General features: G+C 38.6%; 1 long non-coding RNA gene across 1 annotated transcript; it reads right to left on the bottom strand.

The window, feature by feature from the left end:
- Window positions 1-24,845: 24,845 nt before the first annotated feature.
- Window positions 24,846-28,483, bottom strand: LOC136288789 (uncharacterized). The gene is made up of 3 exons (XR_010720583.1): window positions 28,421-28,483; window positions 25,659-25,738; window positions 24,846-24,883 (listed from the first exon to the last, which is right to left on the bottom strand). It is a non-coding gene; the product is annotated as an uncharacterized lncRNA (long non-coding RNA).
- Window positions 28,484-72,089: the final 43,606 nt, after the last annotated feature.

The following is a 72,089-nucleotide window of genomic DNA, read 5'->3' as shown; positions in this document are numbered from 1 at the left end:
AGAAAAAATTAAAATCAGGAGGAACTTTATACATACAGCTCCACATATTGAAATCCCTGGAGTTTTCTGGCTTGATGTGTCTTCTCTTTAAAAAGGGTAAAACTTCAGTTTTTCCTACTTATGAAGATTTTTCTTGGATGAAATTTAATTTTACAACAATTTAAGGTACCTACCCTCACTCTCAACAGAGCAGGGCCAGGAGTTACACAGCCATGAAGCCATGCCTGCAACCTCCAGTGGTGAAAGATACACCCAACAATAGTGTAGTACATCTGCAGGCACAGAGAAAACAAAAACTGCACTTTTAACTGACCGCTGCTTTCAAATATGAGTAAAACACTCATGTTGTGACAACATCTGACTTTGGAGTTCAGTGGTAAAGAAAAAAGAAATAAATCAATGAGTTTGGGTTTGTAAGCCAGGAAGTTTCGTTCAAATTGGAAAATGTTGTTTCATTTTCAAGTTATTTAAGACTTTTTCTTCTTTTCTTACCCTTTAAAAAGATCAATTTCAAAATGAAAATGACATTTTGAAATGAAACATTCCAGTTCATTCCGAAAATGCTGATATAAAGCATTCTGACATTTCCTAAAACCATTTTCTTTCATGTGTGCATGTGTATACGAAGACTACTTGAAGGATGAGACTTGACCTTATAAATTCATACGTGTTGATAAAACAATACAGGTAGAGATGTGCATAAAAATGTATTTTTCTCTTGCTAAAAATACTTCACCCAGCTGTAAAAAGCCCAGGGGAATAGCGGTAGGATTTAACCAGTTATTATGAGCCATGTGAAGCAGTACAGTCCTTTTCTGCAGGCCCCAAATTGTTACAATCTGAAATAACCACAGCCCAGCCCCTTCAAAATCCATTTTCTGTACCATGATGCAACATAAAACTAACAACAAAACAGAAATAAAGATTTATTGTAGGGATTCTTTGTTAAAGTGAATTCCATTTGAAACACCATCTATACCAGTAGGAACAATAGCTCATAAATATCTATTTGAATACAAATGATGAAAAAGTGGGGATATTCTTAGTCATTTAGCTTTACAAGGCCACATCCCCATATCTGGCCATCCCTAGTTTCCTTGGTTTCAACTGAGATAGAGTTAATTTTCCTTCTGGTGTCTGTAATGGTTCTGTGCTTCTGATTTTTTATGAGAATAATATTAATAAGACACTGATGTGGTTGATCAGCAGTGCCTATTCTAAATGAAGGACTTTTCAGGGTCCTATGTTCTGCCTGTGAGTGGAGGCATAAGAAGTCATGAGGGGGTGTGGGAACATGACCAGGACAGATGACCCAAACTGGCCAAAATGATATTCCACACCATAAGAAATCAAGCCCTGTATATAAAGTGGAGGGACCTGTCCAAATGGGACAGATCACCACTGGCAGGTGGGCTGGACATCAGTCAGCCGGTGCAGAAATTTTGTTCTGCATCACTTCTTTCTCTTGGGTTCTAATCCTTTCTCAAATTTTCGTGAGAACTAGTAGTATTAAATAATTTATTATGATTTTGTTTTTGTCATGTATATTTTACAGTTATGAAATAGTTCTTATCTCAGTCCAGGAGGTTTACTTTTTTTCCAATTCTCCTCCTTTCCAGGGGGCTCAAGGGTAGCAAAGAATGCAGAACTTTGTTGCCACCTGGGGTTAAACCATTATACCAATACAAACAATTTAGTGTCATACTATATTCATATGTAAAAACAAGCAAACAAAATCCAAACCATATCCCTTTTTGTTCCCTGTAGAATCAGCAAGTCATCTTTGTAGATCAGTTCAGGATGGGACAGCACTGAAAGGAGAAGCAAAGGGCTACATGCAAACCTCTCTGTATTGTCTCCTTTTTTTAAAAAAAAAAAACAAAAAAACAAACAAACAAAAAAAAAAAACCAAAAACACATGCCTTTAATCCTGCTGAAAGTTGGGAAGATTTATAAAAAAAGCAATGCTTAGCAAAACTTCTTTTGAGCTGTAATCTCCCGGAACTTAAAATTTAATGGTGTTGATGGGGTGCAATGTTTGAAGAGTATTACAAGATTCTTCGAAGAACCATGTTAGATACATCAAGTAGAGAAATCCCTCAGTGTGCTAAAAAATGTGTCCCTGAGAATGTGGTATAAGACACAAAAGTTGGTTAGAAACTTATGTCGTGAGTTTTGTAAAGAACGTGTTATTCTATTCCATCTGGGTGGAGCAGAATTGCTTATCTTTGCCCAAAAGGGTCAGTGTCACTTATCAGATGGTGGAGTGCTACTTATCTCTCTTCACTGTTTCACTACTCCCATGGGAATATCTTCTGCTAATAGACCATTAAGAGCTCACCAATGACATGACACATTACATTGTACTATTGTAAGATGCGCCACACAGGGAGGAGGAGGCAAACTACCTTAACCTAGATAAAAAGGAGCCACAGTGCCACTAGGTATCCAGTTTTCCACCGGATCCCTGGAGGAAGACCAGACCCATCTCACCATTACTGAACCCTTTTTCTTCAACGGGACCAACTCTACTCCAACAGAACCACATCTGCCACTCCAGGAAGGCTTACTTTGGACTGCTTCCAACACCCTGACCAACAGGGTATCAAGTAGTATTTCTGACTTTGTCAAGGTTTTCTAGGATTTCTTGTTTGTTTGTTTGCTTGCTTATTCTTCTACAACATCTGTATTTTTATATCCCCAGTAAAGAACTGCTATACCTATTCGCAAAATCTTTTCCTGACAGCCTTTTAATTGCAAATTTACAATAATTTGGAAAGAGGGGAGGGGCTTACATGTCAAGAGACCCCAATCCTCCCTGGCAGATACTTGTCTATCTAAACCAAGACAGATTTTGGTGCCCAACGTGGGGCTAGAGAACATTGAGAGGAAAAAAGAATAGCAGTTCTTTAGTGACCTAAGTTCTTGTGTATAAAAGCCTTGTTGGACAGCATCATGTGGTCCAGTTTTCCCTGTTTTGGGGGGCACGTAGTTGTGGCTGTTTTTCTGCCATTTGCAAGCCCTTATCTAAATATGGGCCCCATAACTAAAGCTACTGTGACTGTCATCCAGTTTATTTTATGGCTTAATAAGGTGAAGGACTCATAGATTTTTAATTTCCTCTGGAAGGCAGGCACATGGATTCAGGGCTATCATGCACTAACTGTGTGGTTTTGGAGTTACTTTAACAATGGTACCTACTGTGAAAAAATGACACCAGAGGAAATTTTTCCCAACCCTTTACCCATCTCTTTGGGTCTACCCCACCAGTTTTTGAAAGGTTTAAATCCCCTCTGAATGCTAATGATATCATACAATGGCTGGTGCTGCTAATAGGCGTATTCTATTTAGCATTAAAAGATAAGAGAAGATTGACCTAGATAACCACCCTGATACCTACCCCACAGAATAGGGATGATACCCCAGAGCCTGATTCTGCCCCACAGCCTGCCTTCAAAAAAGATCCACCCGAATTGGGTTGAGGTTCTGGTAAAAGAGATGCATGAGATGGACCAGATGCTGAGGGAGTACATTTCCCCAGCTCATGAAAAACCCTCCCCCTGTCCTGAGAAGGCAGAGTCTGATGGTGCAGCTGTGGAACCCACAGATGTTACAACTGTCCAGGTTCCAGCTGAACCACAGGGGCAGCCACAGTCAGCAGCAGTCGCCCCTGTGGAAACAAGGAAGTCTAAAGTGAAATTGGCAGATCCTGGTATTAAGGATAAGAAAGGAGGGCCCTCACAATCCACAGAAGAGCCACAGATTGAGATTATCACTGAGTCCCTGTCGTATGAAAGTCTACGTAATCTGCAAAAAGATATTTTACCACAAGGATGTGAGGCTTATATAGCCTAGCTACTTCGAGTCTGAGACCTTATGGGTACAAATGTACAACTAGATAGTGCTGAAGCAAAGAATTTGAAACCCTTGACCCAGGACTCAGGTATAAATCAAGTATTTGTAAAGAAGCAAAAGCCCCTTTCCCTTTGGGAATGACTTCTAATGAGTGTGAGAGAGAGATTTGACCACAGAGACAGAATGCAAGAGCACAACAATAGAATGAGCTAGAAGACCCTTGAAGAAAGAATCCAACAGTTGAGAAAAGTGGCCATATTGGAAGTACATTTTAAGAAGACCGGACAGCATGATAATGACCCCGACAAGGTTAGATGCACAGGGCACAAGTTGTGAAATCCGGCAACTCATGGACCATCTCAATACACTACATTCATTGCAACAATTAATGCCGAGGATAACCTAGAGACAGTGGGTTCTGTTTCCAACAAGCTCAGAAACTATAAAAGTATGATCAGTGGCCCAATGCAGGCTCATGTCTCTGCGGTGGTGAAAGAACTCAAAGAGGAGATGAAGAAAATGAGAGAAGAGATGAAAAAGAACAGTTCCCATGTAGCACCGGTGCGAGTCACAGGCCCCAGAATCAAAGCCCAACATCCCCCAGGGAGAGAGAGAGGGTACACCCCTTGAGCTGACCTGTGGTTTTATCTGTGTGACCATGGAGTGTGGCATAGAAAACCCACTTCTGTTCTGGCAGCACAAGTACGTGAACTCAAAGGGAGAAATACTAACAGAAGGAGTTCCACTAAAATGATAGTAGCCTCAGCCTCCCATGACCGAACCACCAGGTATTACGGAAGTGAGAATGCTGTGTCGGATTCCCTTGAAGGAACCTCTACCATGTATGTCCAAGAAAGGAATAATAACCAGTGCTAGAGGGGTCCTGCCTCTAGCCAGGAAGAAGCATGAGAAAATCAGGTTTTTTGGACTGTGTGGATTCGATGGCCTGGCACATCAGAGCAACAGAAATATGAAGCTTTATTAGATACTGAGTCGCAGTGTACTCTAATGCCATCGGGACATGTGAGGGCAAAACCAATTTCCATTGCCGGGGTGACGGAGAGATCACAGGAATCGACTCTGGTTGAAGCCAAAGTGAGCCTGACCGGAAAGGAGGGGCAGAAACATCCGATTGTGACCAGTCCAGAGGCTCCGTGTATACTGGGCATAGACTTCCTTAGGAATGGCTATTATAAAGACCCTAAAAGACTCAGATGGGCTTTTGAGATAGCTGCTGTGGAAACAAAGAACATTAAGCAGTTGAACACCTTGCCGGGACTATCAGAGAACCCATCTGCAGTGAGACTCCTGGAAGCAGAAGAACAACGAGTACCTGTTGCCACATAGACGTCCACCGCTGGCAGTATCAGACAAATCGGGACGCTGTGATCCCCATTCACAAGATGATCTGTGAGCTGGAAAGCCAAGGGGTGGTCGAAGTCGCAGGGGAATCTCGAAATAATAAAAGGAGTCAGCAGAGCAAACGTAGGTCCAATCAATATGATTACTTCTACGTTTCTCCTTTATTCTATGTAAGATGGCAGGTTTTATACACTCTATATTGTTTACACTTCCAGATACATTCTCATTGGTACATGGCACAGGAAAGGATGCAAACACCTATTGTTTAACAAACTGTTTAAGGTAGCTACTATGTCCACACCAATTACTATATTTGTTAACTACTATGAAACCCTTTGACCCTTGAAACACCTTAAATGAATTTTCTACTTTGGCACACACTTGGCACTAGTTTCTATCTGCAACACAACCTAGACAGGCCTCAGTTCCACAGCCCAGAGGCCTAGAATATTACTCAGTCTGGATGATTCAAGTACAGTTGAATCAGGTGGTCAGCGAAATCCACTCAACCTTCAACACTGTTGGGGGTTAGGTTTGTTCCTTCTTTCTCTAAAGAATTTTTTCCCCATAAGTTACCAAGGAGACCAAGTGTTGGATACTTGAGAGTAGTTAGCTGAAACAAAGAGGTGGACAAAGTTGGAAGGGGGAGATAATGCAGGTAAAAGACAGAGCTTGAGGCAGCTGCAGGCTGTTCTTTTTTCAGCATTTGAGGAGAGAGAACGGCTGGGCTGTTGCTGGCTGGAAGAGTTTCACTGTGGCCAAAGGGATCCAGTCCTGGGAAATCTGTCACCGGTTCAGCCTGAATCCTGAGTTTTCTCTGCCACCCGCGGGAGCTGGGCCGGCTCTGCCTCGCCTTTGGCTTCTTTGGCGCTGCTCCTCTTGCTACAGTGTGACCCTGCACCCCCTGCGCTGCCAGGACATCCTGCCCCTGTCTGCCGGGACACCCTGCCATCCCAGCTACCAGCCCGGGACTTTTCCACTGTTTCAGCTTGGTGCTCTGAGGATCCTGCAGGGACACCGAAACCAAACTGCCCTGGGTTTTGTGAAACAAAGCCCTCAAAGTTCTTGGTACTGTTTTCTTCTGTTATTAATGCTGTAGCTGTTTGGTGGGGGTTTTTTGTTTGCTTTGTAATACATACTAGTAAAGAACTGCTATTCCTATTTCCCAAATCTTTGCCTAAGAGCCTCTGATTGTAAATTTATAATTGGAAAAAAAAAAAAAAAGGGGAGGTGGTTTACACTCTCCATTCCAAAGGAAACTCCAGCTTTTACCTGGCAGATACCTGTCTTCCCAAACCAAGACAGATTTTGGTGCCCAAGTGTGGGGCTTGAGGGCACTGAGAAAAGAAAAGGGAAGAGAAATAGTGGTTCTTAACTAACCTAGTACTTTTTTTTGTGTCTGTTGGATATAAAAACCTCATTAGGCAGCATCATGTGGTCTAACTTACCCCGGTTTGGATGGCACGTGGTTGTGACTGTACTCCTCCCATTTGCAGGCCCTTATCTAAACATGGGCCCTATAACTAAGGCTACGGTGGCTGTGATCCAGTTTGCTTTATGGGTGGATAAGGTGAGGCATTCATGGATTTTTAAAACTTCCTCTGGAAGGCAGGGACATGGATACATGGCTATCACACACTAAGTGTATGTTTTTGGGGTCACTTTAAGAATGGTACTTTCTGTGAGGAAATGACAGCAGGGGAAGTTTTCTCCCAGCCCTTCAACCAGTTCTTTGTGCCTACCCCACCAGCTTTTGAAGGGTTTAAGTTCTCTCTAGATATTACCCAAGTGTTGCTAATACAAGTGTTGCTAAGAGTCATAGCCTATTCAATAGTTTTCAGAGATAAGGTGAGGCTGACTTGGATCACCGCACAGACACCTACCCCAGAGACTAGGGATACTGCCATAGGGCCTGACACTGCCCCACAGAATAGGGATGCTGTCCCACTGCCTGACCCTGCCCCACAGCCCACCTCAGAAATGAACCACCCGGATTGGGTGGGGATTCTGGTGAAGGAGGTACGTGAGATGGGCCAGATGCTGAAGGAATACACTTCCCCAGCTGGTGGAAAACCCTCCCCCTGCCCAATAAAGGGAGAGTCTGCTGGTGCAGCAATAGAACCCACAGACGTTACAACCGTCCAGGTTCCAGCTGAATCACAGGGGCAGCCACACCCAGCAGCAGTCACCCCTGTGGAAACAAGGAAGTCTAAGATGAAATCAGAGCCCCCAGGTAATAAGAATAAGAAAAGAAGGCCCTCAAAACCCGCAGGGGAAACAGAGGTTGAGATCATCACCCAGTCCCTGTCATATGAATGTCTCCGTAACCTACACAAAGATATTGCATGACGGGGAGGTGAGGCTTATACAGCCTGGCTGCTTCAGGTCTGGGCCCTTATGAGTACAGGTGTACAACTGGATGGTAGTGAGGCAAAGAATTTGGAACCCTTGACCCAGGACTCAGACATAAATCAGGTATTTGTAAGAGAGCCAGGCCCCCTTTCCCTCTGGAGGTGGCTTTTAATGAGTATAGGGGAGAGGTTTGTCCACAGAGACAAAGTGCTGCAGCACCATCATAACATGGACTGGAAGACCCTTGAAGAGGGGATCCAAAGGCTTAGAGAAGTGGCAGTATTAGAGGTACTCTTTGGGAGGAGCGGACAGCATGATAATGACCCTGACAAGGTTAGATGCACAGGGCACATGTTGTGGACGCTGGCAACTCATGGACCACGTGACTTTGCCATATTCATTGCCACAAACAATCCTGATGCCAACCGAGAGACAGTGGGTTCTGTAGCCAAGAAGCTCAGGAGTTATGAAAGTATGATCAGTGGCCCAATGCAGGCTCATGTCTCTGCCATGGTGAAGGAGCTCAAAGAGAAGAAAAAGGAGGTGAGAGAGGAGATGAGGGGGAACCATTCCCATGTGGCACTGGTGCGAGTCACAGGCCCCAAAGCTCAACATCCCCCAGCTAGAGAGAGAGGGTACCCCCCATGAACTGAACTGTGGTCCTTCCTGCGCAACCGTGGGGAAGACATGGGAAGGTGGGATGGGAAGCCCACTTCGGTCCTGGCAGCATGGGTGCGTGAGCTCAAAAAGAGAAACACTCACCGCGGGGTTTCCACTAAAATGAAAGTAGCCTCAGCCTCCCATGACCGAACCACCAGGTATTAGAGAAGTGAGGACGATATGTCAGATCCCCTTGAAGGAACCTCTACCATTTATGTCCAAGAAAGGAATAGTAACCAGTGCTAGAGGGGCCCTGCCTCTAGCCAGGAAGAGGCATGGGAAAACCAGGTCTTTTGGACTGTGTGGATTCGATGGCCTGGCACATCAGAGCCACAGAAATATGAAGCTTTGGTAGATACTGGGTCACAGTGTACTCTAATGTCATCAGGACATGTGGGGGCAGAACCGATTTCCACTGCCGGGGTGACGGGGGGATCACAGGAATTGACTCTGGTTGTAGCAGCGGTGAGCCTGACTGGGAAGGAGCGGCAGAAACATTTGATTTTGACTGACCCAGAGGTTCCTTGTATTCTGGGCATAGACTTCCTCAGGAATGGCTATTACAAAGACCCTAAGGGACTCAGATGGGCATTTGGGATAGCTGCTGTGGAGGCAGAGGACATTAAGCAACTGAACACCTTGCCAGGACTATCAGAGAACCCATCTGCAGTGGGACTCCTGAAGGTAGAAGAACAACAAGTACCTGTTGTCACCTCGACAGTGCACTGCCAGCAGTATCAGACAAATTGGGACGCTGTGATTCCCATCCACAAGATGATCTGTGAGCTGGAGAGTCAAGGGGTGATCAGCAAAACTCACCCACCCTTCAACAGCCCCATCTGGCCTGTGCACAAGTCTGACAGAGAATGGAGATTGACTGTGGACTATCGTGCATTGAATGAAGTGACTCCACTGCTGAGCGCTGCTGTGCTGAACGTGCTGGAGCTCCAGTACAAGCTGGAGTCCAAGGCAGCGAAGTGATATGCCACTATTGACATTGCCAGTACATTTTTCTCCATTCCTCTGGCTGCAGAATACAGGCCTCAATTTGCTTTCACATGGAAGGGCGTGCAGTGCACTTGAAACCGGCTGCCCCAGGGGTGGAAACACGGCCCCACCATCTGCCATAGGCTGATACAAGCTGCACTAGAGAAGAGTGAAGCTCTGGAACATCTACAGTACATAGATGCCATCATTGTGTGGAAGTGATTGTATAGGGTTGAAATGATTTCTAGTGTAGCCAGGCTGATTGGGAAGATATTCAGGTAATATTAGATATATTGATGGGTGAAACGGAAAAGGATATGGCTATTCAGGCAGCAAAGGAGAGGGCTAGGGAGGACATACAAAATGGTTTGGTGGCAGGAACTTTGGATTATCATTTTCCCACTGAGGACCCCAGGTGGGACCCTAACGACCCAGCTGGAATAGATATGATGAGGCTAAAGAAATACCAGGAGTGGATTTGAATAGGTGTTCAAAAGGCAATACCTAAAACTTTGAATTGGTCTATGTTGTATGAAATCCGACAGGAGAAAAAGGAATCTCCTACTGCTTTTCTAGAAAGACTTAAGGAAGCGGCTAGGAAATATACTGACTTGTGAATAGACAGTGAGCAAGCAAAGGTTCAGCTCACCTTTATTTTACTGGGCCAGTCACAGGAGGACATTAGGAAGAAACATCAAAAACTGGACAGCAAGGGGTTAAACCTAGACAGAATGCTACAGGTAGCTTGGAAGGTTTTCAGTAACCGGGAGAAAGAGGTTGCTCGGAAACAAGGCCAGAGTCTTTTGGCAGTTTTACAAGGACAAGGGCGGGGACGAGGTAAAACCGGTTGGGGCGGTAATATAGGTGGTTTTGGCAGAGGCTGTGGAAATATATCCATCTATCAATGCGCGTACTGCCGAATGACAGGACATTGGAAGAGAGAGTGCCCAAACTGGTTTAGCCAGACTAGTTATCCTCAGGCAGACAATACAGTCGGAATCATGATTTTATGTGAGCAGAAGCCAGAACCAAAGGAACCTATGGTAACCTTACTCTTGGAAGGGAAAGAGGTCAGATTCCTTGTGGACACTGGGGCTACACATTCTGTACTGAATTATGTGGAAGGACAAATTTGGAATAGGTCAACTGTAATTGTTGGAGCCACAGGGAGGGAAGAAATACGGCCATTTCTGCAACCCCTAGATTTGAGCCTTGGGAATAAAGTTTTAACACATGAATTCTTATATCTGCCCAAGTGCCCAACCCCACTCTTAGGGCATGATTTATTGGCAGCAATTACTTTTGAGAATGGTGAACTTGTAATGAGAATACCTGAGTCGAAAACAGGAAAGATTTTAATGATAAAAGAAAACCCAACTCCTAATATTCCTAAGAAAGTAGAAGATGCAGTAATTCCCTTGGTATGGGAAATGGATGTACCTGGAAAATCTAAATTAGCACTGCCTGTGCATGTAGAATTGAAAGAGGGTGCAAATACCGTATGGATCAAATAATATCCTATAAAAACAGAAGCAAGGCAGGGAATAGCAAAGACCATTGATAAATTCTTATGGTATCAAATTCTAGAAGAATGTGAATCAGAATACAATACTCCAATATTCCCAGTAAAAAAAAAACACCTAATGGTGAGTATAGACTTGTACAGGAATTAAGGGCCATAAATGAGATAACCAAGGACATTCATCCAGTAGCTGCCAATCTTTATACATTGCTAGCATCTGTGAAAGAGATATATAAATGGTTTACAGTAATTGACTTAAAAGATGCCTTTTTCTGCATACTCCCTTGACCAAGATACTAGGAAACTATTTGCCCTTGAGTGGGAACATCCCGAAACTGGAAGAAAGACTCAGCTTACCGATGGGTTTCAAAAACTCACTGACCCTTTTTGGGAGTTAGCTGGCAAAGGAACTGGAAATCTGGACTAAAGAAGGACAGGTACGAAGAGACCAAAACCTACTACTCCGGTATGTAGATGATATCCTGATTGCAACTGAGGAAGAAGCAACCTGCATAAAGGTAACAAATTCATTTTGAATGGGAGGATATAAGGTATCCAGAGAAAAAGCACAAATTGCCCAACAGACTGTGTTTTATCTGGGATGTGAAATCTCACGAGGGCAGAGAAAACTAGGTACTAATTGTATCCAAGCCATTTGTGTTATTCCAGAACCTCAGAATCTACAGGAGCTGTGAATTTTCCTTGGAATGACTGGGTGGTGTCGCCTGTGGATCATGGACTATGGACTGATTGCTAAACCCTTGTACGAGGCTCAAAAGACGCAGCCATTCAGCTGGGGCAAACCACAGAAGAAGGCCTTCCAGAAATTAAAGGAAGCACTAATGACTGTTCCTGCGTTAGGGTTACCTAATCTGTCTAAAGACTTTCAGCTGTATGTACATGAAAGATGACGACTGGCATTGGGAGTCCTGACCCAACGATTGGGCAGCTGGAAAAGGCTGGTAGGTTACTTTTCCAAACAACTCAACAACGTAAGTGCCAGGTGGCCTTCATGTCTGCAGGCGGTGGCAGCTACTGTGCTATTGATACAAGAAGCCAGGAAACTCACGATGGGAAGACATATTGATGTCTATGTGCTGCACATGGTAACCACGGTCCTGGAGCAAAAGGGGGGCCACTGACTTTCCCCAAGTTGGATGATGAAATTCCAGGTAACCCTGACTAAGCAGGATGATGTTACACTAAAAACAACTAACCTTTTGAATCCAGCTTTGTTCCTAGGTACTACAGCTGAGGAAGGCCCACTGGAACATGATTGTGTAGAAGTAATTGAGTACACCTATTCAGCAAGAGCAGATCTGAAAGACATCCCTCTGGAGCAATCAGGATGGGAGCTCTTCACAGATGGAAGCAGCTTCATGGAAAAGGGAATCAGATATGCTGGATATGCGGTAACCACAATTGATACAGTAGTGGAGGCAAAAGCATTACCACCAAACACATCTGCCCAGAGGGCAGAACTGGTTGCATTAACCAGGGCACTAGAACTAAGTGAAGGGAAGATAGTCAATATATGGACTGACTCAAAATATGCCTTCAGGGTACTGCACATATATGGAGCACTATGGAAGGAAAGAGGACTGCTGTCCTCCCAAGGGACACACATTAAACATCAAGATGCAGTCCTACGACTGATAAAAGCAGTACAGAAGCCTGAACAGGTGGCAATCATGCACTGTAAAGCACATCAGTCAGGCAACTCCTAAGTTTGTGAGGGGAATCGGAAGGCAGATTGGACAGCCCTCCAGGTGACACGAGAAGTGCAGACAACAATGGCATTGATACCATCAAAATTTAATGTCTCTTAACTTAATTTGCCTCCTAAGCCAAAATATACAGTAGAAGATGACAGGCTGGCACATCTGCTGAAGGCACAGAAGAATGCAGAAGGGTGGCATGTAACCACACAAGGTCAAATAGTGCTACCCCCTTTGGTAATGAGAGAAATTTTACAAATGAAACAATGAGTATCACTGGGGTGCAGAGGCACTGGTAAAATTGTTGACACGTCACCTAATCTCAGGACAGATGTGAACAATGGCTAAATCAGTACTGTCAAAATGTGAAATTTGCTTGAAAAACAATCCAGTGGCCAGGCCAAAGGCACAGCTAGGAAAAATTCGAGTAGGGATAGAACCAGCAGATTATTGGCAGGTAGATTTTGTGGAACTACCAAGGACTCGGGGATATAAGTATCTGATAGTAGGGGTTGACACATTTTCTGGATGGCCAGAAGCCCTTCCGTGTCACACCAATCAAGCAAAGGAAACAGTTAAGTGGTTATTACAAGAGATTATTCCCAGATTTGGGGTGCCCATAGGGATATCATCAGATAGAGGCCCACATTTTGTAGACACAGTGGTACGGGAGGTGAGTACATCATTGGGAATATCTTGGGACCTCCATACACTGTGGAGGCCCCAGTCAAGTGAACAGGTGGAGAGAATGAACCAAACACTGAAGAGGCAGCTCAGTAAGATATGCCAGGAAGCCAAATTGCGGTGGCCACAAGCTATACCAATAGCATTGCTTAGAATTCAGGCAAAGCACAGGAGTGGAATGTCAGTTAGTCCTTATGAGATATTGTATGGGAAACCATATGAATCTCCTGACCCCAATCCAAATGTATATATCACAGGGAAACAGGATGTGTATAACTATGTTCTGTCTCTCAGAAAAACTCTAGCACAGCTTCGAAGTGTTCTTCTGGGAAATAGGCCACTGACTCTTGAGAATCCAGTCCACGACACCAAACCAGGAGACGAGGTGTACATCAAAACCTGGAACGAGGAACCATTGAAAGAGGGGTGGACTGGTCCCCATCAGGTACTGCTAACCACCTTCACAGCAGTCAAAGTGGCTGGAGTGGAACCCTAGATACACTACACACGAGTGAAGAAGGCCCTTCATGGAGTACAATCGTGGGCTGTACAAGCTGTAAGACCGACCAAGCTGAAGATAAAACGTCTGTAACTGTTCCAAATGGTATCAGTAACCATGCTCATGCTCATATTGTGGTTAATGTTAATTTTATGGATGCTAATGTCACCAGTAGGGATTACTGTTGCTTTGGGATATGGAATGCAAAAGGGTCAATCAATTTCTCTTCATTCTAGAATGAAGAGAGAAGTACAAGCAGGGACACAGGTAATAGAAGTCCCTAAGGGAATTCAGGCTGAAAATGTGATGATTGGATTAGTCAAAGACTTTGCCAAAATTCAAAATACCAGTAGAACACCAGCCTGTCTGCCGATACCAAAGGCAGCAGGAGACCCAATAAATTGGGGAATCATAATATCAAAATTACCCGATATAAAAGGGAACAAAACAATTAAATGTAAACAGATACCATAATCAAGGATTGTGGTCGAAGAGTTCTGGAAAATAACCGAGAAGGCCTATATGAGACACCTGACTAAACAGGACTGCATTTTAAGTCATGGAAAGGTAGGACAAATCATAGAGTGGTGGATTAAAGATCAAGATCTAGCAAAATGGGAATGCTATCAAAAGGTTAGAGAAAATGCCACAGAGACCACGGTGATGTGGAAGTGTGAAGAAAAGGACTGGAAAGGATTGGAGCCCTGGGACAGTGCGTGGTCAGTGAGTACACACCAGAAGCTCCAGTATATGGCAAGCACTTCTTGGTGTATTGAATGGAAAGGCCCTGAGAATGACACAGATCCAGCAGTAATAAACACAGATACTAGTAGTAGAAGGGAAGCAAATAAAGTAGATTGGTGGGGGTGTGATAAGGTTTATGATTGCACTTCTGATTTGGAGATAAAACAATGGTCACCACTGACAGTAGCCCTATGAATTGGTTGTGCTTGCAGGGGAATTAGACACAAACAGGGCAGGATAGAATCCAGAGTTCTAGTAGGGTGTAGCAAAGGTACAATCCGAAGCCCAGGACAATTTGTATGAGCCACGAGTGATGGTACATGGACAACACACTTGTCTGTAGATGGAGAGGTAAGAGAAATCACTATGGGCCTCCCCACTTTATGTCCAATTTGGAAGAGGTTTCCATTTAATGGGAGCCATGAGCTCCTGGAGATAAGAGCAAAACGAGATATCCCAAATAACGAGAATCAAGATGACACCTGGCAGGAACCCTCTAGTGGAGTAAAATTCAGGTGGGCCTTAGAATCTTTGTTTGGTCCTGTTGCAAACTATCGAAACAGAGAAATGTTGTATAGGCTCACAGGTCAGGTAGACAGACTAGCAAGAATCACACGAGAAGGATTTTAAGAACTCAATGTGCAATTGCAAGCCACCACCAAAATGACTTTGCAAAATCGATTGGCTTTAGATATGTTACTCCTGAAAGAACATGGAGCATGTGGGTATTTAAAAGGACAAATTGACCACTGCTGCATCCACATCCCAAATGTAACTGCAGATATAGAACATGATATCAGTCAGTTGAGACAAATAGAGCCTAAAGCACAAGAGGAACAAAAAGATTTAGCTACTACCTGGCTAGATGAAATTTTCAAAGGGTTAGGATGGAATGTTAGCTCATGGGTTAAGTTTATCCTTGAGAATCTGATAATTTTACTAATCGTATTTCTAGTCATTTGGTTAGTTTATAGAATCCTGAAAGGAGAAATACAGAAAAGGATGTCCTGGAATAGAACGATTATGAAGGCACTAACGCGAGATAAAACTACACATCCAACACCAATGATCCAAAATAACCTCCGCAGCACAGTCCATGACAACCCAGGATTTGAAGACGAACATCCCGTCTAGACTCAGAAGACAAATGGACTGTATTAGATTAAAGCATTTGCATGTTGGAGTGAAATACTTTCAAAGGGGGGAATGATGGTATAGGGTTAAAATGACTTCTAGTGTAGCCAGGCTGGGAGGGAGGCAAACACCTGTGTGACTGCAGCCAGGATGTTATGCTCATGTAATTGTTTCAGCTAAATCAAGTGTAGCTTTGCCTAGGTAACAAAGCAAAGGGGGAGGGCAGGGGATAAGTATGATTCTACGTAGGCCTTAAGATTAGATATTCTCTACTTAGGACCGACGAAACTGTACCGAATCATAGACTACATGATTGTCAATTGATTATCAAATATGATTATTATCCTATACCAGAATCATGAGAATCGATTGTCACAAATTCATACTCAGGTAAAATCAATGGAACAATGGGATTTAATAATTAACACATATACTTATGTAACAACAAAATATAAAACCTTGTCTGTTCTGATTTTTGGGGAGCCAAGATTTGGGTCTCAGACTCCTGACTCTGAGAGCTCTCAATAAAGCACTGGCATAATCATCTCCCGTGATTATGTGTTTTTCTGACACTAACAGAAGAAAACTGCAGCTGAAGTGTTTTAAAAAAGAAAAAAGATCATCCAGATTCTCCTGGAAGCCGGTTTCACCATCAAGAAGAGCAAAGTCAAGGGACCTGCCAGAGAGATTCAGTTCCTGGGAGTAAAGTGGCAAGATGGATGGCGGCAGATTCCCACCGAAGTCATCAACAAAATCACAGCGATGTCTCCACCAACCAGCAAGAAAGAAACACAAGCTTTCCTAAGCGTCATAAGTTTTTGGAGGATGCACATTCCTGAGTATAGTCAGATCGTGAGCCCTCTCTACCTGGTTACCCACAAGAAGAATAATTTCCACTGGGGCCCTGAACAACAACAAGCCTTTGTTCAGATCAAGCAAGAGATTGCTCACACAGTAGCCCTTGGCCCAGTCAGGACAAGACCACATGTGAAGAATGTGCTTTACTCCACAGCCAGGAACTATGGTTTGTCCTGGAGCCTTTGACAGAAGGTGCCTGGGGAGACCCAAGGCCAACCACTGGAATTCTGGTGCCAAAATTACAGAAAGTCTGAAGCCAACTACATTCCCACAGAGAAAAAAAATCTTGGCTGCCTATGAAAGAGTTCAAACTGCTTCAAAAGTAATTGGCACAGAAGCACAACTCCTCCTGGCACCCTGACTACCAGTGCTAAAATGGATGTTTAAAAAAAAGGTTCCCTCTACCCACCATGCCACCGATGCCACATGGAGCAAATGGATTGCTCTTATCACACAGCACGCCCACATTGAAAACCCAAATCACCCTGAGATTTTGGAAGTAATTACCAACTGGCCAGAAGGTGAAAGCTTTAGTCTCACAAATAAAGAGGAGCAAGAACAAGTGACAAGAGCTGAAGAAGCTCCTCCTTACAATCAACTGCCAGCAGAAGAACCACACTACGCTCTTTTCACTAACAGTTCCTGTTGCATCGTAGGGATCAACTGCAAGTGGAAAGCAGCCGTATAGAGCCCCACACGACAGGTTGCACAAGCTACTGAAAGAGAAAGTGAATCGAGACAACTTGCTGAACTCAAAGCCGTTCAATTAGCCCTTGACATTGCTGAAAGAGAAAAGTAGCCAAAGCTCTACCTCTACACTGATTCGTGGATAGTAGCTAATGCTCTGTAGGGCTGGTTAGAAAGGTAGAAAAAGGCCAACTGGCAGTGTAAGAGAAAACCAGTCTAAGCTGCTGATAAATAGAAAAACATTGCCACCCGTGTAGAGAAGCTACCTGTGAAAGTCCACCATGTAGATGCCCATGTCCCCAAGAGTTGGGCTAATGAAGAGCACCAAAACAACGAGCAAGTACATCAGCCTGCAAAAATAGAGGTGTCAAAAATAGATTTAAATTAGCAACACAAGAAAGAGTTGTGCCTAGCTTTATAGGCCCATGATGCCTCAGGTCATCAGAGCAGAAATGCCACCTATATGTAGGCACAAGACTGAGGGGTGGATTTCACCATGGATAGTGTTCCTCAGGTCATCCATGACTGTGAAATGTGTGCTGCAATCAAGAAGACCAAGCAGATGAAACCCTTATAGTATGGTAAGCAGTAGTCCAAATATAAGTATGAGAAAGCCTGGTAAATTGACTATATCACCCTTCCCCAAACTCACCAGGGCAAGCGCTATGTGCTAACCATGGTAGAAGCCATCACTGGATGGTTGGAGATCTAGCCTGTGCCTCATGCTACTGCCCGGAACACCATCCTGGGCCTGGAAAAACAAGTCCTGTGGAGACATGGCACCCCAGAGAAAATCAAATCGGACAATGAGACCCATTTCAAAAACAGCCTTATGAACACCTAGGCTAGAAAACATGGCATTGAATGAATATATCACATTCCTTATCATTCACCGGCTGCCGGAAAAGTTAAACAGTGCAATGGATTACTTACAACTACCCTGAAAGCACTTGGTGGAAAAACCTTCAAAAATTAAGAAATGGACTTAGCAAAGGCCACATGGATAGTTAACACTCAAAGATCCATCAATTGAGCTGGTCCTGCCCAGTCTGAACACTTGTACACAGTGGATGAAGATAAAGTCCCTCTGGTGCACTTAAAAATTATTTTAGAAAAGACTGTTTAGATTAACCCTACCTCAGGCAGAGGTGAACCCATTTGTGGGATTGTTTTTGCTCAAAAACCTAGTTACACTTGGTGAGTAAGGCAAAAAAATGAAGAAACCCTTTGTGTACCACAAGAAAACCTAATCCTAAGTGAAAATTGAGCATAAAGGTTCATTGTGTTAAGTATGATGCAGATAGTAATAACATAAGGGGTAGGTAATGTCGTGAGATTTGTAAAGAACGTGTTTTTTAATTCCATCTGGGGTGAGCAGAGTTGCTTATCTTTGCCCAAATGGGTCAGTGTCACTTATCAGATAGTAGAGTGCTACTTATCTCTCTTCATTGTTTCACTACTCCCATGGGAATATCTTCTGCTAATAGACCATTAAGAGCTCACCATTGACATGACACATTACATTGTACTATTGTAAGATGCTCCACACAGGGAAGAGGAGCCAAACTATCTTAACCTAGATAAAAAGGAGCCACAGTGCCACTAGTGCCACAGTGCCTAGGTATCCAGTTTTCCATCAGATCCCTGGAGGAAAACCAGACCCATCTCACCATTACCGGACCGTTTTTCTTCAACAGGACCAACTCTACTCCAACAGAACCACATCTGCCACTCCAGGAAGGCTTACTTTGGACTGCTTCCAACACCCTGACCAACAGGGTGTCAAGTTGTATTTCTGACTTTGTCAAGGTTTTCTAGGATTTCTTGTTTGTTTGTTTGCTTGCTTATTCTTCTGTACTACAACATCTGTATTTTTTATATCCCTAGTAAAGAACTGCTATACCTATTCCCAAAATCTTTTCCTGACAGCCTTTTAATTGCAAATTTATAATAATTTGGAAAGAGGGGAGGGGTTTACATGTCAAGAGACTCCAATCCTCCCTGGCAGATACCTGTCTATCTAAACCAAGACAACTTATTTCCTAGACAAGTTTTTGATCCAACTGATAATATGAAACTCGTTTTTGCAAATTTACAATTTAAGACAGAAATAAGAGAAACTACAGTAAAAGAAGATTTAAAAACAAAATTGCTAACAATAAAGAAAGACAAAATATTATAATAAAATCTAAGGACAAAAAGCAAAGATAATTTTAGTGCGACTAGAGGTAATAACTTCAAGTCTCAGTTCCTGGAATATTCCTCAAAATGGTGTATCTGTATTCAGTGTATACTGCTTCAGATAACAGAAGCCCATCTGATAAATTAGAAAATTTAATTTGCTACTTACAATCTACTGTAATCTAGACTGTTTTTTATCCAAGGCGAAGGATACGCATATTGGTATGTACCACTTTGACAACTATAAAAATCATGATCTAAAAATGTGGTAACACCAGACCTGTATATCTCTAGAATTTGTTTCCATCTGTGTTTTGATGATAACTCTATTGAAAAAGAAGAATTTAAAACACTTAGTTCATTTCAATTATATATAAATATCTGTAGATTATATTCCAGTTTCCTAAATATGAGTTCCTCATGTTATTTTAGAGCTCTTCCAGGGTGCCTTCTAGACCATGGAAAATTTTGGAAGTCTAAAATGGCATCAAATGCCTATAGAGCTCAGGAAACGGAATACCTCTGTTTACGTAAATATCACTTTATATTATGGGAGGCATGACCACAGAGAACATCACTCATATGTTAAGGAAAATTTGGAACAAACTGTTAGGAAAAACCTGCACTAATATTTCACTATGTTTTCTTTGACCATTCATTTTGTATATCACGCAACATATGCATGGAGGAAAGGAGGCTTAAGGGACATATTCTTTCTCTCTACAAGTAACAATAAGGTGCCTGCAGCCAGGTGGGATCTGTCCAATGAACACCATCTCTGGATATATCCAAAAACATAAATGTGGCTCTTGAGGATATGGCTTAGTGGTGGATTTAGTAGCATCAAGTTTACAGTTGGACTTGATGATCTTAAAGGTCTTTACCATCCTAAATGATTCTGTGATTCTATGAAAAAAAAGGGAGTTGAAGGGCACATTTCCAGTGGATTTTATTTTATCGATTAACTGATATTTAGACTCCTGAGGCATCGCTTCTCATTGTGCAAAATAAGCATAAAAACACTACAAGCAATTAATTGCATGGGGTTTGTACTATGCTTTGAGATGGCCTATCAGCCCTTTATTAATATTAATGAGAAGAATTAGTACCAAAGATCAGGCATTCATGATAGCTGGAAAAACCTGCAAGTACCCTCCAGCTCTCATGCTTTATTATTTTTTAATCAAAGTGTCTGTCTTGAAGGCACAAAATTAAAGAACGGAGTCCTTTATGATTCCACAATGATTCAAATTAAAATGATCTATACTTGCATAATTCCAATGAGCTATTTTGTGCTAGTTAAAAACAGTTAAAAATTGCATAAATTAATGATTTAAGGACTGCAGCTCTCTAATCTTAATGAAAGCACTGAGGTTTTTTTGTATATTTCTCAACCCACACATGTGACTAGAATAAATCCCATACAGAAGAGTAAGGGAGGAAGAATATTTGATGGCAACATTCTGCTAGTGAGCTACCCTGAAAAAGTTGGGATTTGGGATCATGGACAATATTTTTACTTGTCCAAAAAGACAATTATCTTCTTGTAAGCATATAAAATATCCTGTATTAGATTTATTTTTATTGAAACAGGATTTAAATTACTCATCCAAGCTGGGTTTTCTGGGAGACTCTGTCTACACAATAGGTAGAGACAAACCAAGCTGTGAAGAACTGTTCATAAACAATACAAAATCACAAAAAAAAAAAAAAAAAAAAAAAAAAAAAAAAAAAAAAAAAGAGCAGAAATAGAAGGGGAAATAAGGCCTATGGTATTTAGGTGAAGCCTATACACTTCAGGTGAAGAGCCGATTTGGGGCTGTAACCAAAATGCTGTCTTGTAGTGATGTGTAATGGATTATATTGCCTCTCTCAAATTTTTGTTTTTGTTTTTGGAATTCATATAAATTCAGATAATCAGTGAAATTCAGATAATTATTTTATAGAGTACTACTACAGTGATTATATAAAATAAGGAGAATAGAAATAATTGGATCAATTATTTTTTTTCTTTTTTTAGGGATCTCTCTTGGTCCCTGACAAAAAGTACATAATCTATTAACAGTGGCATACACCACTTAAATGAGGCTTCCACATCTGTCTAGGCATTGTAACACAGAAATCAGTGTGATCTGTAAAACCCTCCCAAGTCTCCAGAAAAGTTCTTGAGCAATTACTGTATGCTGACTTTGTTTTCCACACAAGCATAATGGAAGGAATTTGTGTTTGGACTATTGCAGAAGAAAGAAGCATGATCATTACCTTACTGTAGCAGAATTTTGTCAAGTCCTAAATCCTAGACACCGTACAGAATCACCTCAAAATACAAAGAAGTTCAGTGCCTTTAGCAAATCTTCAAAGAATCACACTGCGGATTTTAAGGCATAGTTCAAATATCTACAGTCAACCCACAGTCATCAGATAGATATGCTCTATCATTGATAGAGCATAATGGATCATTGGAGTACTCTGCAACTGATCCATACATCATGAATATGACAGATTGCAACAGTCCCTTCAAAAAGTTTACAGTCTCTGGTACATATGAGGATTTACAGAACAGTAGATTTCAACATACATATCTCCCCTGCACAATAAGAAATCGAACAGAAGTCATGGTGTATGAAAACCATGAACATTTTCATAATAATGTTTCTAGGAGAAAAAAAATCCCTATTTTCAAACATGTATCCAGTGTCCACTAGCTATAAATTTGTCCCCTCTAACCATGTCAAGAGTTTCTGTGCATTCTTCCTGATTGCATAACTAGAACTCAAAGTCTACAGAGTTGCTTTTATATTAGTGCATTACATAAATTTTATGAATGGGAACAACTGGGTCCCAGTTCCCCAAATGGTCAGGTGAAGATGAAATTAAAACAATTCCAAAGCTCCTGTGATGACTTGCAGCAGATATTGTTGTCCTTAATATTTTAGAACAAAGAAAAGAAAAATTTACACATAGGTCAGCTTTTCTTACCTGTTAATATTAATTGAAAGAGTGTATTGGTTAATTCAGTCCCTATGGTTCAACCAGTATGTTCTCCCAATGAATTACTATCAAGATATCTATCTTCATCATCCCTGAGTCCAGTTTTTTTGTTATAAACATTTTAACTTTTTTTACTTGCTGAAAAAGCCAGGACAATGTGTTTAGGCCCCACCCAGCTGATGGCCCGGGGTAAAAAAATGTAAATGTGATTGTGTCCTGGGACATCAAGGTTAGAAGCCGAAGGTAGCACCTTTTGTGACCCTAATCACACTGTTTCTTTGACACTGGCTAAAGAAACCTTTGGCACATATATCACTCTGGTGAGCTGTTTTTGCTGTGGTGGATCCTTGACCTTAGTTGTAACCTTGTCTCTAACCAGGCCTGAATTTACCCATGGAATTTTTAGCAGTTATAATAAACTCCACATGAAATGGGGGACCGGGAGAAGGGAAGTCAGCTGATGTAAACTATTTGCTTCAGTATACATTGAAGTAATCTCCATTCTGTTACACCACTTCATGAATTTGTACCAAGCAAAGCTATATAAAACACCACATCCCACTTCCCAGATAGGCGACAGATGCTTCTTTTCCACTTGACAGGTGCTACAAACAGTTTATTTACATTGTGTATGTTCTTTGGCATGCATATTTCAATCTGCAGCAGCAAACCTCGGCAACACATCAGATCACAGAAACACAGAAGTGGTCATAAAGGACTTGTGCTAGTTGGTTTTCTTGCTCTTGGTGCTGTGTCCCCTCTGGTTCAGCTGGAACTTCTGAATAAGCTGCCATGATTTTTCTTTGTGAAATTTGCAAAAGAAATTTGCTCTGGGACTGAGACCATGCATGTCAGATAACAAATTTATACGGCTGGCATACAATGTGCGTGGCCCAGAATATAAGGCTTGATAATGGAAAACCTCACAAAATCATAAGTGGTCCTAGTGGGAAATACTATGATACAGCGTTATTATGCCAGATTTCCAAAAACACATATTACTCAAAAACTGAAATTACTGTTTTGCAGCCCAGGAGCTTGTAATGCATTGAATAAACGATAGTTTCTGACTAATATTTGCATGCCTGTCTACAAATATGTAAATATGACAGTTTCTCTCCTGGAAAAAATAAAATCCCTAATGAATTGAAGGGCCAAACATGCAAATAAACCTCATGATTCACACATGTGTCTCTCATTTAATTTTTCAAAATGTATTTTGCATTTTGATTACACTATAAAATGTAGCATGGAGGGCAGAGCACTGAGAAAAATACAAGTGTGTGTTCAACATATTTTTCATATCAAACAATGTGATTTACTGTAATAATTTCAGGAGTAACAAATAGCAGCAAGTGCATGATTTGAATGCCTTCCAGGGGTACGTAGTCAAGCTAAAAGGGAAAAAAAAAGTGATGCTATATACATATATACATATATACATATATACATATATACATATATACATATATACATATATACATATATACATATATACATATATACATATATACATATATACATATATACATATATACATATATACATATATACATATATACATATATACATATATACATATATACATATATACATATATACATATATACATATATACATATACACATATACACATATACACATATACACACATACACATATATACATATACACATATACACATATACACACATACACATATATACATATATACATGCACTTTCTAGGCCGTAGGCCTGATTTTTCACTCAATAACTGTCCTCTGATACAATACTAGTTTTGACTTTAACCAAATTGTATTGGTTTTTGCATACGTCATTGTGAGAAGATTAATGCCTCAGATGCCTCCGCTGTGACAGACCTGAAACAGTTCTAGTTGACTATGTAGATGTTGTTGGGAAAAAAAACAAAAACCCAAAAAAACCAAACCAAACCAAACCAAAAGAACCAAAAAAAAAAAAAAAAAAAAACAAAAACACAAAAAAAAACCCAAAAACTCAACCCCCCCCCCCCAAAAAAAAAACCCAACCAACCAAACAAAAAAACCCACCCAGTATTATTTACTTAGACTCTCATATACATTCAGCTATGCAAAAACTCTCCAAGTAGGAGGAAGCTCACCCAGGAAATACCCCTAATTGAATTCCTGAGAGATTCAAAGGACTTCATATTAAGCTTCCCCAAACTCTTACAGGTGTAAACAGAAAGTGTTTAACTTTCACTTGTCCTTCTCAAGGACAGCAAAGACAAAGGGCAGTGGAGGAGAATATCCTCCTTGAAAATTGTTCTGAGAAGATAGCAGTTGTCCTCTGGCAAATCTGGTTGCTGAGGTTTTAAGATACATAATTTGCTCAGCCCTCTGGCTCACTGCCTCCAAGCTATTCTCCTCTAAAAACGTTGTAGAAAAAGAAATTTAGCTGAACCTCACCACTTTAGATCAGAGTTAAATCTGCTCATGGAATTTAGTGCCACTGAACTCCCATCTGACACAGCTGAAGGGTGGCTGCTCCTGCCACCCCTGTGGTAGGGGTAGGCAGAAGTGGATCTAAAGTTGGTTTGTGGCAATGCCACAAGAGAACACTCACCAGAAGATGCCCCTCAGCACTCAAATACTGGTACTTGCCAGTCCCCGGCATACCTGCAAAAAATCTGCAAGGTAAAAGTGTCTTATTTTCAATTTACCAATGGTACCTTTCCTTCAGGTAAGGATTAAAACATTCAGAACTTCATATCCAAGACAAACTATTATAGTTGAGCTATGCAATTTTCTAGGATTTACCTAATGAATGGTATTTGCTTTTCTCTTCTTTTAGGGATGCTCTTAAAAAAAATGAAAGGATCATTTTTGGTTTGTTTTGGTCATGAAACGTGGTTTGCTGTTTTGGGTTTTTTTCTTTCATTTAAAACACAAAGAAAAAAATTAGCCTCTATTTTTTTCTTTTCAATTTTGAAATGCTGATTTTTTTTCTTTTTTCAAATGCTATTTTCCAGTCAGTTTTAAGGCAATACAAGTAATTACTAAGCCAGACCAAAGCAGGTGATTGTTTCATAACTGTCAAATAATGACAACATAAAGAAGGGACAAATAGCATCCTGAAATTAATCATACAGAATGGATCACAGTGAATATCCCCTCTTTCTGCCCAAAAGATGCATTTAATTTTCCTATCTTTATTCACATAGAGATTCAGGCAGAGAAAGATGGCTCCAAAAGCAATTTCTTTAAGATACCACAAAATAGAAAGGTTAATAGTTAACACTGTGAAGACTCCCATTATTAAAACTGCTTTGCCATGCAATACCAGGACAAATGGAAAATGAAAATTAGCCTAGACGTCTACAACCTCACAAAGGAGATTCAGAGTCTCTGGGGTTGTCATTCCAGAATCTTTACATGACAATCAAGCAGGTTTTGTGTACTTACTGTAGTTAATGCCACCTCTTCCCATTTTCATTTTGTTGCAAGCACAGAAAATATAACCAATAATGTGCATGTTCTTTTTTCTTTGAGGGGAGGAAAGGGGAAAAAAAAGAATTTAATTGACAGATAAAACTGATGTAGAAAGGGTAATTTCATTTTCCATCAGAAGAAGTAAGGTTTTATGTTGGGAATTAAATTAACAGCACATGAAATTGGCTTTTCCTAAGTTCATATTTTTAAAACTTTTTTTTTCCTCTTTATAAAAGAAGAAGAAGAAGAAAAAAGAAAAAGACCCCCAAACCAAGGTAGAGTTGTAAAAAAGCCTAACAACGAGCACAGATGATTTCCAAAAATGATAAAACTTTTCCAATGCAGTGTGGTTGTGGGTCTGCTTGCTTTTCAATCACTTGGCATTTTCTGGTTGTGTGATACTAAAAAGTTATGCTTATAAATGTTTCCTGATTTCTTTGTGTGACATTCCACCCTCTGACTCCAGCTGGTTTCAAGATGCACTCCCCATCCCACATATTTTCCTGTTTCCTCAGTTTATTCAAGTTGCCTGCAGGTTGTGATTTATCTTTGCAGTTAATACATTTGTATTCACATAATTTTTTGCTTCTGTTTGGCTAGGCAAATCTCCATTGGAATACCAATATGTGTGGATTTCCATATTGTCATCACTGACAAAATAGCAACATGGGACTGAAAAAAAAATCTAAGTGATGAGCAAGAAAAAAATATGGAGAAAAGGGAAAAATCATTTTGAAATCACAGAATGTAGTGTCTTCCCCTCTCTCTTTTAATGCATAAAAGTGAAGTTAATGACAAAGCCCCTTGTTAATGCTGTGCTTAGAAGAAACAAAGAGGATCTTTCTAAAGAGTTCCTTTGATAATTTATCAAGACAAGTGTAAAAATGAACTATGAAAAAAGCAAAGACAAAAATACACGTGCACACACATGATATGTACCCATTAAAAACCCATGGAAAGAAAAAAGAACAATCATCCCCCCAAATTATAGTAAACAATGATGAATAGCATCATAATCAAGCACAAGATAGATGGTTTTGACAGTTTTCAGTTTCTTGGTGAGTTGAAAACACAAGTTCTTAGGTTTAGGTACCAAACAAAAATATTTTAATTATTTATATTCTTTAAAAATCTGCTATTGTTTTAACAGCATAACACCCTTTAATACAAGAAGATCAAATTTTGCAACACATTTTCACGTAAATATTTTTTTGTTCAAAAATCTCAAGGCAATTTGTGAGTCTGGTGTAATTTTCAGAAGTATCTCACAACTTCAAATGTCCCTGAAGGGAACATTAGTTCAGAATCCATAAGCAAATTCATCAAAATACAGAAGAGGGTCTCAATACTAAGTGCACGGAGCAGTCTGATATATTTCAGTAGATGATGGACAAATCTCCGGGTGTCACTGTGGTGAGCTGGTCTGGGTCAGCTGCCAAGTGCCCACCCAGCTGCTCCCTCATTCAGGGGAACAGAGCAACAAAATGGGATAACAAAGCTTGTGTAAAATAGGCTCAAAGAAACTTCTACTTAAAGTATTTCTTTCCAGTGCTTAATTAGTTCAAATATTGAATTAGGTTTTATACACTGTTTAGCAGGGGTGCATAATCTTGCTCTGATATACAACTACTACCTGTATATGCTGACCTGACTCACCCGCCTTGATATTCTCAAACCTCATGCAAAGAAGGAGCAGGAATGTTTGCAAGGGATGAGGAAAATGTGCACAGCTGTCCTTCTCAGCATTGTGCCATGCTTGGATAGGAGTAAGTAGAGCATAGTTCACTATGGAGCCTTTGCAAAAGACAAAGAACCCCTAGTGAGAAATTTGAGTAATGGAACAATCTCTGGTAGGATGTAAGGACCTGTACTGATTTTACCATGTTTGGTGCCCAACTCAAGCTGATTGATTTTTTTACTCACCGCTCTCCCCCATCCCATCTTAGTTTGGGTAACTATTCCATCAGATGGAAATACAATACTATCAAAATAATATTCTGGAAAGCTACAACTCTGAGAGAGAGGATGAAAGAAAAAAGAAGCCACACCAAGCAAATGTCAGTTATGTCACTTAATTCATTACTGCCTTAAATGAAGGCAAATGGATGACACCGGGAGCATTAACACAACTAGCCTACATAATGAGACCTGAATTTCAGCTTCTGAGAGCTTCTTTATATCCCTACGTGCATGAAAATAAATGCACACACATATATATATTATACATGCACAAACATATTTATACATATTTAAGTGTATATATTTGAACCATATATGTAGCTATACAGATCCATATATGTATGTATATATGTATATTTGTTTGTGCATGTATTTGCATAAATAGATGTTTCATTTCTTAAAGTGTGGTTTTAGTCCTGGTTTTTTGGTACTGTGTGTGGGTTCATTTGGGAGGGAGCAAATACACTATAAGAAAATTTACATTAAAATTATTAGGGTAAAAAAAGAGAAGAAGAAAAAGATGAAGAAGAAGAGACAGGAAGAGAAAGACAGAAGAAAAAGAGGGAAACAAGTGTGAGATTAAGGTATGCATTTTAAGGCTACTGTTTCTCAGAGAATAAAGAGATTTATCTTGATTTCCAGCTCTCCTTCTAAAAATAAGGGATAGTATCTCAGAAAATGGAGCTTCTTTTTTCTTTTTGCTGACCTACTAAAAAAAAATAAAACAGTACCAAAAAAAAAAAATCTCCATTGCTGAGATATTTCCTCTTTCTTACCTTTCTGCTGATAAAAACTCTCAGTGTTTCTGGATAAGAAGAGATACTTTATTGTCTCCTGCAAAGATATAAGAGAAGAGAGAGAAAAAAACAATGCCTTTTTTTAGAAAGGAAAGCAAGTGCAATTTGAAGAGCGATTGTAATAGACAGTATTGCTGAAGGCAAGCAGAAGCTAAGAAGTAAGTGTTTTAGAATATTATCCTTCCTTAACATTTTGATAAAGTTCCTGAAAATGGGAGCTTTTGCCTCTGCAGCACTTTAATTTCCTATAATCATCTCTGATCGAACAGATGATACACACAGAGTTACCCCAGGTATTGTTTAAGTGGGGACTGAATTACTTTTATACTATCACTAAATGATTGAAAAAAGGAAGCAAAACACGTTTTCAGGATCACTCTGCTTCCATGTTGCAAGCCCAGCATAGTGATGCTCTCACTAATTCTGTTTAAACTGCATTTTAGAAGTATTCGCAAGTCAATTTTTTTTTTAAACCATTAAAAAGAATGTACAAGCAACATAGTGTGGAAAGCAGAGGCAATGTTCATTATCAGGCCCAGAAGAAAAGGACGCATTGAAGAGAAAAACTCACAAACTACAAGACTTTGAGGAATTTGTTAGTTATCTTTTCCACTTGGGTGACTTTAGGCTTCACTCCCAAATTGAAACACCATTTTCTGTACAATAATACTATACATTTTTTTTGACATCACAAAAGAATGCTTTTAAGGCATAAAAAAATGTATTTCCCTTATGTAATCAAAACCAAAACTCTATAAATTATAATGCTATGTACAGTCCAATTCCTCCATTCAATGCATTTAAATGGTATGTGCTGATTAAGCTCTTAGTCATTTCTGTTAAATGTCTAATGAAAACCTCTTTGAATCTGGTTTAACCCATATTAAATGCCCTAGTGGTGCCCCAGGAATTAAAACAGAAGAAAAAAAAAAAAAGAAAAGAAGAAAATTAATCCTATTCTTTGTTTCCTTTATACATTTTAATAAATTATACTGCATCTTCCTAATGCATTTATGTCTCAGACAAAATGCCACATGGTCTGATCCTTTCAACAAAAAGTCAGGGAAAAAATTTGCACATTAAAATGTAGACTGATTCAACAGTTCAAGGCGTAGTGTTTTCCAAAAGATGATGTGTCTTCTATGTTTCTTAATAAATCTGCATGATGATTTCTGGTTTTTTGTGAAAACAGGCTCCATTGAAAGTTTGCCGAGTTTATACTTTCTTCTTTCACAAGCTTGACAGAATAAGCATAGTTTTCAAAATGCACTGGATCCCAGAGCATAATATGTCGTACAAGGTGCTCAATAAGGTGGCAGTAAAGAGAACAATAGTCCAAGTAAATTCAGAATAGTCACGATGTCCTCTTCATGTTTCATTTACATAGAACCATGGTGATTTAGCACTGGAACCAAAATCTAGGGTTTACTTGTGGCACTTTAAGGTCCAAGCTCAAATCACATGGCCAGAGAACTCTTAAGTGATGTTTATCAAAATTGTTTTTAAAAATCTTTAGGGATGGATATTCTTCAATCTCAAAAAGACACCATTTTCTTTTTCTTTGATCTTTTCAAAAAATAAATTTATGGCAGATTTTTATTGGCATCTCTGTTATAAAGAATAATTCTTTCAAGTTGCAGAATCAGCTGACTGTTTCTTTTTCTTCCTCAAAAACCCATAAAAAGTAGTCAGTTAATATAGTATACAACTATGTTTCTTATCTGAAAATGGTCTCCTCATTTTGGCTTCGCACTTAGAAGTCTCGCAATTTTTTTCCACCCCCAAAACTTTAACACTGAGAGTTTTGTGAACCAAATTTTAAATCTAGTCAAGGATAAATTCCTCTACATTGTAGACAGTCTTTAATCAGAATAATCTTAACAACAGCAACAATAATGTAAATACCTCAACAAGAAAATTAAATAAGAAATAGAAATACTTACAAGAACAGAATTCAAGATATGGGACATAGAGTGTGACTTATGAATAATTACATGTATGTGGAGAAATATGGAAAGGAAAGAAATAGATTACACAAATATGCTCTGTTTCACCCTGATTACTAAAACATTCCTTTAAAGATTCTCAGGACTTGCCTGGAATAAGAAAAATCTAGATCTATAAATTGTGAATAAGAGTCTTCAAAGAAACTTTTAAACTGAAATACACTTACCATTACAGGGTTTCTGTTTCTTCATTAAAAAAAAAAAAAAAAAAAATTGCTTTGTATCCAGTAGTGGTCCAAAGCGTAAAGTACTAACATTATTAAATATGACTTTGGCACTATATCTTCTGGGAAATTAAGAAATATGGTGATAATTAATGGTAAAGAACAGTTAGATACTGTAGATTTTGTATTGTGGACTTTAGCTGATTTGTGACAGGTGAGTGGCTCCTGAAAAACTCAAGACCTAAAGGTCAATGGCTTCTTCCCTGGAGGCAAGATGCTATTTTTTTCTAGATTTATACCCTGAAACTCTCAGTAGCTAAAGCCTCCTATTTCTGCGTCTTAAAGATAGTCTTGAAGCCACGATAGCTTACTCCTAAATACATTATGTGATTGGTAATTGCAAAGTCATGTTTCTTGAAATTCATGGTGTTCTTCCTATGCTCAGGATTTTGAGACTCCTCAAACCCTGGAAAAAAAAAACCTCAAAAACTTTTCAGCCTAAATTCCTTTTTATGCATGAGGAAGGCTGGATCCTGGAAGGTTTTCTAGACTTGGACACTCTTCCCTGAAAACAGAGTAGACAGAAATAATGACAGCTATAGTCTTATTTATGTCAGTTTAAATTTATGTTGCTGTGATCCCTGAAGACCCACACCTTCAAAGTCCTTTTTGCAAATCTGGAAGCCTGAAAATAAAACTCTGTGTCTAGGAAAAAACCTCAAGACCTTGGAAATTCAATACTTCTGCCTTCAAATCTTCAGATTCCTTTGTCTGCCCAGTCACTTCCACATCACATGCAAATTAAATTCAATACATTTACCTCTGATATGAGAAGAATTGTTTGTCTGTTTTAATCAATCATTTCTTACCATGGGAAAAAATTAAATGTAAAAATGGCAGTGTTTGGATATATTTCTCGTTTTCTAGCCACTTATAATGACTCCCTTTGTTCCAAATTTTTAGCTGGTTTTGTTTGAAGAGATGGTGGAGTAGGTAACCTGATTGAGGATAAGAAAATGTGCTTGTCAGCAGTGGAAAGTTAGGATGTTATACGCTGGGCCAGCTGTACAACATTCCTGCTGGGTACAGTTTTAAACTGCAGTGCATAAAGCTGCAGTAAGTGCTTCTGTGGCCTAAGAAATAAATAAAATAAAATAAAATAAAATAAAATAAAATAAAATAAAATAAAATAAAATAAAATAAAATAAAATAAAATAAAATAAATCTGACAAGAAATCCGGGGGAACCATTTATGGATATGAATGGGATGTAAACAAAGGTGTTCAGTGTGTAGAAATTACCTCTTCTTGTTCCATGTTGCCAGTGATAAAGAATAATTGGGATGAGACTGTTAAGGAGTGGCTGAAAAAATAATAAAAAAAAAAAACTTTTCTCCCTGTTCTGTACGTTCTACCTTTCTCATTCAACTATGCTCCAAACCACTGTCACAGGCAGGTGGTACATCCTGAAGATGAATCAAAAGCAGCCCACAAACATCTGAAAGCACCTGGCACAAGCTTCCCCAATTTGTATTACCCAGCTCTCTAGTCAACTAACAGAACTCAGTAGCATGTTGAGAGTGCAGAATCCAGTTAACTGCAGAGGTTTCACATAGAGAAAGAAAGCAGGCATTATAATCTGGTGGTTTTGTAATAGGTCTCCTCACTTCAGATCTGTCTGATTATTCATCCGCAGTCATGCTTTGTACTTTCCCTGTGCCATATTACAATTGCCTTCCATCACTCACCTTTACATCCACTGCCATAAAATAAATTATTTGGGCTGAAGTGTTCTGTTGGGCACAGAACAGATGGTACTAGCCACAGAAAAAACCAGCAACACCTGGTTTCAGATACTCAGGCAGCAAATTCCCTGCCCCCAAAGCCATGGCTCATTATTCAGTCCAGATAATGGACAATTCAGACAAACTTTAGCTATTTAAAGCCCAGTCCCTGAAACCAACCAGACTCTCCAATTCCCTCTGCAGATCTAGTTTTGCCTTGGCTACATCTGTCCACAACTGTTCTCTGGATGGACTTTTCCATACATATGAAATCCTTTCCTAGTAACAAATATATGTGTCTGTAGCTGTTTCAAACTTTTTTCTGTGTAATAGTCCCAGCAGCTGTTTTTACTTCAGTGGTGTCCTGTTGAGCTGTTATTTTGAAAAAGTTATTCTCGAGTTTTTTATCTTCATTCAATAAACCTGTCATCTTCAGAATGAAGTTTTAATTTTTTCTTTTCTCATGCCCATTACTTGACACCCCTGTGGAACATACTGTGTTTACCCTTAATTCCTCTACAGCCATTGGCATGATACGTTTACTCGTAATGCTTAAACTGTTTTTTGAGGAGAAACTAGAAAGTAGAGAATGACCACAAAACCCCTTTTTGAAGGGGGCTTTAGGCTTGACAGATATGGTCAGATTTCCTTGTAGTGCAGGTTTCTTCATTATGTCCTGCACTTCATCATCAAAATCTCTTCTTTTTGCAGAATAATGGGAAATAGTAGGTAATACAGGTATCTTAAGATTCAGAAATGTAGGTCACATTAATAACTGGAAACTGGATCTCTCACTGTTTGAAATCTGGGCCTATCTCTTGTGCTGCAAAACCTTTAGGAACAGTAACATTCTCTCCACACTACTGAACTTTGTAATTGGCTTGTTTTCATTTGCACCCTCGAAATAAACCATCAATTTAAAAAAAAATGTTTTTCAGGACCCTTAAAACTTAAAAGAATCACAATGATTTAATGTCCCAGCCCTTCTCATTAGGGCCTCCATGAAGTTTGGGCATCTTTCCTAATCAGTGAACTTATGGGGAAAATCTGTGTCAATGCCTGCTTGCTTCTTGCAAACATAATCAGAAAAAGCCAGCAGCAATTCTCAGGGGATAAGTTAGTCCAATCATACCTTAACATATGGCCACTTCACCGTCCTCCAGCACATCTATTTCCACAGAAAGAAAAAAGTGTGTGCATGGCTTCATAGTTAATAAGGGAACTGCCCTCTTTCAGTGCACTCCCTAGGCACACTTGAAAGATTTTAAAGAATCAGTAAGCCTCAAACAAAACCTTATCTGAACTGAATGCTGTCTCTGCAGCTCCTTAGTGTGTTACACATCCATGTAATGTGATGCCAGACTGCATTATGCTTGTACCTGGGCGGGTGACAGTGCATGGGTCCCATTCTTTGCTTTCATAACCTTTGAGGTGAATTTAGGGAAGTTTCTTGCCCTCATCTGGCAACTTCTTTCAGCAGCAGACCACCAAATCTGCATAAGGTCTTCAAGGTCTCAAATGGCATATGATTATTTTACAGTTAAGCAAACTGATGCTGAGTGATTTGCCAAATGTCAGAAAGAGAAATGTTTATAGGACTCATGAGACCTTACTCCCAGTCTGGAGGTCTACTTGTTAATGACACTCCTTTCTTAGGCAATTCTTCATGAAGCTGGTATGATTCATCCACCACCTGCTGTACAATATAGCTAGGCATGACATCTTGCAGCAAGATTTACTTCTAGGTGCTACGTGCCAGTGACAGTTTGTAATTAAGGGGACTGTTTTTTTTCTTCTGTTTCTCCCCTAAAATTAATTATTTCATTCCACAGACCTTAATGATTTTCATTTGCTCTTAATTAGATAATTAAACTATGAGTTCAGATCATAACATGCTGCATTAATGATACCCATTTAATCAAAATGTCTGTTTGTTTTCATGATATTATTTTTAGTAAGAGATGTTTAAAGAAATTCTAATTTAGCTTATTTTTTCTTCCTCTTGGCCTTTTGTTATTTATTGTGTATAGATATAAACCCCAGAAAATGTTAAGATAATGATAATAATAACGCCAGCTTCTACTTTTTTTTTTTGTTTTTTTAGATAAAAGATCCATGATATATAAATCTATTGGCACTATACTGGCATAAAAAAAATTGAATGATCAAATATTCAACATTTTTGAAATTTTGTAGTAATCACATCTAGCATGGATATTACCTTTCAGAATATGGGAAAAATATTAAGGAAGATGCTTATGAATTATATGTTCTCCACAGACACTGAGAAACAAAGGTAACTCAAAAAAAGTCATCTTTTGAAATCCTGGTTTATTTTTTTGCAAAAAAATCCATTTCTAACAAAGTTGGACCCTTCCATAGAACACCACTGATTTTATCTTTCTTATTTCCAATGAAGATTTAGTTGCCATCAGATGTTTAACTCAAGACAGAAGTAACGGAAGTCATGTTTGTTGTCCTTGGTGTTGCAAAAGTTTCTTTCCCCCTGTACATTTTTTAAGATTTTTTTTCTTTTTATTTTATTTTCTATTCTTACAATGCAGGAAAGCAGAATTAATACTTAATTTTTCCTAAAGACAAAAGTGCAAATGATGAACCCAATGACATAACATACTAAAACCACAGAGAAAATGAATGGCTACCTGTGCTGAGATTTCTTTTAAAAGACCTCCCTGGCCTTGCCAGAAATTTGGCAGATAATCATCCTTTAACGTGACAACTCCATTGATGAATGCCCTAGCTCTTTCACTTGCTGACTCATAGTAGGATTTCTCTCTAAATGGAATATCAACTGCATCAGCCCCTTTTCTGCTGTTACAGTAGATTGAAAAGTTTTTTACAACATCATGCCGTGAATCAAATTAGTGAAAACACTGAAGCTTCACGGTGAAAACAAAAGCTGAAAACTCATCAGGAGCATTTATTTTGGAATCTGAATATTTTGGGATCCCTGTAAGAAAACATGAGTTTTTCAAGGCTATATAAATAAGAATGTTGATATGACTATCCTGTGAATCCTTTCTATGATCATGTGGGAGCTGGAATACAATGATCCTTGTGAGTCCCCTCCAGCTCAGGATATTCTATGAAATCAAACTTGAATAAATACAACACTGCAACTCACTGGTGCAGGATTAGTGTAGAAATATGATGCTCAAATTAAGGCACTAAAAACCATAAGGAAGGCTTAAGAGTTTGGGCAAGGCAAAGGAAGGAAGGAAGGAAGGAAGGAAGGAAGGAAGGAAGGAAGGAAGGAAGGAAGGAAGGAAGGAAGGAAGGAAGGAAGGAAGGAAGGAAGGAAGGAAGGAAGGAAGGAAGGAAGGAAGGAAGGAAGGAAGGAAGGAAGGAAGGAAGGAAGGAAGGAAGGAAGGAAGGAAGGAAGGAAGGAAGGAAGGAAGGAAGGAAGGAAGGAAGGAAGGAAGGAAGGAAGGAAGGAAGGAAGGAAGGAAGGAAGGAAGGAAGGAAGGAAGGAAGGAAGGAAGGAAGGAAGGAAGGAAGGAAGGAAGGAAGGAAGGAAGGAAGGAAGGAAGGAAGGAAGGAAGGGAGGGAGGGAGGGAGGGAGGGAGGGAGGGAGGGAGGGAGGGAGGGAGGGAGGGAGTTCTTTTTCTCTCTTGTTTGAATTTTGATAGTTAATTATACATCTCCTGCCATCTAACTGGAAGTCTCACCATGGACAGAGAAATAGATGTCATAGCCAAAGATGAGACCAAATAGCTGCAACACCTTTTTCTAAATTAAATTAGAAACAAGGTCTTTAATAAATAATAACGATTTCAAAGAAATCTAAAAATAAATTTGTGGTTGGATTTCCACTATTGCTGGGGGAAATAAAAAATCATATTTTCTTCTGTCTTCTGTTTTGATTTTTAGCATGCTTGATATACATATGGCTTCAGTACTCTTCTGCCAGAATCACAGTATAGTCTCTTCTTGCCACATCACCGAATATACCAAGACATTGCCATTGTTAAGAAAGCTGGGTTAATTGTATTTAAAAATAAAATTAAGTGACTGATAAATACATAACCATGGGTCATACTATCATTTTTAAATCTTAGGCTTATAGCTGCATTCATTTGCATATGAACACATTTAACAACTTAGTTGTGTTGGAATGGTGTGGGGCACAAAAAATTGTTTGAAACTGCTCGGTGCTGAAGGAGTGGCTAATTGTAACTCTGCGCTGCCCTTATTGCATGCTGTCACATTTATGATTCATGTTGCCATGAGCTTTCAGTAGCCAGCTAAGAGGCTTTTCATAAATCCTACATATTTCATAAACAGTGCAAAACACTTTGGAAATGGACAGGACTGTTGGCAAATTGAAAAAAAAAAAATAGCTGCACAATTCGATCTAAATACCAAGATTTGTTAATGTGTTTAAAAAACTGACAATTTCAGTCTTAATCCTATTTAATCCAGTGCCTTGCAATTATGCACAACTAAACAGTCATAATTTATGAAGCAGTAGAAGAACATCCACACTGAAGCTTTGCATCTGGCGTCAGGCTATGGGGACAGGAACAGTGGTGAGGGCAGCCTCTGAAAGCCATCCTGTTACTTGCCAATCTTATTTAAATTTTATTGCTGCCCAAATTGGAAAGATTGCATCGTAATTAGTAGTTTCCCCACCAGTATAGATTCTGCCTCTCCAAACAATCTTTGATAATGATCCTGTCCCTCCTCCCTGACAACTTCAGGGAAATTTCAGAGCCAGATATTAAACAGGCAGTTATGAAATTGTGCTCAACCACCTGTTCCCTTGACCCTTGGCCGACCCACTTAACAAAGGACTGTATATCTCAATCAGGGCAGGTGATCCCATAGATTGCCATTTGATAATTAGCACACTCCCACATTCTTGCAAGCTTATGCAAGCCGCTCCTTAGGAAGGTGCCTTCTCTGAATACAGAAGGGAATGTCAAAATGATGCCCTGTTAAAAACTTAGCTAAAAACATGGGCTGTGTGTTTGTAGAGTGAGAAGGGAGAGACGAAACCATGGATAAGAACGTAAGATCAGTTAGATTGTATCATACAAAAAGCTCATGTAATACAATATTCTGTCTTAGGTCAAAAATAGATCTCTGGTAATAAGATGAGGGTAAGTGTATGTGATATTTTTCTTGCTACTTTCTGAGTCTGCAATAATTGCCCCTCAGGGTTTTTGATCTGGAGGTGGATTCTACAGATGTAATTACCCTCAATGGCCTTGTCCAGTTTCCCCTTGAAACCAAAGACATTCAGATCTGACAAGATCCTGTGGCATGGACCTCCATTATTTAATTAATGCAGAAAAATGGACTAGAAAGTGATCATTCATTATTTCTCAGAATACAAGACCAAGAAAATAATTCAGGCAAAGGTTAAAAGCAAAAGAACTAGTTTTCCAAATGAGGACTGAGGAAGTGGTTGGTGCAATACATTATGGAAAATGAAAGTACCAACAGATTCAAAGATATGTTGCCATAATAAATGCATGTAACTGGGGTGATTAATTACTGTTTATTTAGATATCATTTTAAGATCTGGAGGACCAGCCACTATAAGAAGATGGGAAATTATTTATAGAGTTGAAATGTCATGAAATCATAGAATAACAGAATTGTTTGGGTTGGAAGGGACCTTAAATACCCTCTTGTTCCATGCCCACTGCCACTAGACCAGGCTGCTCCAAGCCCCATTCAGACTGTGCTTGAATACAGCCATGGCTGGGGCATCCAGAAATTCTCTGGTCAAATGTCCCATTATAGAGGCTATTTGGGTCTATAGAAGCCCTTAATAAATCTACCGGTAGACAGTTTGGAGGCACCATTCAAAAAGAGCTTGTCTTATAGGGATTTTAGTTATATAATCTAATTAATCCTGAACTTCCTTCACAAGCTTTGTGGAACAGAAAAAGGAATACAGTGACTGTGATCACAGCAAATGAAAAAGAAGAGAGACTGTGAAGTGGATATGTAGATTTAGGTTAAAATATTTGTCCTTTACCAACCTCTATGAGAACCACAATTATTAAAATTACTCGTTGCCTTACAGACCCTTTAAACTATTTGAAGAGGAGACAATTAGGGGACAAAACTGTCAGAGAAGCAGTAGAGAATAAAGGAGTGAAAGACAGAAAAAATATTAAAAAAAAAAAACTCTGGGGAAGGAAAATTATGTAGAAGAATTAGACAGGAAATCAAGGCAGACAGGAGAAAAAAATGTTGGTGGAAGAAGGAGAGAGATGAAGGACCATTTGAAATATGAGGATACAGAAAAACAAGAAGAAGCAAACAGTGTAGTGGAACAGCTGAGGGAAAAAATGTGAAACAATATGACCTCCAGAAGTCATATCTAATCTCAAGTGTTCCATGATTCCATTTATAAAAATATCTTCACATTACATTTTAAATAGTCATGGTTGTGGATATGTTGATGAAAAAACATTGCTGTTTTTTGTGGTGTACTTTGTCATCTGCAGTTGTAAGGTTCTCTAAAAAGTTGCAGGAATTTTCCTTAACTGCAATACCATACATAGACAGGCATTATTTTCCTTGAAAGAATGAAGTGTTCACCAAAACCACCATGTGTTGATATGCTGATATTGTCATTTCTTTAACTAGGCTATAAATTAATTGCCATGATTTGAAGAAAATTGCTAGTCTATGTGTTAAAATCCCATTAAAATACTGATCTGAGAGCTTTATTGCCCTCTGCAATCAATGCTACTAATTCTTTGAGGTTTTTTACATTCACAATTGCAGTTTCAGCTCTACAGTCTCAAGTGTACATTTGGGGACTGCTAATGGAAAAATAAAACATAAGAACTGTTTTCCACTTTTTTAACTCCTGGGATTCATTATGATAAGATAGACCAAAGTGAGATACTTCTTCTTTGTAACTCTTGGGATTCATTGTGATAAGACAGACCAAAGTGAGATACTTCGTCTTCCCTTACCAAACATCACAGGAGCACAAAGCCATTGTGCTTTCTTCATTTACAACAAGTTTCTTCAAACAAGGCAAATTACTTAGGAAAAAAGGTATTAAAAATATAATTATGGAATGGAACTGAAAACAACAATGCAAGTGTTACCTGGTCAAAATGCAAAGACAATGTACCAAATTCCTAGTTTTTTTCTAGGTATATCTGCAATAAATTGTTTCAGCATAATGGATTTCTAATAGGAATCACCTGCTTGGCTACATCTGTATTCTATCCAGAAATGTTATCGGGTCAAAAAAAAGAATAAAAAAAAGAGAGAAAAAGCAATGTTTTTTCTGGGTAAAAAGGTTCTGGAAAAGTAAAAATAAATAACCAGTATGGTGGTGAAAATCTCTGTCTCATCTCTTCTTTTTCAAGCAGTGAAGATCTGTAAGTAAAGTAATCTAGTAAAGGAATAGAGAAAATGTTTTCAGGAAGAACAGTATAGCCTCCTCTTATTTTTCTGGAAAGCTGGAATAAAGTATGACAGGGACCTGCCCAGCGGGGAGGTGTCTACGGCTGTATCTCTTCCAGTAAATTAAACATAGGATAATTTAGATTCCAAGAAAGCTCCAATCCTTAATTCTTCTTTAGATTAAAAATTAGATCATTCTGGTCAGGCCTGTGTCATTGTTAATGTATGCAGCTTCTTACCTTAAATTTAATGGCCTTGCACTTTGTGCATGAATTACCTACATGGTTGGAAATGTATCTGAAATGTATCTGACGGTAAGACTGTCACAGAGTGCCATATCGACAACCATATTAATAAATGCTTACTCTTCAAAAATGAGGCATCTGTTTCTGAAATGTTTTTGCAAGTGGTGTTTGACTGGTGCTGTGGTTAAGAATTCCTTGGGGGAGTGTTAAAAGGTTTGCTCCACTCTTTGTATAGACAGACCACTGTAACAATTAATCACTATGGCTGAGTTGCTGTGTCCAAGAATGCTTCTTGGGATTGTTGAATTAGGCAGTGTAGCCCAACATCTTGGGAGGAGACCATAGTAAATGGTCACAAAGCCAAAGACTGGGAGAAGAATAGAATCATTTAAGTACCAAAACTTCCTTCAGCCATGGGATGAAATCATCCAGAAGCAAACTGTTCTCTCCTTTTTCCATATAGTCTGTTCCTCAAATATGAGTTTCATCTTTATTGACTAGGTTTCAGAGTGTCTTTCTGTTTTAGTGTACTTAAAATATATGAGATTTCCTCAGAATTCTAGAACTAGAGTTTGATATATACAACAATTCAGTGGTCTAGAATATTTCATCCATATTCTGGAGAATCAGAGAAGAAATGGTCTCGTATGTTCACAAAAGTTTTCATATGCCAGAGAGGTTGCCCATCACAGCCTTATTTTCTGTGTCCAAAGGTAAAAATATCGGCCCTGAAAAAAAAAATTCTTTATCAAAAGGGATTTTTTTAATCTTTTTTTGTTTGTTCCCTTACCCTTTCATTCATTCAGAGTCTGCTGTTTGCAGACCCTTTGGAGTCCTTCTGATTTGCTTTCAATTAAAATGGAAGCCTCACTGTCACTTCTTATACCTTTATTGTACTTTCTCTCAGCTCTGCTTGTTTGTGTGATCAAAATAGCAGCTTACCAAGCAAAAATGGACAGTGATAGCAATTCCATATGGTTAGTGCAAACAACTAATTGCCTTTAAATATCCATACATATTAATATCCTTAGGATCTCATGGAAGGAAACTGAAATAAAATCCACAGTCTTTTGCTCACAAAGCAGAAGGGGTGGACCTGGTACTCCTCTGGTGTAAATAGACATAGTAGCTGAATCATTTTGGGATTTAATAATTAAAAAGGTAAGTTTCACTTTCTAAATTTAAATGCATTTTTTTGCAGTGATAATTGATGCTTATCATCAGCAGAAAATCTATTTCCATGTAAAACTTATGTAGAATGGATCACACAATTAGTAGGAAATTGCCACACAGTTAAAATTGTGTGATTTAATCAAGGTTCTTCTGGGGGGTGGGAGGGAGAAAAAAAAGATAATAGTAATAAGCCTGAGGAGCAAGACATTACAAAAGTGTTTGCTATAGGCCATCAGGTCTTTGGATACTTTAACCTCTGTGATCATCGATCATAAAGAACATGATTCCTGAAGGACAGTCTAGGAAGTTCCTAGTGGGTAAACAACTGTTGCAGACTTTTCATACAGCACACAACTGTGTGGCCTGAATGCCTCTAAATTGCCTCAAAATTTCTCTTGTGACCCTAAAGAAGAAAAAGAAGTGCCTGATATTTTGGAGAATGGAGGATCAAAGGTAACCCAGTGACATTCTGAAACCTGGCTATGTTTTTCATGTCAGTTGAATAAAATCTCCCTTCTTAGATAAAAGCATAATGATTCATTCCAAGAAAATGAATCAGCATGTTTTGTTTGATTCCACAAGACTGCTAAACAGAAAAACCTTACATTTCCATGTTAAAAATAGCATAAAGGCAAAGAAGATAATACAACCAAAACAAGTTGACAGAAGTTTCTAGTCCCTTAAACATCACTGTAATTTAAGTTGCATCCCTTTAGGTAGCTGTTGTTCTGACTCTGAAAGTGATAATATTTCAGTGTAACTTTACTGAATTTAGATCAGTTGTTGGTTTAAAACGCACAGCAATTTATTTTTTATTTGCATCTTTGAAAGCCTTCTTATCTCTCCATATAAAAACTGGGTTGCAAGAGGCATAGTATGTATATTCAAGACTGCTGTAATCATTTAGTTTGACCTTTTATGACCCAGTTTTCCTTGAAAGGCAAGTATCAGATCATACAGAGTACATTTTATTTACTGAACAAGGGAGGGAGCCACATTTGTTTCCTAAAAAGCTACTCTCAATTGCAGAAGGCATAGAACTGAGAGATCTTCAGATGAAAGTTGCTGTAGAAAAACACAGATCATGAAGGAAAATGGGTATAAGACAGGAATAACAAAGTTTGTCAAGTGTTTCCTGACCCTAGCTGCCCACAAAGACTCAAGTACCAGCTAAATGAGGGCTAAGGTGTTAGAGTCAAATTCATCATATTAGGAACATGCTAGAGTCCTTATGAATCCTCTGCTTCTGTAGCAGTCCAAAGAAGATTTATTCTGAATCATATCATAAGCCTGTTTCCATCTGAGGTAAAGCATAACCAACAGATTACCTAATCAAGAATAAAGCTCCCTAAGAAAGTGAAAACTTCAGCGAATCATGAAATCACCGCTCCATTTCTGTCTGATAACTCAGTACCTGGTATCTTTGCTTCACCAAATAATCATAAAGGCCACATAGCTTTCAATTGCTTTTAAATCCTGTGTGTTTGCTCTGTGGGCAAACCTGTGATAAGCAGGTATTTGAATGACATATTTCACCCAAATTCTCTGCCCATTTACAACCCAAGACTGTGTTTGCAGATGCCAGAGTATCACAAGGGACTTCTGGATGAAGGTTTTTCCCACCTAAAGAGATTTCCTGTTCTAACTTCTTGCAAACGAGCCTTGATTCCAAATTTTAAAAATTATATTGTGATTATTATCAATTCAATGGAATTTAGGGGAAAGTTAATGTGACAATCTCAGTCCCGTTCTTGGGAGCCAGGAGCATTTGTCATAACCCACAGCTGTCCCATTGCCCAATGTGACCCCTTTTTGGAAGACCCAGCCTCCAGACAAAATATTGGAAACAGGTATTGGTAGAAGAATTTAGTTAGCACATTAATTAAACCAATAGTTTTTTATCCCACATGGTTAAAAAGTAACCATCTTTCTTTAAAAACCCACCTGAAACTGAAAAAAACCCTCAAAACATAAAACAATTACAAACCCTCACTTTTCTCTCTGAGGCTTTTTTTTTTTTTTTCTTTTTATCTGTTGGGTTTTAAAAGCATGGAGGATTAAATTTATCCAAGACTGTAGGTATTTGAAATATATGTTGAATCACTGTTAGTAATTACAGAAATAGAGAAACTAACCTGCAATATCAAGGTAAGCTAGATACATTTCATATTTTCTGATCAGAAATGCAGCTAATGCACTTGGAATTAGTCTATTAAAGCCACTTTGCAAATTCTCCTGATATCACTTCACAGTATTTCCCCTTAAATCTCTATCTTTCTAAAGAACATTTCGATATTGGGTCAGATTATGAATATTAAAGTCTCTCCAAAACCCACGCTAACTTTAAACTACAGGCACTGTGAATTGCAAATGACCTGAGCTGCTTAAGCCTCATATTGTATGTGACTCATCCAGTGGCTTCCAAAAGAATCAGGTCATGAAATTGTTTTCATTCACAATTCAAGTCCCATAAACACCAAGTCAGTGTTATGATTCTCCATGCTTTCTTTTCAGACATAATTTAAAAATTTAATTTGTAGCCTGAGAAAGACCTGATCTCAGAGCTCCACAGTGCACCAGAGACCAGAGACACCCTGCATCAGGTGGAGTCTCCCAAGCACCATAAGACGCTGCTTCAAATGTAACTACAGGTGTTCTTCTGTCCTAGGTAACCCCAAAGAGTCATGCTATCATTTGTGACTACAGGGCAATGATTTCCAAGAATTCTTTTGCTGGGATTCAGGTTGGATATATCAGACTATGCCAGTGGAAGTCAGCATTTTGCAGAAGAATTATTATTCATGAAGACAAAAGGAATTATTCATGAAGATATACTAATCTTCCTGAAATTAATCAGTTTTTTGTTATCAGAAGTTAGATAAATTGTTTAGTTACAGTTACATTTACATATACACTAAACATATCAACAGAAAGGTGCAAATTTTGATGGAATGGTGTAGACCCCAACAAAGATTCTTTCAGAATCCCACCTTTCCCAATTTTTGTTTTCCCTAATGTAGAAGCTGTCACAATTTTTCATCAGAGCGCAATAAAAAAATTTTAAAGTTTAAATAAAGATGTGAATAATGTTGCAATATAGCAAGACCTGTACTTTTGCAAAAGAAAGCTGTTTGATTACTCCACTGTTCAAGATGACAGAGACCAGTGAATATAGAAAAACAGTGGGCACAATGCACTTTTTTATTTCTTTTCTCACTGTGTTTGGCAGAAAACTACAAACTGACACAGAATAGCAGGTGAAACTAGGAGATAAGTTGTCCAGCCTTACCTAGAAGCCCTTCAAACACTACATTTCTGGGAAAGCTGATTCATCTGCTCTAAAAATCTTCTTTATTATCAGTTTTCTTGCACTCTGGAGTTACTCACTTTTCTCTATAGTTTGTTAAGCTGTTGTGGAGTGGCTTAGGCTGGCAGCCCAAAGGCAGGGAGATCACTTACCAGTTGCTGTCAGAGGCAAAACAGACTCAAACTTATAGAGATAACATAATTTTTTTTGCAAATTAATATAAATATTTAATTATTGACTTAGGCATTGGGAAACAAAACACAAAAGTAAAAAAGAATAAAATACAAAAAAAAAAATTAAAAAAAATAAAAAAAAACACATTAAAACACTTAGGAAGAACACTCTTCTGCCCCCTTTCCTAGATTCAGTTTTACTTTTCCCCTGTAGATTCCTCTCCTGCCACCCTGCCATCACAGCAGGTAACATTTGGTCCCTTCACAAAGGACACAATTGGTGCAGGGGGTTGGTGAGTCAGTGCACAGCAATTTCTCTCTCTGCTGGTCTTCCCTCCTTATGATTTTCCAGATTGTGCCTCCCACAAGCCACAGGCCACATCTGCTCCATCATGGAACACCTCCTCCTCTGATCTTGGTGTTCCCCATGCTGTTTCTCACACTTTTCCCCTTCCCACTCTGTAGGTGCTGCATTTTATGTTCTTTCCCAAATGTCCTTTCTCAGAAATGTAACAAACTTGCTGGTGGTTTGCAGCGGGTTCACTGTGGAGCTGTCTGGAAAAGCCTGTGCCCAGAACAGGGAAACCCCTGCCCTCTTCCACAGAGGCCACCTCAAACCTTGCGTGTGTTCCCAAAGAAAGCTTTTTTGTGCTTAAATTGGTGTAAATCTCTTCCCTCTCTTTTATTAACTAGCTACAACTTTACTTGATAAAATGATTTTTGGTGCCTATGGTGCCATGGATATCCAGTAAGGCTAAATTACTGTCCTAAATGAGAGGTTCTTGCAACAGATCCTTAAATCTTTTCAATCAAAATGAATACAGAGAGAGATGTCTTTTTTATGGTTGGAAATTTGTAGTGGATAGTTATGTCTGAAACAGGGATTTTGCAGTGCCCTAACACGTAGCACACAGACCTTTTCTCTTGGGCTATAAACATTTTGTGCAAGCTTTAATTAACCCTTTCTTTGTTTAACCAGCTCAACAAACAAAATGTCCTAAGTCTATTACAATTAGTTGGCCTTTTCCATGGCAGCACCTTTCCTAAGATCTCTATTAACATTTAAATGAAGAAAGGTCAGCTGCACACATTATAGCTCAATTGTGTAAAACCAGGCAACTGATGAGGGAAAAAATACAATATTGTGATAAAAGCAAGAGTGAGGAAGGAATGTTAGCCCAAGCCACTTCAAGAAAGTTGTAGGAGTAAGGCAAAACATCCTTTCTGAACTTATAGGTTTTGTTGAGATTGTTTTATTAATTTAGTGGCAAATTTTTCTCCTATTTTCTTTTTTCATATGGCCAAAAACCTCTGTGGCTTTTACGAACTAGAATTTGAAGTTACTCCAGATTCATGTTGCTCTACATTGAAGTAGAATTTGACCCATAGATTTTCTACATAAAATCAAATTACTGACTTCTATAATATTAGATATCAGTTTTCCACTTGGCTGTTGAACCTGATGATAGCATGTTTTCTCTGGCACAGGAGATTGCCACATTCCTTTTACTGGATGGACAGTTCTGATGAAAAAAATTCTTCATATTTGTGGGGGCTTTTTTTGGTTTTTTTTTGTTTGTTTGTTTTGTTTTGTTGTTGTTTTCGTAAGTTTTAAGGTATTGCATCTTGCCAAAGTTAGAAACAAGATATAGTACAAATTGAAGTTTGGTTTGTTTCTGTGTGATATTATAGTTTCATGATTATGACCTTCCCATACTTCTATTATTCTGTGGAATTTTGCTGTAAAGTGGTAGTGGTTTGAAAGCAAAAGAAATGAGAGGCTCCAAGTCAGAGATACAATTTAATAGGAAGAAAGGAAATAAAATAAAATAAAATAAAATAAAATAAAATAAAATAAAATAAAATAAAATAAAATAAAATAAAATAAAATAAAATAAAATAAAATAATAGATGCAATAATACAAAAGATCACTGACAGAGTCAGAATACAACCTGAGCAGGGTGATGAAAGCAGTCCAGATGAGGTGGTCTTCCTAAAGCAGTGATCCTGTAGAAAGGTCTGGTAGCTCTGTTCCTCTGGGAATCCAGTGGGCAAGGGCCCCCTGTACTGTCCCAAACTCCAGGTTATATCCAGGTGAGAATGCTTGGTTCCTCCCCCTGGGTGGAGCATCTCACAATGGGATGATGAGTCATGCGAGGGGTCTTTGATGGCCCATTAAACAGAGATAGCTCCTGGAGGGAGATATCTGTGAGTCATGGGCAAGGCATCTGATGGGCCATTAACAGAAGATAATGGCCCAGAGGGAGGGGATCTGGGAAAACACTGCCCCACCTGGATTCAACAGTTCATGAAGATGGTGATAGAATACTTTGTGCACATCCTATACTACAACCCAGTACAAAAGTGCTATGTAAGCAGGAGTCCTTGCTCACTTCTGCATGTGTGGTATTTTACTTTTGTCTTTTTATCACAGGTGTACACATGTTTCACTAGGTCTTATAGTCCTGGTTTCAGCCAAGGTGGCTTGAGAATAGATGGAAATGAACCATTTAAAAAATGTTTAACTCTTTCAGGACTTTCCAATTTAACCCTGTCAGAGTATCAAATTATCCTGTACTATGGTGGTGCCTCAAAGGAAAGAGAAACACTTTAATTTCATGGAATGGTTAGGGTTGGATTAAATCTTAAAAATTACCCAATTTCATTACCACCATGGGCAAGAACACATTGCACTGCATCAAATTGTTCAGAGCTAAAATCAGTCTGGCCTTGAAAACTTCCAGGGGTGGAATTGCCATCAGAAGAGCCATAGATACTCTGGGCAACCTCTGCCATGGCCTCATCACCCTGATATTAAAGAATCTATTCTTAAAATTTAATCTAAACCTGCTCTCTTTCAGTTTGAAAGAGCTCTGTCCTTGTCAAAAGTCCCTGTCCAGCTCTCTTGTAGACCTTTAGGTACTATAAGGTAAGGTTTCTGTAAATTCCCTCTGGAGACTTTTCTTCAGGCTGAGCTACCCAATCTTTCTCAGCCTGTCTGCATACTGGAGATGCTCCAGCTTTCTGATCATTTTCATAGCCCTTCCCTGGACCCACTCCAACAGGTCCTCATCTTTCTTATGTTGGGGACCCCAGAACTGCTCTCAATCCCTCTCCCTCCAGGCTGTATTTGTGATTGACATTGCCCTGTCCCAGATGCAGGACCTACCTTACCTTATTTCCCCACGCTGGTGACCTGGCATAAGACTTAAATTTCCTAAATAATTTAGGATTTAATTTAAAATTAAAAGTCACCTCCATGTTCAAAAGAAGCACAGGTACTTAGACTACCCAAAATCTTGTTGGGAAAAAAACAAATAAACACATATTTTACAGCTTTTGGCATAAGAACCTCTTCTGTTTGGGTTTCAAGAACAGAGAGGGAGTTCTAGTGCAATTAAACAAAATCTGAAAGTAGTTTAGATATGTGTTGTTGATAAAAATATAAAAATATTTAATTTAGGTTTAGCAGCAATGTAGGGGCCCTTGGACACAGACCTCATGCTGTGACAATCTGTAGCAGCTCATGGAAGCCCACCCATACTCACCCATTGAAGGGTTCCTCTCACACATGACCTCATGCCTCCTCTGTCATCTTCCAGGTTTTCTTTCCTCTTTGCTGGTTCAGGTATGGGGTAGTGACCACTCCTGTTGTCTTCCTGTCATCTGCCCCACACAGTTCACTTTTCCACTCAGCATGCAGGCGATTCCTGCGGTCTGACCCACCCACAGCTGCTGCCTCAGAGATGAGGTCACATGGTCACTTGCTCAATTGCAAACAAGCTCCAGCTTCACTGCTGCTCACAGTAACCTCTTTGGCTGTCCCACTTTCACCGTCCCTTTCTGTTACATGGAAAGAGAAATCAGTCCCAAATGGTAGGTCACAGCATCCTATCATAAGTACTGGATAAAACCGGGATGGTTTGCATTTCAACAGGTGTCTAATCCCTCCGTAAGGAGAGCCTTGATGATAGCACATACATCACTATCAGGTAGATAAATTTAACTCAGGTGATCCCACTAAAGATTTTTATTATTATTAAAGCTGAGAAAATAACCCTTTTCTAAGAAGAAGATTTCTTTAGCACTGTGTTTGCCTAAAGCACAGTGATCAGTGGTGTTCTGATTCAAGGTTCAGATTCTTAATAGCTTTTGATATGCTAATCAAGCAACAGGTAGTGGAGGCATTTCTATTTTGAAGGGTGCATTAGCTATCTACGATTTCCTCAGATGCAATTTATTTTAATAAATAAAATTACTTTTATTGTGCTGCTTATCCTCTCAATAGAAAGATAATTTAGCTAAGTTTAGACACAATTGCATGCAATGCTTTACTAAAGCTCCATTTGGCTCCACATTTATCACTTCAGAGAGGTCAAAGTAATGTTTTATTTATACTCTTCTCTGATTGGTTAAGTGTGCCAAAAGTCTTGGTCTCAAAATTGGTATTAAAATGAATATTTTTACAAATATTTATGGCTTTTAGATTCTATTCCAGGTATAGTCAAACAAGAATATTTGACATATTCACAGTAAGGCCTATTTTACTTAATTGCAATAGTTATTTAAAAAATCAAATTAAAAGTGCTTTTCTAGTGGTTGCTTTCAGGAGCAAATTTAATTGAAAAATAATATTTCTTCTATATATCTTAGATAGCCGTACTATGTTTTCACCATACTAATGACTAATGGCTTTATGAACAAATTCCTTTTACCTCCATCCAGTTCCCACTGAGTAGATTATTTGCAAAAAAATCCTCACTATTCTTTAGATGATTGTGAAAGTGGAATAAATGTGGTAGTGCTGTCTGATGTGGTCACAGCATTAGAAAACTCTTGTTGTGCCCCTTTAGTTTGCCTTTTGGCTGCCTACAGACCTACTCATTCATCATCCTCCTAATTCTTTTCTACCCTCCTGATTGTCAAGTTCACTGGGAGATTTCAGCATGATTTCATGATCATCAGTGTGGCCGTAATGAGGAAGTCTGAAATAGTGATAGAACTCTTTTAAAACTTTCTGTAAGAGGAGGCTTTGATTTTTAATTTCTATTTTTTCATTTATGATACAGGGGCCAGGGAAAAAACTCCACAGGGCTTAAGCTATGGAATGAGGGGTAGCCCACGCAGCTGACCCATTCCAAGTTCACTCTCTAGGTTATCATTGTTCAACATACTCTGCATTACTTTTTTTATCCAAGAGGGGTGAACATCCTTTCTCAGAGTACCATCTTATAAGTCAGGACAACCACCTCACAAACAACTGGACTAGCTGACAGAGCAGTGCATTAGCTAAGTACATCTTCATTACAACTCTTTTGATAAATGCTTTAAAAAAATCTCATTCTAACAGCTATGCTTTGACTAGTGGGGTTTTTTATTATTATTATTATTTTTGGGGTTTCCCCCCAAAAGCCAGACAAGTTCTACGATGTGTTTTCATGCTTATTATTTTTAAGAATAATGTGAACGACTGTGTGTGAAGGTGCATGCATGTTTATGTTTGTGCTCACCATTCTAGATAGCAAATTCTACCCAAATAAAACAAATAGCAAGCAGGGGCACAGAACTCCATTCACTTACTTGTCAGTCTGTGTACAAGACAGGGAAGAATTGTCTCTAATGATGCTTCTTTCTTTTTTAGTATTTAAAAGGGCAAAACCATCAGGGAGGTCACTTTTGACAAACCTGTTTATTTTCCATTTTCCACAGCATTTGCTGAATGTCCCTCTCAGTTAGTGATTCAATTTATTTATTATTTTATCTGCACTGCCCCCTTATTTCCCTAGTCTTTTTCCCCTTTTTACTCCTTGAAAACTATAATGACTAGAATCAAATAAAATTTCAACATTTGCAATTCTGGAGCTTCATTTAAGCAATAAAAATAATAATTAAAAGGGTAAAACCTTAGAGAGATTTCTTCATTTTGTATGGTTTGCCAGAGATGATACACATTCAAAAAAAGCCAGTAAAAGAATTAATTAGAAACAGCTAAAGCTCAACAAGCTATGCAAGTTAATGAAGCAGAGAGGGAAATGTCATCTTTGAGACCCAGAGCTACATTGGCTTGGATAATATATACTCCTGCCTTACTCTCCTAACTAAACCTCTTTCAATCTCTCCTCTAAAAAAATCAATGCTAATGACACTGATTTACCTGGAAATGACAGGCCAGTAATACCACAGGAATTGTTCTTGTTTAATGGTAACTTAGTTCTAAAGAAGAATGGCAAGGATTTTATTTTGCAGTGTTGGTTTGCTAATTGCAAATTACTTTTGACTTTTTTTTTCTCCTTCTGTTTTCTTTTGCAGCTAATCCTGAGTTAGAGTAAAACCTTCCTTTATTATCTGCAAGAAATTGCAAATATCTTACAGATTCAGACCAGAAAGATTCACTAGACTACTCTCTCTGCTAAGTTGCTGTTGCTTTTTCTCTTCATCTTTTATTTGTTCTGTTGAAAGGTAAATGAAGAACAGCAAAAATTACTGCATGCAGGCAACACTAACCAGCAGGTCTTGTTCTCCAGCAGCAACTTATGTATATTCACACTTGCAGAATAATACATGGCATTGGAAGAGGAATTTTTTATTCTAAAAACTGAGTCAGAAATAAACAGTAATAAGACCACACAAGAAAAAGGAAAACTAACATTTTCTCTTAATAAGTATTAAAAATAGAGAAAAATATTTTTAAAATTTCCTTTTATTTTCAGTGTGTTTAACAGGACTGTCCTATTAGCTAAGTCTACCAGCCATACAAATATTCCTCCGAAATATTTAATATGCAGCTCCCAGTACTGTCATATTATGGTGTCTGAACATCTTCCAGTAGTTCTAGATTAATTTTCAGTAACGCTTCTGAACTGTCCGCCCAGGGATATGGTTCCCAGAATTGTCATGGCTTTTCTATTCTTTCTTCTCATTGTTCCAAATATTTAATTTTTCTTTGTAGCAACCTTTAGAGGGATTCATGTCATGTGTATTTAGATGCTGAATGTATTTGTAAGGTTTTTTCTTTTTTTCTCTAAATAGTCCACCTACTCACAGAAAGCTTGTATACCTAGCCATGCGTTTTCTTGGTTGATACAAATAATTAGTAGGAAAAAAAGTACATCGATGAGTCTAGACTGATGGTTTTGTGATAGATGTCTAAAATTTCTTTATATTTTATGCTTTAATTTTTTTAAAATTAATCATGCTATTTGTATATGTGTTTTTATTAATTTTATAAAGACATAGAAAGACATTTTAATATTATTTTCTTGTTATGTATGTATGAGTTATTGGCATAATTTTGTTCTAACTTGATAAATTATGGACTTTGTGACTCTGGTTAAAGTAATCTGCTGGGTGATCTGGGTGGTTCAAATTGCTCCTGCAGGCTTTACATCTGTGGAATAGGTATGGTAGAAGGAAAACCTCCCTGCAAGTGATCATCTTTTCCAGGAAAAATATGGTAAACTGCATAGAGAAAATCATATACAGACTGATCTCTTAGGATATGTGCCAACATCCCAGAGTAATGTTTCACACAAGCCTGAGACTGCTATCAGCTCTGGGTCCGCAGCCCAAAAAGTTCCTGGTTTCAGTTGTGAGGAATGCAAAATGTGTACAACACTATTTACCTCCTATTTTGCACTGCTGTAAGCAGTCACATATAAGTAGATTGTATATTCATTAATATTTTTAAAGTTTTCTAGGAACCTTATCTCAAAGCTGTCATATCCTTGCAAAGCTTTATTACTGCTATTGCTCAGGAGAGCCATGAGAACTAATTAATTAATATTTGTAGAGTATCTTACAAATGCAAAGTGCAATGTGAATATGGTTCATTATTATTTATTATCCTAAAAGATATAAAGATATATGGGAGAGCCTGAGCTCCTTTTAAGTTGCACTTCTATTGCATTAAAGTGGGCATGACACTGCCTTAAGGCACCTGCTGAGGATTCAAAAGCAACAAGAATGATCAAATGTCTAAGCAGCATGATCAGTGAGGAAAGAGCAAAGTCTATGCTAAAGAAAAGACTGATGTGGAAACCTGATAAAAACCTTCAAATATTTTAAATATGCAAACAGAAAGTGCATAATCTCTCTCTATACCCACTAGATATTGGATAGGCACAACAGAAGAAAATATATGGAATTAAAAATAAGAAGGTTTTTTGAAAAAGGAAGATAGTTTACACTGTATTTTTTTTTTTTTTTCTGCAGGGTTAGGACTTCTCTGCAGAAGTTTTGTAAGTGCTATGCATGTATCTGTCAAGAAAGAGCAATATGTTTGCTTCTGCCTTTTGGAAACTTACTGGACAATACACAGTTGTTGACTCAGAATGGCCTGGGTTGGAAGGGACTTTATCACACAGATCCACTCTCCTGACATTTGCAGGACATCATCCGTAAGACCATGTTGCTCAGATCCCCATCCAAGCTTGCCTTGAACACTTGCAGGGATGGAAATATGATCTGTCTTTATCCCCAGATAATATTTGTCATTGTGTGTCATCAAGTTCCCGGAAGACCTAAAAAAGTGTGTAGATTTGGTACTTAGGGACATGGTGCAGTGGTGGTCTTGGTAGAGCTCGTTAATTGTCGGACTCAATGATTTTAGAGGTCTTTTCCAACTTTAATGTTTCTATGACCAGAGATGTCCAAACCATGGCTGAGGGGAGGTTTTAGGGTGGATTATCATGGACGTACATCTTGTTCCTCTTATGATTGAGCCCAATGTCCTTACCCAATTACTGATGCAACGTGAGTTCCCAAGCATGCTCTCCATTTTCGCATCTGGTCCTATATTTGTTACTCAAAATGTGAAGGAGAAAGTGCTTGCTTCCCTCACAGACTAGTGTTCTGGTTTTTTCTTCTCTCAGTCAGCCCTTTATATATTCAAAGTTAAACTCAGACTGCAATCTCAGCTTTGAGGAACATGTTGGGTTTTGTCTTTTTTAAATTATGGTTATAAAAAGAAATTTAAAAGAGAAAGAAAGAATATTCAAGCTGTAAGAAGTGATCTTTTTAGTCTCCCACAGCTTCCAAGAGAACTTGCAGAAAATATTTACTTTTATTTTCTTTCCCTGGAATTACTGAGTAAGTCTTAACATGAAGAAGATGTCTTTTTCCCAGTTATTCTCTATATCACTTCTCTCTGTGTGATGTCTGTCTGTTTTCCCCCTACTCTTCCCTTTCACACTGTAATATTTTATGGAAAACACTGTGCCTACACACTGTGAATTCAAAAAGATAGTTAAGTTAACAAACAAAACTGAAAAGCAGTACTGCTTTTCCTCATGTTTGTTGCTCAACCATTACTTGGGAAAGTGCTTTAGTAGGATAAAAAATACAAAGACAAGCAAGGAAATTAGATGGAGCAAACTAGCCTTAGTAATATCTTATTTTTCAAAGATATATTAAGGCATATAAATGTCATAAATATATGCATAATATATATAAAAAGTATCAATTTATTCTAATTTGATAATAAATTTTGCTGCATGCTTATTGGTATGCAAGGAGCATGTTAGGAAGTAAACCAGGCCAAAAGGGATGCTTTTAGGTGAGGTAGTGAAAGTGGTCATGAGTCGGTACTGTGCACTTGTACCCTGGAAAGTCAGTCATTCCATGGCCATGGGAGACCACTCTCCCTCTCTCCTGCACTCTTGTGGGACCCCAGCTGGAGTGCTGGGCACAGCTTTGGGGTCCCTAGCACAAGAAAGATACAGACCTATTGGAATGAGTCCAGGGGATGCCACAAAGATGCTGAGATAGCTGGAGCACCTCTGCTCTGGAGACTTTGCAGGAGTTAGTACTGTTCAGTCTGGAGAAGGCCCTGGGGACACCTTACAGCCCCTTCCAGTGCCTACAGGGGACTTACAAGAATGTTACAGAGTGTTTTTTTTAATCGAATCTTGTAGTGACAGGACTGTGGGAAATCATTTTAAACTGGAAGATGGTAGATTTAAATTTCATGTAAGGAAGATGGTGGTGGTAGTGAAGTATTGGAACATGGAAATCATGGATGGCTTGTCGCAGGACAGTTTCATGGTCAGGATGTGTGGGGCTTTAAAAAACCTGATCTAGTGAAAGATGCCCCTATCCATGGCAGTGAGGTCAAACTAAGAGTGTCTTTGAAGGTCCCTCCCAAACCATTCTATGATTCCAATTTCCAACAGCAAACGCTTCTCAATTTTTTTTGTCCTTGTTAATTTTCCCTAACAGCTTCCATGTGAAAGACATACCTGTGCCTCTGAGTGACATAATATGGATTAAATGTTCAAACTGGAGTTATTCTGAACATGAGAGTTCAGCAGAAGTGTAGACTTACTGGTATAATTTCAAATGCATGGGGAATCAACATTTCTTCCAGTCCAAAAAGTAAGAGTAACTCATATTTTTTATACAGATGAACACCAATATTTCTTCAGTTTATTGAATTATTCTGTGCTATGTTAAACAGTGGCATAGACATTACTTTGCAACTCACAGGCAATGCTGTGAGAAGAAGAAAAACAACCAACCAAACATTATATTTAGTACTTTCATTTTCAGATCTGGAGCTTCTTTTACCACAGTCATATACGCTTATCTGAAACCTACAGTAAATTTTTAAATATACTACCATGCCCTTGATGACAGCAGAAGGAATTAATACCCTTATTTCTATGAGTCATTAAAGCCCAAAGGCCCAGATCCTTTAAGATGTGTAGGTATGCCCATAGCCTACAGAAACCACCACATGGTCAGCAAGGAAGGTATCTAAGTGACCTGATCAAATCTACACAGAGAATTCATGACCAAAGAGGTATCATGCCAAGTTTCTTTACACAGAGACTAAGAGAGAAATGGGCTTTTTAATTCACCTTGGAGTTTCCAGTCCTCAGGAAGAACCGTCACTGACACTAATAACTGAACAGCCATTGAGGATTAATTGCAAAAAAGTTGGAAAGATACAGACTTCAAAGTCTGGCTAAAAAAGGCAAAATTCTACCATGACTATTTCTACTGGCTTTCAAGAGTATCTGCACTGACTACCGGGTGAGGACAACTGACCTGTACCTATGTGCCACTTCCAAAGGAAGCTTAAACGGTGATTGCCTGAACAGGAAGGTTAGCTCTCATGAAGGTAAATTTCCCTGTATCATTCTCTATACTGATCAAAAAACTTAAACAACTTTATTTCTTATTAAAGCATCTTTTTCTTTGTTCTTGATGAAGGAAATAATTGAAATAAGAAAGCTCAAGCTTCTTTTTATTCAATACCTACAGGGTCTTACTTTTTTTTTCCTTATTTCTTTCTTGTCTATGGTTCCTTCAAATTAAGTGGTTCCTTGCAATTAATTTGCTGTGAAAGGTAATCCTCATCTCAAACCACTCTTCTGGCAACATCAGCATTTGATACAGTAAATAAATTTTCAGTTATCTTCATATTCCACCAACTATACCAAGTACTGTCCCACCAGAAATCATGATCAGGTATAAAAGACTTCTGAGAACTAAATGATCCAAGCTCAGAAGCTCTGAATCCCATGATAAATTATACAAAAGGGACACTTGAATAGATTTGTAACTGATTTTGCTGCTCAGAACACCTCCATTTCAATTAGAGGTAACCAAGAGGCATGACACTGAAGAGCAAAACTAATAATTTTTCCTGATGTCAAGAAAGGTTATGGGAGGTGAGGGGATAGAAGCAATGACTTCCATAAAATGTACATGATACAAGTGCCTCAGTCCTTGTTTTATGTCCTTGAAGTCGGGAAGAGCCATTTCCATTCTGTCTCTACCCCATAGCTGAGGCAATGTCCTAAAGAACGAAGCCCATCCACAGCAGGGTAGCTTTGGCCTCGGGAATACTCAGATTGAAACTGGATGATGATCGTATCACTGGCTGCAGATAACATTTCCTGCCTGGTTATATGTTGATGGTGTGCATCCAAACATGTGCAGGGTGGAAGTCCCTACAGCCATGACAACCAAAACCACTGCACTCACAAATCTGTAAAATTACAGCAAGATTCTTAGCAACCACCAAGCAGCTCTCTAGACAGCTGGCCCAATTTTGACTGCTGTGAATCCCAAATGTTTAAGTACCTCTGACACCATATCAATTTCTTCCCAGGTTTAGCAGTCTTGTTCAGGTTATCTGTGTTGGGCAGTGGAAGGTAGGTTATCTGGTCCGCTTGTATTAACAGCTAAAAAAAGAAACTTTTTCTTTCTGTTTCCTTTTTTCTTTTTTTTTTTTTTTCAACTTGTTCAAGGAAAATGAATAGGCCACACAGATGTGACCTGTGTTACCACGTACAACTGATTAGACTATGCCAGTGTTAATTATTGCTCTGTCCCTCTGTAGATCAATTATAATTTACTTCAGTGGAAATCCTTCCCCTGGAAATCTGACTAATTTTGTGCCAATATTTTGTGAACCCAGTATATTTACAGGTTCTAAACATGAAGGCCATATTTTTATAGGTACAGCAGAGTTATGTTTCTGTGCTTTATAGGTGTTATTCACCAGAAGGTCAGGCCTCAATATAATTAATAAATCTCTCTGTGAGCTTTTAAAACTCTCGTCTTGGTCTTTGTACATGTGGTTCGCCACTTATTCAAAACACTTAAATCAATTTTTGGGGTCCTGAAAAGCAGAAAACAGTAGGATTTTGCTTCCCTTATCACTAGTTATGAAATCAAATTGTCCACTTTTCTTACAGCATCTGTATATATACACACAAACATTTTATGGGAAATGGTATAACAGCAAGGAGGGAGTCTGTTTCAGTGACATTTTGCAATAAAAAGAAATGCAGAGGACTAGAGAGAGGTAAAAACACAGAGATAATCTCCACCCAAACAAAGATAAGATGAAGTTTAGCCCCTGAGAATTGTATTTCAGTGCTATTTTGTGCAGCCCTTACTATGAGAGTTCCTGAGAAATTATCTCAGTCTCTCAAATCTAACAGCAATGCTTCACAGAATACAGTTTAGGCCCTGAAGAAATAACGTAAGCTGTGTTTAATTATTAACTAGGTAAAGGAGCAGATCTTGTCTAACTTATAGTGGCTCCTTGGGGAGAATCCACGTGATGAGCACGGGGGGTAAATGGGGGCAGGGAGGATGTAATTTTGGCAGCAGGGGGAGAGAAATAACTGAAGCACATCTTCAACTGGTGGATGACATAACTAAAATGATTGTTTTTATTACTAGTGTTAACACTGGAATATTGTTTCCTAAGCAGTGATAAGCAGCTGTATTTTTCAACATAACTTTATTTATAAAATAACTTTTTCTAGAAAGTTTTTCATGGGGTAACATCTACCTTGTTGTTTTGTGATATAGATGTCTGCACAGGACTGTGAACATGTGTGTAAGTTAATGTCTGTGTGTGTTCCTTGTTATAGTCAAATTCTAGGTGTAAGCTTTTCTAAAAGATGCATGTGCAGTTCTGAGTGCGTGTCTTTTCCTCTCCTCTGCGTTTTAAAAACAGGGTTTTTTGCAATAGCACCAAAAAAAATTAACAAAAAATATAAACTCAGCCTGGTTCCACTTGCAAAAGTACTAAAAAAAAAAATAAAATTTGGGGAACTTAAAAAATTTGGAAACATATTTCAATGGATTCAATTCCATGTAGTCTTCAGGATATTCTGTGTAACCCGGCCCTCAGTAAAGATAACAGGGGTTCGTCAAATTGGAAAAAAGCTAATAGAGTCATTATTAGTTCACTATATGATGTTTAAAAACACTCTCTGAGAATAAGTACTGTCACAATTGGTGCAATAAAATCATTCATCATGTTAATGGCCCCATCAAAACCAATGTGTAATGTGTACCTCAGGGGGGTGAGCAAATCTAAGATCAGATAGACAGATATGCAAAATCAGTTGTCACTCTTGGGCTACCTTCCTTTGGGATCTTATGTGGGTTGCTCACTCTCTCACTTAAGAGTACTTAGATTTTGGAGAAGCTAGCCTGGTTTTAAATTTTTTTGGTAAAACTTTGCCCATGAACAAACTGTCAGATCATGTATTTTGGGGTAGCTAATTAAACCCCCCAAATACTAAGGCATGTGGCTAATTCTGAATGCATAAATGGTTCCATTGAAACCAACACCTTTTGGAATTAGAAACTAATGGAACATCTTCAATTAGGGGGAAAAAAACCTCTTTGAAATCCTCCCTTCTCTTCGTTTCAGAATCTTCCCCAATGAACCAAATGGGTTTGGGGTTTTTTTGGTTTTTGTGATTTTTTTGGTGAGTTTTTTTTTTTGTTTGTTTGGTTTTTTTTTTGTTTTTTTATCTGAACTCTGGCTTGTAAAGCAAACTGATGTCTCCGTTTCAATGCATTTGACCTTGATGACTACTTTGATGTTAAACTTCGCAAAGCTAAGTGGGCTCCTGTGTCTGTGCTGTTAAACCTTATATAAATTGCACAGAGCACATGGAAAAAATAAAAAATAATTTAAAACATAATATTATAAAAAGAAGAAAATAAGAGGAAAAAGCCATAAGTTGATGGCATGTTTTCCTGAATTTGGGCCATATTCAAGCACAGATCACTGCCACATGCCACTGTGCCATCCAGTCCCCTACTCACACAACTACTGCAAATGGTATCATTTTGCAACTAATTTACTCGCTTAGTTTTGGCCATTAGTCATTCACAATATCCTCAATCTGCAGGTAATTTTCCACATTATTAGTTACGCACCTGTCTTATTAAACTGGACTTTCTGAAACCCTGTGTGTCTACATTTTCTGCACCTTTAGATCAAGCAAATAATTGCCTGTACCTGGATGGAAGGATTTAATAGGAAGATTATAGCTGATTCCAAAAGTTAATAACTATAACATCTGGTTTCTCTTTTTAACATTTAAATGATAAATTCAATGTTCAAGAAGAAAGGAGAAAAAAAAAAGTGAAAACACAGAAGAATGAAATGTTCTTATCATTGGACAAGATAAATTTAGATGGGCAGAAGGTAGGTTTCACTCTTTACCCCTTAATGTTCCACTACCTTGACCCAAAGGCACCAATTTTTATCACATTAATAGAGGGAAGTTCTCAATATCAAGACAAGACTTGACTCCTTTTTCATTAAGAACATCAAGTGAGCTGCATTATGCAAAATTTTGGTCATTTTCCGCTGCTCTTTATGATAGACTATGGCTGTTGTGAGATGCCTCAACTCATTCCCACTCAAACCTCAAAAAGCATCTGCATGGGAAGAGTTTTAAATATTGCTGTTTAAAACTGGCAACATCATTAACCCCAATCAGTTCTGAAAAGAGGGGAGAAATAGAGAAAGTGAGAATGAAGAAGGGACAAGAATCTGGGGTCTTGCTGTCTGGATCAGAGATGCTCAGAGTTGCATTGACAGCTGTCCACGGGCACAAGTGCTAAACCTATTTTGCATATAAATTGGCACACCTAAAAAAGATGTACACATCTTTAGCAGATGCATTTTTCTTTGTAGGCAAATAAGAACATGCTTGTTGTTTAAGTTCACCTGCAATGAAAATAAAATGCCTAAGAGGTATTCAAGAGGAATAACAGACTTGAGCTCCAGCCTGCATGACTGGAGTTTTTATGGATTCCACGTCCAAATCTAAGTGTCAAAGACCTGATGGCCGCCCAAGGGAGAAAGTCGTTTCTAAAAGAGATGAGTATCAGAGGCACATAGTGGGTAGTGTAATTAACCTGCCCAGGTGAAACTCTCCTTGGGGAAATATTTACTCCTCAAGTCTTCAAGATTCACTAAATATGGTAGTAGCAGAAATGGAAGGAGTTATCCTAGTCCTGTTGCTTCATCTAGGGTTAAAAAATAGTATTTCCTTTTAAGAATTTTTTCAAAATGCACAAATTCACCATTGGAAAAACCTTGGATCTTCAGTGAACTATGATATGGAAGAAAGATGTTCTCTCCTTTATTTGAGCATTTTCTTCCTTTCTGAAGTTTGGGATTGAGAGGTCTCCCTTATAGAGATCTGAGGACAGAAATTAATACAACTTATTCTTTCCCAGACTTACTTTGTGGACTCTTCTGTTCCTTAAGTGGTTTATATATGGCAAAAGAGACTTTCTGAATTCAAAAGAGACTTTCTGAATTCCATGCCAGCTGAAGGATGCAAAACCAAACCTCTTCTTTCATCCACCCTACATTTAGAAGTTTCTTCATATACTGATAAAGATATATAGACAGAGCTGGGTGTTCCTGAAACCAACAATACTGCTTCAATATATGCTATGAGATGCATGACCATCTTCTGGCCCAGCTGAAATCTATGACAGAAAGCTTGTCAACTTCATCATCGTGGATTTGCCAATAGCTGTCTTTTCTCTGCTTCAGGCACTTCACTGCATGTTCAACATGTTATTGATTGTGAAACAGCTACTTTGGATTTAAACAACTGAAAAATACAACTACAGTACATTGGCATTGCATCACCAGCTCTGTATCTGAGGTGTTCTCTGTGTTGATTTTGGCTCCTTTCTTAATTCTCACCTTATTCCACAAAAAAACCTAAACAAGTATCTCCTACAGTGCTGTTATGACACTACATGAAATCCTGTTGTCATTCTAACCAACAGTAATATTCATATTCAGACAGTTTGAACTAAAACTGATATCTTTAAAAATGTGTTCAGAGCATAGGAACATGGATTTATATACTTTTGCCAGAAGTTCAAGTATTTTGCTCCTTATATAAAATGAAACTTGCTAGCTGTAAAAAGGACATAAAACTAATTGACTGCTTCATGAGTGTTCAGTAAGTACTATTTATATTTATATCTTTTTTCAAGAAGAAAAAAAAATAACTCATATTGTCATTTATATTTGTATTTATTTACATGGTACTCTAAGCTGCTTAATTAATGAATCTATAAATTTCCATGTTTGCTTTTCTCCCTCCCTACCATCTGTCCTCCCCTCCTACATCACTTTTTTTCTTTCTCAGGTAAAGTCCATGTGTAATTTTCTGTATTCTGTATTGTTTAAACAAACATCTTCCTTTCTTTCTTTCTTTCTTTCTTTCTTTCTTTCTCTTTCTCTCTTTCTCTCTTTCTTTCTTTCTTTCTTTCTTTCTTTCTTTCTTTCTTTCTTTCTTTCTTTCTTTCTTTCTTTCTTTCTTTCTTTCTTTCTTTCTTTCTTTCTTTCTTTCTTTCTTTCTTTCTTTCTCTCTTTCTCTCTTTCTCTCTTTCTCTCTTTCTCTCTCTCTCTCTCTCTCTCTCTCTTTCTCTCTTTCTCTCTTTCCCTTCCTTCCTTCCTTCCTTCCTTCCTTCCTTCCTTCCTTCCTTCCTTCCTTCCTTCCTTCCTTCCTTCCTTCCTTCCTTCCTTCCTTCCTTCCTTCCTTCCTTCCTTCCTTCCTTCCTTCCTTCCTTCCTTCCTTCCTTCCTTCCTTCCTTCCTTCCTTCCTTCCTTCCTTCCTTCCTTCCTTCCTTCCTTCCTTCCTTCCTTCCTTCCTTCCTTCCTTCCTTCCTTCCTTCCTTCCTTCCTTCCTTCCTTCCTTCCTTCCTTCCTTCCTTCCTTCCTTCCTTCCTTCCTTCCTTCCTTCCTTCTTTCCTTCCTTCCTTCCTTCCTTCCTTCCTTCCTTCCTTCCTTCTCTCTTTCTCTCTCTCTCTTTTCTTTCTCTTTTTTTTCTCTTTCTTTCTCTCTCTCTCTTTCTTTCTCTCTCTTTCTTCTTTCTTTTTCTCTTTCTTTCCCTCTTTTTTTTTTCTCTCTCTTTCTTCCTTTCTGTCTTTTTCTCTTTCTCTCTCTCTCTCTATCCCACTCTTTCTCTCTTTCATTGTGTTTAGGTGTTCTTGTTTGTCTGTTTTTCCTTTTTTAGTATCGGTATAGTAAAAACAGAAATATTAAGGAAAAAGGTCTCTTTCATTAAATTTTTGGTCCAGGCAATGTAGTTTGGTGTGACTGAAAAACCAAAACAGTGAATTCAGACCATCACTACCACAAAGTCTTTTAGCTGAAGTCTTTGAAGCTTCAAGTAAAGATCATAGCAAGAAAAAATTTGGGGGACATTAAACTTGTAAATTGGGAGTAAAATTCTGATAATTTGCTGAAAATTTCTGAACATTATTAACTGATGCTGGTTTCTTACTACATACAAATTGTAATCCTTTGACCATGAACTAAATAAAATTTATTTTATTGTCATTTCTTTTGAACTTTCTATTTCACAAGAAAGGGTATATACAAAAGTTCAATGTTGCAGTTGACACAAGAAGGAAATGATACAGAAATCAGCTGGAAAATCTTTCCGGTACAGGATGCTGTCTGTAGTACTAAAATTTGTCATAAAAAACCAAATCCTACATATAAATATCCAAAACAAAATTAAGCATCCCCATTCCTGGTTCTGATTTGTATAATACTGTATTCTACACATTTGTGCCTTTTGGAAACAAATGTTAAGCATGAAAGCTTTTCTGTGAGTTCATCAGTTGCTGAAAGCAGCTAAAACCAAAAAATGTCATTTGGACAGTGACATTGGGAAATCCAATTAACATTAAATTAGGCTGAGATTATATATCATAAGCAATTAGAGTAGGCCTTTGAAAAGTACTGTCCCTCTCTGATGCTTTCAAACCTTTCAATGTTAATATTCCAATAAAAATGCTATTTTCCCCCACAGGTTTCATAAAGAATGAATTACTCAGTCTGGTTGATCAGATTAACTTTATTAGATTTGTGGGGTTTTTCGGTTTTTTTTTTTTTACTTTCCAAACTTCAGCCATTTATTTCCCTCTCTTTCCCTCTCTGAGAACTTCAACAAACACTGCATTTACTCCCCCACCCTGCAAATGGCAAAGGAAAGTTACCTTTTATTTATGAGTGATCATTTTTTCCTGTCTCTATTTTGACAAATAACATGGCAGAAAATGATTAAGGGTCTCATTTTGTAATGTGACTTGTATGTTATTTATTGTTAAAATAAAAGTCACTTTGTGGATTGAAGTTTTTAATCATTTTTCCCCCTCTGTCAAGAAATAGTTTTGTCAAAAAGTGATGATATTTGACAGTGCAGGTTTTTAATGACAGGGACAATCTTGATAAGGAGTTTATAAGTAATTATTTCACTGTAGTATAATTATATGGTTAAACTGTTATCTGGTTATTTTTCATTTAAATGATCTTCCTTTTCCCCATGTTACTAACAGGAATATTACAGTGCCTTGAATAGCTCCCACATAAAATAAAGGATACACAAGAAGTTTTGAAAATGTTTTCCCTGTCTTCTCTCAGAAACATTTTTCATCAAATATCCAATTCAATTTTGCAGCAAACGTAATAAATACTCTAATTTCTTTGCCAATCAGCCTGTTAAGCATCCTTGTTTTCCAACCTCTCCTTGGAAATCAATGGTTTATATTGTAGTTTTACATATGCAGGTAACTTAGTCTTTTTCCATCTCTATGTTTTCAACCCACCTAACTTCAGCCATTGTCCAGGAAGTTAAAAATAAATTTTATCAGTCTCTCCCTGTATTAAATAAAGACAGACAAGGAATTCCAGAAGACGACTCAGGTCTGGTTAAGTCAGCTTCTATTGCTCATTAAACAAACAGGTGATGGGGGAAAAAAAAAAAATAATAATAAAAAAAAAAAAAATAAAAATTAAACATTTAATAAACGTTCTAATTCAGATGCAAGTTTATAACTTTTTTGTGATGCACCTACATGTGTTCCTCAGTGTGTTCCTTAACCATGTATGCCAGACAACTGCACAGCTCTGTGAGGGGCCCTAGGGAAGCTCTGTGGTCAGGTTATAACTAGAGCAAATGAAGCCTAATAGGTCAGTAACATAATGCAGGGTCAAGGAAAAGGCCTGGATCTCAGCCTTATCCAGGTACTTATAAACTACCTTTCTGGGCAATACTGAGAGAGGAGTGGGAATTAAATGAAGGGAAAACAATGTCCTACTCTGTCAGGATTGTGAGGCGGTGGTAGATGAAAAGCTAGATAGGACCCAGCAGTGTGGATTTGCATCCCAGAAAGCCAAATGTGTCCTGCCTCTGACGAAAGAGGTGTCACCAGCAGGTCTGATGCCTTAAGTTTTAGCTTCCATGTTTTTCAGATTCTGTGCTGCCTAGGAGTGTAGTTCTGAGCTTCACATTAGGTGCTAGTAAGCTCTCTTCACAGAGTAGGCAAACAAAGCAAATCCTTTTCCAGATGGACGCCAAGGACAATTGTTATTGTTATTATATTCATGAACACTGGAATAACGATACGTAGGCTCCAATCTTCTTGGAGGGTGTATAGTGATATTTATTAAAAGGCACATCCTTTTCATACAGTGTTTCAGTACAATTGGACACGATTCATCACTCCAGGGCCCCACCTCCTTGTGAATTCCTTTGCAAGTAAAAAAGCTGGTAAAAACAGCAGGTACAAGATTAGCAATTGTTTAGAATGTTTTTTCCCAGCTCTTCCAGAGAAATTCCTGGGAAAGTCTATCTGACTTGGATTCCCACAGGCTCTGCAGCTGCCTGATGCCTGATATTTTCTCCCTGACCAGGCTGTCAGCACCCACAAACTGTTACAAGTCTTCAGGCCTAAACATAAACATAAAAGGATAAAAGCATAAACAACGGTGGACTGAAGAGAGAAACAAGAAGGGTTGGACTTCACAACCAGAAGTTGTAACTGGGCAATTAAACCCCAATATGCAAATGGACCAAAACTTTTAAAAGTGTAATACCTCGTGACTGATCGTACATTTTGTGACCATTTTGGATCCATCTTGGCCAGGGTCTTGTACTGCCCAAGGTGCATCCTTAAAGGTCTTTCAATGAATATCTACTTTATTCTCTAGCTCCGTCTAGTTTTTGTTCCAGGTCAGCCTTCCCAAGGCATCAGGTCATAGGAGGGGATTGCCCCTGGTAAGGCCCCACCTGCAATGCTGCATCCAGCTCTGGGGACCCCAATAAGAAGGATGCAGACCTGTTGAAAATAGTCCAGAGGAATCCACAGATGTGCCCAGAGGACTTGGGCACCCCTTCTCTGGAGACAGGCTGAGAGAGCTGGGGGTGTTCAGCCCTGAGAAAAGAAGGGTTTAGGAAGACCTTGGAGTCTTTCCCAGTCCAAAGAGGTTAAAAGAGAGCTGGAGAGAAACCTTTGACAAGTGCATGGAGTGGTAGAACAATGGGAAATGGCTTTAGATTGAAAGGGGCTAGCTTTAAATTAAAAATGAAGAAAAAATTCTTCCCTGTCAGGGTGGTGGGGCCCTGGGACAGGTTGCCAAGGGAAGCTTGCAACTTTCCCACTCCTGGTAGGGTTCAAGGCCAGGCTGGACAGGGCTCTAAACAACCCGGTCCAGTGGAAGGTGTCTCCCTGTGGCAGGGGGGTTGGATCTAGAAGGCAATAGGGGAAGTGACCTCATTTTCTTTCCCAAGCCAAATCATTCTATCATGTTATTCAATACTTAACATCAGTGGATTTTAATGCAAATCACTGCAGAAGGAAATCATGTCAGAAGTGATAACATTTTCTTCTTGTTCATGAAGCATCATGGTCAGACATTCCACGTGAATGCTGTCACAGGTAGAGTGATGCACTTCACCTGTTAAAAGAAAAGCAACAAAATACTTCATTGAAATAAAACAGTGAATTAAGAAAGTTGGGTGGCAAATATGACGGTGATTTTATAAGATTCAATGGCAAGACACACTTGATTACTGCACAGAGTACAGAATTACATAGAAGTATCAGGGGGACCCTCCCACTGAGCCACGAACTTCAGAAAGGATCCCTTTGTGTTCTAAATTCCTTCTCTGACAGGACTCTGGGAATAGCTGGATCCACTCCTAAGTTCCAGACTGGGTCAGTGGTTCAGGTCTAAAGAATGTACGTCTGCACAATCAATTCTTTGCATCCCTTTGCTAAGATTTCAAAGTTTAGCATGCTATTAATCACTTCCCAAGGATCTGTTGCTCCAAGGAATCTCTCAGATTTGAGGAATAACCTTGAGAAGTCCCTACTGAAGGGGATATCCTGGCATGCAGCCCGTTGCTGTGCAGGAGAGGCAAACAGGCCCTGGGCTGTCCATTATTTATGGACTAAAATGATGGACTTACTGTCATATTTGCATACCAACAACTTGTCTGGATCACCCTTCCAGACAGCCCTTGGCTACCTCATTTCCATCTACCCCCCAAAGTCCAGAATGAGATGCCAGTTGTATCAACGCAGCAACACAGTCAGCTAGACTGGTGCAAGTGCCATACTGGCATTGGCTCTGTCAAATCTCTACTTCTAATTTATCATATAATTTAAACACTAGAATGTAAAAAGACCAGTTCTTTATCAGGAGTACAAATATTTTGATCGCGTATCCCTTCATTGGGCATGGCCTACCTGACTAAATATCTTTTCCCCACAGGTGAAGAGAGGCTGATTCAGTGGGAACAGTTAAGGCAAGTGAATTCTTGATGGGTTGAAACAAAAAGCTGAGCTGCTTTTCGTATGTTACACATGCAAGTTGTTACCACAGGAGCTGAGAATGGCCTCCGACACAGCAAGCAGCCACGGATAGTTGTTTTGACAGGAATCATGAGGATCAACAGCATCTGGTGATTTGGCCTTAAAAATAGTCCCAGCACCTAAATTTGATTTCCCATCTTTATATCCTATCTTTCAAGATCTCCCATTTGAGCTTGTTTTCAAACACAGGATTTTAAAATGGAAAAAAAGTGGCACAGTAGCCATCGAGGGAGGACTCAGAGCTCTTGCTTCCTGGGCGAGCGTAATTGCAATAATCACAATTAAACTCCTTTGCTGCACTCCTTATTTTTTCCTAGTCATGGACATAACTGTCTCAACTGAGGAAAAAAAAATGAGATGATGTGGTTTAAAAATATAATTTTGCTAATGTTTTTAATTGGGGAAAATTGTTTTGATTATTCAGAGTGGGTTAGTTGCACATTGCATCTTTTGCACTAATTATTTCTGGCTGGCCACTAGTCTGACTTTATCTTGTCTTATCTTGTCTTATATTATTTTAACATTCAGTCTGCAGTAGCTACAGACATAAGTTTCCTGCTCAGTGCTGGACAGTTCTTACTAGCTTCAGCCCGTGATCATGTCAGCCTCAAGAGGAAAAAGGTACATGTGTAGGTCACAGAGATCAGAAAGGAAAGAATTTAGGCAGTAAAACCCTGATGTGAAACATCTAAGGAGGGACAATTTGAAATTGCCATGCGGGACTTGGAATGTGAGCGTGTTAACTAGCAGCTCACAGGGTTTGCCTATTCCTCTGTTCCTGCTTCAGTTTGACAGGATTGGCACAAGGAAGCTCTCAAAACTGTCAAACTAACACATTTGATGAGTCCAGGTTCTTTTCAACCCCTATGGCAATGTCCTTTTATTCATGTAATAAAAACTTGTTACCTGGTCACAAACGTAGGCCTGCTTCAAAGCTCCATGCTCTCTTTCCACTGCTGTATTTTCCCAGTTATTCAGCATCAAACCCAGAAAGACCTGGACTACTGGATTCTCAAGGCCTTTTTTTTTCCCCCCTTCTTTTTCTTTCTTCCTGCCCAAGTTCCTGAGCTTAGCCTTTTCCTGTTGCCATTCATTTTGATAACAACCAAAGCAAAAGCAGTAAATTGGTTTTGCTATATTTAACACAGAGCAAAATATTCAAATAAGGAAACAGTTGAAGATTTTCTCTGTGTGCCTGTAAAACTCAAAGAATATTGATTAAAAAAAAAACACATTGTCATCTCAGGAAGACGGTACATAATGAATCACCAACCAAGCAAGACAGTGCACAGAAACACAGACCAGAACAGAACATCCTAGGTGTGACCACCTCTAAGACATTTACACACATAACACAGGACATGACAAAGTATACATTCACATGGCTTGAATTGAAACTGTGACATGTGCTGATGTGGACGTGGTGTCGTGGGCATCCAATCTGATGTAATTTGCTCTGATCAGATGTTTTGCTTTTGTGTTTGTCCCTGAGCTGCAAAGGTGTGCATGGAAAAAGTTTTTATTATTTGCTGGGATAATAACAAATAATAAAGTATGCAAAGACTACAACAAAGTATGCAGAAAGAGACATAACTTATGTGACATCAAAATAGATGTGTCTGTGATGAAATCAGTCCACTGTATTTGCTGCAGTATCTCTAATCAGAATCTCTCTGTTTTGGCCCTGTGCATGACAGAGGATGATATTCCATTTGGAGAATATTTGGCTCATTTAAGCTAAAAAAGACATTGTCAGGAGTTGTAAAGTGAAAAGGCAGAAAAGCACCAAGAGTAGGCAGATTTTTTTGTTGTTTGTTTTTGTTTTTTTTTTTGTTTAGGAGGGGTTTTTGTGGGGTTTTTTTATTGGGTTTTTTGGGGTTTTTTTTAATTGTTGTTTATGTTTTAGTGTGAGTTACTTTCTCTGTACTCAGGTATTTGAGGTACTGTTGTTATGTCATGTTAATTCTACAATCTCAGACTTTGGGCAAAATGGGAGGAAGCTTCCAACATTGGTGCTGAGTTGTGCAAGGTCTTACGCAAGTCTGTACTACAGACAAGATATTTTCTGTGGAGAATACAGCTAAATTGTTAAATTTCCTTCGTTTTCAGGGATCTCAGCCTGGCTACACTGCTGCCCATATGGGATGTGTAAGGGTTGTATTTCTGTTTTGAGTTTCTAACTCAATTTTCTCCTTATTACCCATACTTTTCCTTATATTCAAAAGATAGAATAGGATTTTGTGCAGGATGCCAGTTTTTGACAAGAAATATACCATCTGTGATTTTGTTTCCAGTTACGTTGTGTTTCTTCATTTGTATGAGATTTCCTACTGCATGGAATGATGAATCACTAAGATTGTAAAACACTTGCAAGGTAATTGAGTCCAACTGTTAATCTAACAACACCATGTCCACCACTAAACCATATCCCCAAGTGCCACATCCACATGCCTTTTGAACACATACAGGCATGGTGATTGTAAGACTTCCCAGGGCAGCGTGTTCCAATTCCTGACCAGGTTCCATGATAGGAAACAGAAAAACAGAGCTCTTTTCAGGTGGGTACTGACACCAGCAGCCCATGACCCTTCCAGGTCCATTTATAGTCTGAAAGACCAGACACATTTCTCTCTTTTTGCCCTGTACAAACACCTGAAATAAGGTTGTGAGTTGGGAGTCGAATTCTTCTTCCAAAAAACAAGAGGTAGGATGAGAGGAAATGGCTTCAGGTTGCACCAAAGAAAGTTTAAATAGTGTATTAGGAAAAATTCCTTCACTGAAGGGGTTGTCAAGCCCTGGGACAGGCTGTCCTGCCAGTGGTAGAGTCACATCCCTGGAGGTAGTTAAAAGATATATAGATGTGTTTCTTGGGGACATGTTTTATTGCTGAACTTGGCAGAATTAGGGTTATAGTTGGGCTTGATGACTGTAAGGGCTTTTTTACTACATAAATTATTCCTTGATTCCATTAAAAAAAAAAAAAAAGGACAACAATACTTCATTAAGTTTTTTGATGGTTTAGGAGGCATATTTGAAATCCTTGAATATGCAAGGACCCTTTCCATGCATCTGTGTGTGATCTTCCTACTTCCTAGTGATAAATAATAATCATGAACCACCAAATCTTATCAGAGGAGGAGGTACTGGAAAAGCCTTTACATCAGCCATACCAGGCAAGCAAGTGTGGATAAACCAAGAAACATTAATTTGAAGCATTGATGTTTAAATGTTGTTCATTCCTGAGCAAAGCACTGTAACTTTCTCTGAATGAGAGTCTCAACAGAGATACGGTACATAACTCAAAATTCAGACAGTTGCTGAGTACTCACATGTGTGACATACATGCTGGAGTTGACTAAGCTACATGAAGAGTGATGGTAGGCACCTGGTCGTCTGAGGAAAGTAGAAAGGAAACTGCCTTTCATTAGGCCAAGATTTGCAGGAGCTAAGTGCTGATTTTCAGAGCATGACTATAATTCAGCTTCAAATAATGTGATAAGACAGGCAAAGGCAGAAAACTCCGCTAAACTCTCTGACAAGCGAACAGAAAATCCTCCACAGTTACAGAGACTCTAAGGACTTAGTCTCTCATTTGTAATTTACTTCTTCCCTATAAACCCAGTCTGACCTTGTCTGTACAGTGTTGTCCAGACCTCTCATTTGTCATATGGTATATGGCTTGGTAGTATAGCTTGTGTCTCAATGTCACTGAGTGTCTAGGGCTTGGGATTTTTTCACTGTTTTTCCCCTCCACTTTATGACTTCAATGGATAAAGGTAAAGCAGCAACAGTGTGGATGTCAAAAAATGCCTGCATGTCTTTGCAAGAGAATTAAAGTTTGGGAAAGCACAGTTAAAATTACTCAACTGAAGTAAACAAACAAACAAACTAAAAACAAAAGCAAAACACAAAAACAAAAACAACAAGTAAACAAACAAAACCCCACAAAACCAAACAAACAAACCCCAAACCCAGCAACAACAAAACAAACAAGCAAGCAAAAACCAGAACCAAACCAAACAAACAAAAAAGAAACCACCCAAACCCCCCCCCCCAAAAAACACCTTAAGGTCAAGTGGAGAAAAAGGTTTTTTCCCTACTTTTCTAGTGATCAGATGCAAATTTTTTTGTTGTTTTTTTGTTTTGTTTTGGGGTTTTTTTGGTTGGTTTTTTTGTTGTTTTTTTTTTTTGTTGTTGTTGTTGTTTTGTTTTGTTTTTTGTTTTTTTTTTTCAATTTAGTTTAAATGAAAGTTAAAAACATAAAAGTATGGCTTGGTTTTTTGTTTTTGTTGTTAATTTTGTCTTGCTTTTCATAACAGAGACTGAGAACACTGAGAGTGTAAGGTTTTTTTTGGTTTTTCACTGTTTGCTTTTAAAATGATTAAATGCAACTGAAGACTCAAGAATTTAAGTATTAATTCAAAATTAGTGAAATGTCTACAACAAAAACTGATATAAAGTACAATAGAATTGGATTGTAAAGATTATTTTGTGCTGAGATCCAAATTCATTCCTTGCAACACTGTCATCTCAGTGAAGCATCACAATTTAGCTGTACTGTAGCAACAAGTTCACCTACTTTACCAATGCACAGTATTAGAATATTTCTTAACCATTAGCAAAGAAAGCTGAGGGTTTCCAAGTTTCCTGTCAAAACCACAAAAACTCATCCTGGTCTTGAGTTTCAGAATCAGAAGCTCTTTTACTTGTACAATGCTGAATTTGTTACTGCCCAAGAGGATATTTTAAATATATATGTGTTCACATGTGTTCATGTTTATTCCTGGTGTACATGCACATGTATAGTTGGTAAGACATTATGTATATGGATTTCTACAATATGTCATCTAAACTGATGTTGTGATGAAAATCTATCAGAGACTATATTTCTTGCAGTGATCAACTTTTAAAATTAAAACACAACA

This window comes from Chamaea fasciata, unplaced genomic scaffold, assembly GCF_029207755.1.
Source record: "Chamaea fasciata isolate MVZ Bird 193981 ecotype frontalis unplaced genomic scaffold, bChaFas1.0.hap1 SCAF_4, whole genome shotgun sequence".
In the NCBI taxonomy this organism is placed as follows: Eukaryota; Metazoa; Chordata; class Aves; order Passeriformes; family Sylviidae; genus Chamaea; species Chamaea fasciata.
The sequence above is the reverse complement of the archived record's forward strand: the minus strand, read 5'-3'. Positions and strand labels throughout refer to the sequence as shown.